At 38.0% G+C, this 72,089-nt stretch overlaps 1 long non-coding RNA gene and 1 pseudogene across 1 annotated transcript; both read left to right on the forward strand.

Moving 5' to 3' along the window:
• The first annotated feature begins 4,123 nt into the window (after window positions 1-4,123).
• LOC141569278 (uncharacterized) lies at window positions 4,124-4,590 on the forward strand. Its single transcript, XR_012492781.1, has 2 exons — window positions 4,124-4,243; window positions 4,333-4,590. It is a non-coding gene; the product is annotated as an uncharacterized LOC141569278 (long non-coding RNA).
• A 26,133-nt stretch (window positions 4,591-30,723) lies between these two features.
• Window positions 30,724-48,811, forward strand: LOC109438375 (exosome RNA helicase MTR4; annotated as a pseudogene).
• Window positions 48,812-72,089: the final 23,278 nt, after the last annotated feature.

Genomic DNA, 72,089 nt, shown 5'->3' on the forward strand with positions numbered 1-72,089 from the left:
GGATTAAGGGGCAGAGGCAAGGAAGGAATGCAATGGGGGTTAGGGCGTCGTCAGCACAGTAATCATGCAAAGATGCAAAAAAGGAAAAACTTTATTTATAATCATTTTATTGTACACTTGCAAAAAAATTTAACATCCAGTAAAGCTGCCTGTTACAGCTGTCTTCTGATTTGCATTCTGAAAGGGATAACGTGCTCCCAATTTAAAGAATATTCTTATTACTTCAGAGAAACAACAACAAAAAAGTATGTTTAATTTTCTGTATTTACAATGGCCCCAGTTATTTCCAGTAAAAAATTATAAATTAACCTAGGAAGATATTTTAGGGTTTCTTCCAAAGTAATTTGTTCTCCTGATTAATCATGAACTCTTTAATGCCCAGGCACTTTACTTCTCCAAGTCCCTCTTGCAATCGTCTGCAAAGCTAAGGCATTGGCTCCAAAGACCTCCCAGTTCTCTCCTACTCTAACAAACCATAAATCTAGGAACATACCCTGGGTTTGACCCAAGTACGTCTTTAAGTAGATATTTTATCTATCTTTCTACAATAACAAGCAAGCGTCCCAAAAGGGAAAACTATGCTGGGAAAAAAAAAAAGGCTCTGTCAACGCAATTATAGGTGTGGTGAAAATAGGCAATTAGATTCTGTGCAAGGCGAAAGCAAAACAACAACAAAAAGATTAGAATAAAAGCAGAGTCTGATAAACAGTTCAAGTTCATGGAACATAGTTAAGAAAGAAAACGTATAAAATATTACATAGATTCAGATCCGTTATATCATGAGTCAGACTAGGTATAAAAAAAGAAAATTAAAGTAAGAGAAGGGAAAAGATGCTGTTAGTGTGACTATACAATAAACATTGCTAATAACTGCACAGCAATTGATCCAAACCCATGTTTTCATTTATGGGGTTAAATCATATCACTGCTCACATTTCTCATTCCAAAATGAAATTTTGAATTATTCTGGAGTGTGTGGTTTGCACTTGAGGAAATTCTGAGTCATTGAATTATTAGATTAGGTCCAAGTAAAACAAGAAAGGAAAAGAAACATTTCCCTAATCATTTATGTTCTAGATGTACAAAAAAGATAGCTGCAAAAAACAGTGAATGTTTTACAATTTCCACCATTATCTAAAAAAAAAAATTCATAGCTTAGTTCACAGTTTGTAAGTGAACATAAACTACTTCTCACCCCCATTACATGACTGAAGAATCACAGATTCAAAGAAGTCAAGTAAATTGACCATGATCATGCTACTGAAAATTCTTCTGGTTCTAGGTTTCTCTAAGTCTAAGACTACACTGCCTGGCTTGACTCTAGTTTGGAGCAAAATGCTAGGCAACAAAGCTCCCACAGGTAGCCTGTTGGCAGAAATCTCCTTCTGTTGGGGGTGAATGTGTTGAACCCCAATTGCTAAGAATAGCTTTTAAAAAGCTCCTTGGAAGGAGTGCTGGTTTCTAAAGAAATCTCCTCTTGGAGAGTGTTCCTTCTTCTCTTCGCCCATCTGCCATTACTATGAATGTCAGGTAATGCATCAGAGATCATGCAATATATGAAAACATACAGAAAGTATTACATATTTCAGAGATGTCTTCTGTCACATTTCCATTCAAAGCTCCCAGCTATGTATGCCAAAACGTTTTTACTTCCAAATGAGTTGCATTTCAGTAAATGAGATGATGGATAGAACTTAAAGAATCCTCTAAGGAAGAGGGAGAATTGCAAAAGTGGAAGGAGAACATGCCAAAAAAAAAATACAGGCAGTCTCAGAAGAAAGGATTTACTTTTCTGATGATACACTGTCGAGGCCTAAAGCCTGAAATGTATAACTTTCAATTACTGTCACTTTCCCTAACTTCTTTTTCTAAACTAGACACTGAAGATCAGAAGGCCAAAAAGTGGACAAAAGTGAGCCTATGTGGGAATGCAAGTGTGTAGACATATGTGTAAGGGTGCTCTGGTGATGCTGGGATATACTGTTTGTTGGAAGAAATGAAATAATTCTAAATGTGTTCATTTCCAAGTCTTTTTCAGACTTAAACAAATGGCCTCAGTGTCTTATGATATATATTCAAGCTTCAAAGGAATTTTCTGCTTCAAGGTAAACCTTTTTTCAACAAATACCAAGTTTTTTATTTACTGAATCCCCACTATGTTTCAGGCACAATGTGAGGGATTGGAGATGCAGCTGTGACTTAGACCAAGTCTTGCCCTCATGGGGATTATATTCTATTGAAAAAGACTTAAGATCATATCTTTCAGGCAGTTTGTTACAAATCTTGTCAATGAGATCTAAGGAGAGTGTTCAAGTCCTAAAGACATAGGAAAGAACAGTTAACGCATTCACATCTCTAATTCCCTAGGTAACCTCCATACTATATGGAATCCTTGCAAGGTCTGAGTATATCTCTGACAACCTCTCTGCCAGAAAAGAGACACAACAAAAATATTTGGATCATTCCTCTTCCCATCCATCTGAAACAGGTCTTGCCACTAATGCCTTAGTAATTACAGGCCCTTGATCACTGTGCAGTTTTTATCTTGCTTGATCTCACTGTCATTGGCTAATAAAGACTATTCCTTTACGTACACCAAGCACTGTGCTTTTGCATAATAGATAATAAATATAATGTATGATACAAAATAGATGATAATAAATAAATGTAAACAGTGGTTTTTTTATGGTGGAGATGTAATATAGTAATAATATGCTCATTTTTTAACTGTCCTATATTTTGGATAATACACTGAAAATTATTAAAATAAACGCATGTCATACGGTGTTATACAAGCAAATTTTTACTCTGAGTTTCACCACTCCACCCTTCTTTGCCTCCACCTTCATCATCTCATTCAATGGCTTTCTAAGAGAGATTCCAGAAATGTTCAATTGAGCATAACACTACATGCTTGGTTCATTTAATAACCAACTAAGAATACTTAGAACATCAATATAACTTTTACATTGTCATGTTTTGTAATGTATCATAGATTGAATAGCCAAAATACTAACAAAATGCTGTTAGTATCTAAAATACTAACAAAAACAAAATTGGTTCGCCAGCTCAATTGTAAGGTACCACATGGTATTTGATTATTGTATTTATGCCTTTCAAACCTTCCTCTGGTTCTAGAATCTGTCCGGTTGTGTCAAGTAGCCTAATTTTCCCTTGCTTTCTCTCACTAGCATTTATGTCATGATTTCTGTGCACATAACCAATACACTGTATTAACACAAACTCACTGCCCTCCCAAATTTATAGAAGAGCCAGTAGTCTACCCAATTCATACCTATATTCAATAAGCCAAATTTTCATGTTATAATAACCCTGTTTTATACTGAAGGAGAGGCTCTCCTCATTAACACTGCCACTAAATGAATTTAGCCTAACTCAGTGTCTATAAGGTTAATTTATTCTTGCCACTATACTAATAGAGACTGAGACGAAGTTACATCATTTTATATATATATATATATAATTTGCTTTTCACATCATTCTTTATTCTGGAAATAAATAAATAAACAAACAAACAAATAAATAAATAGTCTTGAACCCATTCTTCATACTTAGTTCCAAAGATCTTGGCTGACCATCCTTTGATCCACACAGCACTCTCATAACTATTTGTTCTCCCACGGAATTCAGATGGGGTTTCCTCCTCCTAATGAGAGAAATAAGAAAACTCCTTTCCTATATGTAAGGAGGCTCCAAAGTCTAGAAAGTTTCAAAATTATCATTTTATTTCATCTTCATTACAGACTATATGAAAAAAACACTGTTGTACCCATTTTATAGATAAGAAAACTGATTTCAAACAAGTCTAGTGACTTGCTCAAGTTAAAATCACTAATAAGTGAAGAGTGAGGAATTCAGCAGCAGATCTTTCCAATTCTCAACCCAGAGCCCGTCCTGCCTCACTAGCTTCTCTCCTCATTCTCTTGGTCCGTGTTTGGAACACACTTTTCCCTAACACACACATTCCTGAGGTGGGCAAAAATAGCTTCCTCCTTTCTTCCCTATAAAATCTTCATCTTCAGAAATTCCTCCCAAATTAGGAGAAATAAGACATATCTAAAACAAAAACCTAAGGGGGAATTTTTTTTTTTTTTTATACTTACTTTCTTTAGAATGCTACTTCCTGGGAGATAGTAACCATTTCTCAAATGCTATCCAGTGCTTGGCATATTTGTGGAGGCTTGACACAATTTCTACTCACCCAGGAGCATAAAATCAGACAGTAACTAAGGGAAAGGGTGTTAGGATGAAGGGCAGATATCCGAATCTCTTGACCCGTCTATATATAAATAGAATAAAAATAGGATGTAGGCACCTTTCCAACTTGGCGATAAAATTACCAGCATTCTCAGTTGTCTGGTGTATTCTGATACTAAAAAGAAAAGCCATAAACAGGACTCTTTGACTGGTTCCCTGAAGGGAGCCACACTTGTTTCTCAAGATTTCATCCTGTGATGGGTCATGCAGCAGAAACTTTCACTGTCAAAGAGCAAAAACTTTTCTGCTTGACTTCTGAGTCCAGGGATCACATCTCATTTAATTATGTGCCTTCTGTGCCTCAGTCAGTGCCTAGAATACATAAAATTGATATTAAAACGTACTGGAAGGTAATTATAATTTAACTTTGTTGGCAAAAATTTTTCTACCTAAGATGAATTGGGCAACCACGTAATGCCTGGCCTGTACAGGGATTCCCTGGGTCTCACACCTTGAGCCCATCACACAATAAAATGCTCTCAAACTAACACAGAGACACAAACCATCCTAGATTAAAAGAAACATAAGAGTCTTAATAACCAAATGCATTGGATTGGCCTGTTAAGTATCATGATTTAAGCAAACTAATTCAAAAATCCATTTGGGGCAAATGGGAAAATTTGAACATAAATAGGATATATAGCAAAGAAAGACTATTGTTAGGTGCAGTGTCGTTGAGGTTACATAAGAAAATAACCCTTTCTAAATTTTCAATAAAATATTTAAGGATTGAAATGCCATGATTCCTGAGATTTGCTTTAAAATATTTTATCCAAAAAATAGTTAAAATCTAAATGATGAAAACAAGTATACAAGGGGTCACTATTTTTCAGAATTTTTCTTAATAAGAAATTTTTACATAAATGCAAAATAATCACTCGTTGCAATATGACAATACTCTGCCTTTACTTATAAGAGTGTTATTTTCAGATATGATTCAATATTAACACATCATATTCTCACATTCTGTTAGACTTTCATTTCTGGTATTTCATACGCAAACTGTTTAAAGTGGATAATTTAGATATTTACAACAAAAATGTTTGTGTACTAAAATAAAACATAAAGCTTGTACAATCCTACTACAAGGATGTCTACTGCAATTTGCCTTCATGTCAGTGTATATCACTGACTGATTTCAGACAAGCAGGACAACAAGCAAATTCACTCCCACAGGAAAAAAAAGAAGAAGAAGAAAAAAGAATGCCCTGATCACATGCCAGTCACACAGAAAGCTATTTGCCAGTGCTAGCCACTTTATGGTTTTTGCATTCACTTGGTTTAACAAACATTTAGAATACCTACCATTGAACCAGACACTATTTTACGTCCTTCCCAAATCTTAAGTCATTTTATTGCTAATAATAACCTTTGAGGTAAATGCTATTGTTATTTCCCATTCTACAGGTGAGGGAACTGAAGTACACGGGGGCCAAATATCACAGAGCTTTAAGTGGCAGAATTAGGATTAGAATCTAGACAGTCTGACTTTCAGAATCAGCTCTTAACCACGACATGGCAGCTCTTTACTATAGTGACTAAATTAAAAGTCATTGCTGTGGTATTTTTTAAATAATAGTGAAAATTAAGTTGTCTATTCTTAGTAACTTTTAATGATTTTTAAATCATCCATGAAACATAGAGAACATAACACCGGCAGAATGTGAATAAAGTATCCAAAGATGGAATCAAGTGACTTGGGAAGAATGCAACTTGCTCAGGCCTCACTGGCCCCAGAACCACCTTTGCCTTCACTCCTGCTGCTTTCCTTCTTTTTCCTGCCAGTGAACTCCCATTTTGGAAACACCATCATTGCCCCTGAAGATCTGACTCCAGCTCAGACTAGAGGTCTTACCTTGTTTCCCTGAAAATAAGTCCTAGCAGGACCATCAGCTCTAATGCATCTTTTAGAGCAAAAATTAATATAAGATCCGGTCTTATTTTAATATAAGACCCAGCCTACATAATTAATATAATATAATATAATACCAGGTATTATATTAAGTTTTGCTCCAAAAGATGCATTAGAGCTGATGGTCCAGCTAGGTCTTATTTTTGGGGAAACACGGTAGTCCCTCCTGCCTCTACATTTCTGTAGTTCTATTTCTCTATTATATCATATCTTACATGGCTTTGCAGGTGCTTGTTTTTCACCCACATCTCACAGTAAATTAGGGGACCCTCAGGAAGAGAAACTATATATTCATCTTAGTTGTCACCAGCATGTAGTAAATCCCCTGGCTTGAAACAGGGCCTTGGCAAATATTTTCCACTGTATTTTGCAGTACCTCAGGGTCATCGAGTACCCAGCTGATACCCCTGCTCTAACACTTTAGAGCCTTAACTAGGACTCTGTGTGTTATACTTGTCTTCACCATCAGGCTAAGCTCTTTGGAGGCCGGGAGGATGGTATTTTCTTTGTGTGTCTGTCACAACATCTACCACAGTGCTTTGCTCATGCCTGATATTCAAGGATAAATAATTACTAGCATTAATTATCATTCCCCTGTAGATGTGTGGAAGTGCCAATGACTAAAGTACCAGTTGATGGAATGACAAGTAGCCCAAATATTTGCAGTACTATTTCCAAAAAAAAATGAGATTTTAGCTGAAGAATGGAGTACCAAGTCTTTGGAAGGTGATTTACAGCCACCTTGGTGCCTCTGTCTCCTGTGGTCCTGAATATTGACCATTAGGACTCCTTCAGTTGAACTGAGGTGAGAAGCTACTAAGGATACTAAGGAGTAGCCTTTTTCTTCGTGAGAACACAACCACATAAAAATAAGGGCAAAATATTATTTGGGAGGACGATGACACCAAAAAATTAAAAACCCACTTAAAGTGTAACTACCATAGGATTGGGTTCAAATCAAACATGGTCAATCGTAACCATTATCTGAAATAAACAGTCTTGTCATTTCTTGGTTCTTAGGTCGATCTGAACTCAAGGTACAGCAAAACATAAAGCAAAAAGAGGGAGAGATCATAATTCACTCATGCGATGGTTAATTTTAGTTACTAAGGGTCACCGTCATAGTGAATTGTAGGGTTGAGAAAACATATAAACCCTTCCCCTGCCAGCAAACACTAGACCCTTCTAACTTACCCCAATTTCTGTAAAAAACAAGAAATGATTTACCTTATGAAGAGAAAGCCCTGAAAAGAAAACTTACAGTAATTTACATCAGAATTTGACTTTGTGATACATAATTCAGAATACTTTTTAATTTAAAAATAGTTAAAATATTTTCTGTCCATAACTACAGACCTGCACTGTCCAATACAGTGGCTACCAGATATGTGAAATGTGGCTATTAATATTTGAAATGTGGCTAGTCCAAACTTAGATGTGTTTTAAGTGTAAAATACAGATCAAGAATTGTTGATTTGGTTAAAAAAATATAAAATATCTCATCAACACTTTTTATATTGGTTACATATTGAAGTGGTAATATTTTGGATATATTGGGCTAAATAAAATACATCATTAAAATTAATTCCATGTGTTTATTTTTACTTTTTTAATGCCGCTACCATAAAATTTAGTATTACGTATGCGGCTCACATTTGTGGCTTGTGTTGTATTTCTTTTGGATAGCACTGTTATAGACAACAAGGCAGCAGAAACCCAGTAAGACATAGCTTATTCTATAAATCAAATTGTCTTCCCCAAAACCAATGTGCAGTTATAATGGCCTAGGAGCGGCTTTAAGCATATATATAGTGCAATTGGCTACAGCAGAAACTGAAATTCATAGCCAAGTCTAAATGGAACTAAAGTGATATAGGGGAGATATATATATAGATATATATGGATAATATAAAAGAATTAAAAATTTCCAAACCACTGCTCTTTGACTCTGGAAATTAGAGGTATGAAGTCTATTGGAAACCCATACTCAAGACAGACACCCCCTCCTCCCAGATCAACTCTACCATATTCAGCTTCCTGATAAAGGGTCTCCCACCCCAAGGTATCCTTCCAGTTAACTGTCCTCAGGGGGGCCTACTGTCCTCAGTATAGAGCTTGGTAATGAAAGACAGACATTCCTTCTGCTGCTATAGTTGAGTAGTTACTGAAGGTCATTAATATATGATGCAAATTTCTAGGTACTCTGCGTGGAAGAAATGGTAGTCTTTGGTTCTTTCAAATGAGTAGGTATAATATATTTCTTATGTTTCCCTTAGAAACACCAGAGAGGAAGCCCCAAGGGGAATAATACTTACAAAATAAAAAGAGATTATCTGTCTTTTTCCTCCAACTTCCAAGATGAGGAGGAAAATTCATTGATGAGTATTTATTAGCTAATGATGAAAGAGCACTTCAAAAATGAAAATGGCTCTGAAATGTACAGCATTACCCTGACTGCAGAAAATGGAGACTAAAGAGAAAGGGCGCTCTTTAAAATGTCCTCTGCAATTGGCTCTGTCTCTCATGAGCCTCTCAAATTCCTTTGTCCCTCCCACAGTAATAACTTGTCTTCAAGGCCATAGCCAAGAACACATTCTTTGCTTGGTTATATAAGCTTCTAAAAATAGCAATTTATCATGGAAATGCTAAATGACCCTTGAAGACAGTGTTTTTAATAGACTATTAAGTTATTGCAGTGTCTAATTTGTTACATGTTACAAGATAAAAATCATTTTTGATGCTTTTTAAACCTTCAAAGCATATCAGTTTCATGTTTTGGGCATTTTTATCTTTAAAAATCTGAAGAAAGTGTTCCTATGGGCAAAGAAATTTTACCACAGGTATGAATTTTCTCCTCACTATTGAGGTCTAATAAAAAGAGAGGCTAATTCAACACGTAATTTATGTTTCCTGTCTGTCTAGCTAGGTTTGATAAATGAATCCAAAGAAAAAGAATTAGAGAAATTAGCTGGCAGAATACTTAAAGGAAACCTAATAATGGCATTTCTCATTTCTTAAATCTAGAACTTTAAAACTGGAAGAGTCCCAAGAAATAATCTGATGTCTCCCTAAGACCAGAGAGGTTAAGATGCTTGCCAAAGTTACACAGCAGGGCCAGCTTGCTATCCTGTGTCCTGAATCACACATTATCATTCTCCTTGACACCAAGTGAATGAATGAGTCACTGAATGAATGAAAAAAGTGACTCAACCAGAACTTGAGTACTCTCAGGTACAAAAGGCAGGAATAAAAAATGAGGGAAGTAGGGGAGACTTTCTTCACAGAACTCACCAAATGACCAAGACTATATAGAGTCAGGAAGGCTTCCTATACAGTCAACTTATTCAGGTGTGTGTGTGTGTGTGTTTCCCATACTATTTTTTTTTAACTGAGTTAAAATATATGCACAATGGAATACTATTCGGCAGTAAGAAAAGATGATATAGGAACATTTGTGACAACATGGATGGATCTTGAGAGTGTAATGCTGAGCGAAATAAGTCAGACAGAAAAAGCAGAGAACCATGTGATTTCACTGATATGTGGTATATAAACCAAAAACAACAAAAGAACAAGACAAAGAAATGAGAAACAGAAACTCATAGACACAGACAATAGTTTAGTGGTTACCAGAGGGTAAGGGGGGTGGGGGCAGGGAGATGAGGGTAAGGGGGATCAAATATATGGTGATGGAAGGAGAACTGACTCTGGGTGGTGAACACACAGTGAGATTTATAGATGATGCAATACAGAACTGTACACCTGAAATCTATGCAATTTTACTAACAATTGTCACTCCAATAAATTTTAAAAAATGCATATAACGTAAAATTAACCACTTTAAAGTGATCAATTCAGTTACGTAATTTAAGACATTCACAATGCTGCACAACCATCACCTCTATCTAATTCTAAAACATTTTTATCATCCCAAAACAAAACCCTATACCCATCACAGTTACTCCTCTTTTCCCCCTCTCCCCAGCCCCTGGCAACCAACAGTCTGCTTTTTGTTTCTATGAGTTTACCTATTCTGGATATCTCATATAAATGAAATCATACAATAGGTGACATTTTGTGACTGGCTTCTTTCACTTAGCATAATGTTTACAAGGTTCATCCGTACTGCAGCATGTACCAGTATTTTTTATGGCTGGATAATATTCCATTGTATGTATATACCAGGATTTAGTCAACTCCTTAACCATATATAAAGTATTTGTGGTAATTTTTGATCTTCCATGAACACATTCTTAAGAGTCCTCACAAAGAAGCCAGTCATTGCCTGTTCAACAAAATGAAAAGTTGTTTTAATATTGCATTAAATCAGTAAAATAACTCTCTTTGTAAAATCTATGAATCATTTTTAACAACAATCCTGTGAATTGAGTACTATTATCATTGTCTTCATTTTGTAGGTGAGGAAACTGAACTAAAGAGCTAACGTAGCTGCCCAGTGTCCCAACTGACAAAGAGCAGAACCAGGACTGGACCCCTCCCTTGCTATCCACCCCAGCATCAGCATTCATTCGGCTATCCACACTAACCCAGTAACAACTCACTACATCAATTATATTTCTACAAATTAAATTTTGAAAAAAGGCTCTCACATTTAGGACAAGAAAAGTCTCAAATAATGACTAGGTTTAGCTCGAAATATGTTTGTAAGTCAGTCCTTATGATTCATATTTTCCCAAATGAGCAGTGGTATAAATGGTTTGTAGATTCTCATATTAGCCCATCAAAAGCCTAATCCATCATGTAGCAGAACTATATTATTATTGTATTATCAGATTTTAAATTTATGTATTGTATTATTTTTATTAGAAAACACATTCCAATTTGAAAATGGAGATGTCTGAAACTCAGCACTCCCTCCCAATAGTGGTGCTCTCTGCACACTGCCCGCCCCACCACACACCACTTTGCTCCAATATTGTGGAAATTCCAAAAGCAGTGAGGTAGATCCTACTTAAATTAAAGAGGTTAAATTAAAAGAGGCTTAAATTAAAGAGGTTCCCAGGCAAACTTCCAAAGAGGAACAGGGACAGATATGAAAGTTGAACGAACTCTCAGAGCAAAGTGACAGGATATTTAGGAAGTGTAGGGAGAAGTGGAACAGAGCAAGGATAGGTCTGTGTTTGATATTTAGTGATGAGCTACATAGGTTGATTCCCAATCATAGCCCCAAATAAGTTCTAATGTTAAATAGAGACATTCTGGAACATTGTGCCATAATGATAGCCTAGATAATTGAGATAACACCAATTTTACATACATTTTAAGTATGAACTCAAAATAATATAGGATAAATTCTTTCCTATACAGTACTTTAGAGTTTACCACCCATTGTCTCTTGAAGTCCTCACAACAACACTGAGTTAAGATAGCTATTAATAGACCCATTTTATTGATACAGAAATTGATCATGACAGTTAAATGCTATCGCCACACAACTATTAAGTTGTGGAACCAGGATACAAATTCAAGTTTCTTAAGTCTGTGAGTGCTGAGTTCTCTCTGCAAGACCATGCTACCTCAGGCTGAGGATCCTAAGAAAGTAAGACACCAGTATCCTAAATCCACTTGCGAAAAGGAAAGGAACGGAGAAATAAAAATTGTTCCCAGCAGGAGAAACAGCAAAACACAGCATTATCACACACCGTTTATGTGGAAGCAAATGTCACTTTCACCGGAGCATTTCTTATTTCGTGGCTTACTCATCCCTCCTCAAAATCATAAGTTGACCTCCAAGATCATGGGAAGGTGGTCTGCCACATGGAAAGGAAGAGTTCTTTTCATAGTCCAGATTGTTTCAAATCACTTGTTATTCCAGGGATATTCGCAGTTACATTTCATTCCTACACACTGAATATTTTTATCTACAAAACTATTCCTTCTTTTTAAGCACTTACTTAGATAGAAGCCTTTCCATGATACAGTCACGCTGTTTCTAAAACTTGGGTGACTCAAGTCTGCAGCCTCTTTATTGAGTCTCTAAGATTCTTTCAGTCTCCGAGATGGGCACTGAGATTGTTTGTCTGACCATGATGCAAGATGAAGTGGGCTGCTCTTGCCCAGGCTTAGTTGGTATAGGCAGACTAGGTCCCAACTGTGAAAGACCCATCAACCCACCATCAATGCCATCTTGTTCTCCTACTAACAAAGAAACCCCTTTTACATCAAGCTGTGGAAAAGGGAAAGGCTTTAGAGTGCCTGGGATTTATAGACGTGAACTCCATTAGCCAGCCAGCCTCACAACTATCGTGTTTCCCTGAAAATAAGACCTAGCCAGCGTCTTTTGGAGCTAAAATTAATAGAAGATCCAGCCTTATATTATAGTATATTATATAAGACCCGGTCCTATATAATAGTAGAATAAGACTGGGTCTTCTATTAATTTTTGCTCCAAAAGACGCATTAGAGCTGATTGTCCGGCTAGGCCTTATTTTTGGGGAAACATGGTATTGCTATTCTAACACCCAGCTCAGGGTACGTTATAACTGATGGTAATATGTAAGTAGTGATGACATTTTATTTTATTCCCTGTAAAGAGTGACAGAGAGTCTATATGTACATTGGGGTGGGACTGGCAGCTGGTCTATGGGAAGGAGGGAGAAAAAGGTCACCAGTGAATGTTTTACCCTTCTTCCTAAGGCTTTATCATACCTCAGATAGAGTGACCTTAGGCATAAATTGTATGAGTGGAAGTTTAGAAATCTGTATGTTTGGTTCAATTCTGATTTATTCTATTAATGGAATAATGGGCAAATTTTTACTCTCTTGCCTCTACTTCCCAGCCTTTCTACTCAGTGGGTGCTCTTGGTAGAATATTGTGGCCCCTGCATTCCTGGGGTATCATGTAATGCAACCTGAATATGGAATCAGACGCCCTAGACTAGAATTGTGCATTTGATATTTATTGGCCATGTGAACTTAGCTAGGCAGCAACTGGCTAATGAGCCAGCATTTCCTCAACTGTGTACTAAAAATAATAACACCTACTTCTTGGCATTTTTATAGAAATGAAATAAAATGATATCTATGAAAAAAACTTGAAACCTTTAAAATGTTCCTCAAATATGACTACCAACAACAAATGTGAGTCACTGTACAGGCAAAAATAATAAATAATCTAGATCCATCCTTATGTAAGTTTATAGGCAAATTTTCTAAGATGTAAATTGTTTCTACACACACACACACACTCACACACACTCACACACACGAGTGAGCATTCAAATAGTTATCTAGTAAAATCAGACCAGAAAAAAAAAAAAAGGTAACTTAGTGTGTTGTATGCATGAAGGCTAAAGGAGGTTTATGTTAAAGTAATTTGATTTACTAGCTCATGGAACTAGTTACAAATGCAGTTCCATAGACTGACACCTGAATGCCCTGTTGTTGAAAATCCCATAATGAAAACGAGAATGAATTCACTAGTCACTTCCCTGCCCCTAAAAGAGTTTTCCAGCATTTCATTAAAAAAGAAAAAAAAAATTACCACACACTGACTCCTTAACGGTCAAAATATTCTTTTCAAACACATTCTTTCCTTGATTTTCTGTCCCCATGGGGCCCTGCTGTAATGCCTGGCCTTCTGAAACCCCGTGGGTGCAGCTTCCATCTTACTGAGCAGATTTTTCAAAGGAAGCCCCCTTGCTGTGTGCATAGAACTGCCCTCCACAGCTACAGGCATGCCTGTAAGGGGCTCCAGTGCTGGATTTATTTCCCGTATCTTGGACATATCCCTCTCAACCCACTCTCCCTCCCTCCAGTCCCCACTCGTCCTCCCTCCCCTCCCCCTTCATTCCTAAATCCTACAGCCATGACAGAAATAAATTAGCTAGAGGTACAGGTCACACCTTGGAGAGCAGTAAACGTTCTGTGGGAAATCAATAGAAAAGATGGGATTCTCAAACAGCTGAAGCAGAAGGAATGATGCATTGATAGCTATACATGAACCACACAAAGGAGCCTGAGAACAGCCTTCCAGGGAGGGGCCGGTGTACTCCGGGTTCATTTATTCTAACACCTGAACCCGAGATACCACTGCAGAAAAGACGTGCCCCAGATACCTGTGCTTCTGGAGCTTTTTCCCACAGGAAGGCTAAATGTTGCCAGCAATTGTGAAAATTAAAAATTATGTTCAGATGGTAGATGCTAATGCTGGGGCTCCCAGGAAGCACCCGGAGGCCTAAGCTGAGTGTGTGAGACATATCTTTTCCAGGAAAACTTCGTTCCTCTGGCTGCTGACAGCCAAAGACAGGGAGGGGTCATATAGACAGTTCACCGAAGAAATGTAATGCCTAAAGCCATGAGTATGACGAAACAATATGACTTAGGCTCTGACAGACCTGGGCTCCAGTCCTGGTATTATCACTCAGTTAGCAAAAGGATCTCAGGAAAACCCCATTTATAAAATGGCAATATGAAATTTATCTTAGAGACAATTGAGAGGATTCAATTAATATTATACATAAACACCTAGTACAAACCAGGCATGCTATAGATGCTACTTGCTTTTCCTCCTCTCCCTCTGCCTGACCATGAGTAGCTTTTCATTTCTCGAGTTCCATAATTTTTCCCACTACAGATCTTTCACAAAGGTGGTCCCTGATAAAAATTTAATCCAGTAACAAATTCAAAGTGCTCAGGAGGTCTTCCATTACCTCCACAATCTCTATCAGCTATTAAATGTACCCCAAATAAACAATCTAAGTTAATGCAGCGTGCTTGCTACCATGTTTCCCCCAAAATAAGACCTACCCAGAAAATAAGCCGTAGCATGATTTTTCAGGATGCATCCCCTGAACATAAGCCCTAATGCGTCTTTTGGAGTAAAAATTAATATAAGACCCAGTCTTATTTTTGGGGAAACATGATATGTAAACAGTGTTAAAACAAAACTCTACACCTAAGCACCTCATATATAGGAATTCTGGAATTTTCATTGCTCCACACTAAAACCTATTTTTCTCCAGTCTCCTCTTTTTTTTTTTTTTCACATCCAAAAACTGCATTTATTTAATAATTTTATTTTCTTTTCCTCCTCAGTTTGAGCCTAATCTTATTCCTCACACACAGCTGAATTTCAGTAATGAAACAAATAAAGTGGGTAAATCCTTATAAACTACCCAACATACAGATTTTTTTTTAATATTCTCAATTTTTTTTTCATTTTTAATTGTGGTAAAATACACACAACATAAACTTTGCTACCTAAACCATTTTTAAATATAGAGTTCAGTAACATTAAACACATTCACATTATTGTGCATTCATCCTCAGAACTTTTTTATCTTCCCAAACTGAAAACCTATACGCATTAAACAATAACTCTCCCATTTTCCCCTTCCCCAAATCCCTGGCAACTACCTTTCTCTGTCTCCATGAATTTGACTGTTTAGGTACCTCAGGTAAGTGGAATCATATAGAATTTGTCCTTTTGTGACTGGTTGATTTCACTCAGCATAATGTCCTCAAGGTTCATCCATGTTGTAGCATGTTTCAGAATGTCCTTCTTTTTAAAGGCTGAATAATGTTTCATTGTATGTATATACCACATTTTATATACCCATTCATCTGTTGATAGACATTTGGGTCGTTTCCACCTTTTGGCTATTGTGAATAACGATGTTATGAACTTGGGTGTGCAAGTATCTCCTTAAGATTCTATTTTCAATTATTTTTGAGTGTATACTCAGAAGTGGGATTACTGGGTCATACATAATTCTATCTTTACATTTTTGAGGAACTGCCCTACTATTTCCATAGCAGCTTTACCGTTTTACATTTCCACTATCAGTGCACAGGGTTCTAATTTCTCCACATCCTTACCAATACATTTTTTTTTTAAGTAGTCATCCTAATGGGTGTGGTGGTTCTTCCATCTTCTCAGGGAGCATGGGGGGAATCTTTGTGTGTCAAAAATTTGTTTAGTATCCTGACTTATTTTCATCTCTCATTGTATGCAGGAACTTCTTATAATCAATCAAATTCTGCTCTGACTACAATTTCTGTCTAGTTCCTCTGTCTTATCCAATCTTTCGCTAAATTCAAGAAATGTAAAGTTAATTGGGGCAATTAAAGAGTTTTCAGTACTCTGATAGAAAGCATTTTGCCCAGCTCAGTTAATCATGCCTCCTTCCACCTAAGTAAGTGAAGGAGAAAGCCTGTTCAAAACAGAAAAGGTGAAAGCATTAAAACTCCGAGATAATCGCCACGGGGGGAAAGAACAACAACAGGCATTTGTTTAGCAGACTAAATTTTTAAAAAATGACTTTCACATTTGATCATCCCGTCTTAGAAAATTCTAGTGACATTCCAATTTTCAGATGTGAAAACTAAGACACAGTGAAGTGAAATAGTTTACTCAGAGTCACAAAGCTAGAAAATTCCAGGATCCAAATACCAACAATTTCACTCTAAATTCTCTGTTTAATCTAACACAATACTACCTAACAATTACTGAGGTCTTCACTCTGAAGCTGTAAAAGTTTTAAGGACCTATTTGTGTGTGTGTGTGTGTGTGTGTGTGTGTGTGTGTGTGTGTGTTGGGGGGGGGACATAATTTGCAATTGTTGTTCAAGTGGAATGCTTCCCTAAAGGCAGACAGTATGCATAAAGCTAATTAAACACTGACTCCTCAGAGGACCAGACTTGCCCAATTCTGGACAATGCATATTGATGGATACAGAATTAGGCAATATATAGGTATCTTAAGTATTTCCCATCTAAGGAACTTGCAGAAATACTACTCAATAGCTGAGAGTCTATCAGACCACAACCATCTTTTCCCACTGAACATGCTTCTTGGAGGCCTTCCTATTGACATGGAATATATGATATGCTCTGTTGATCAATCACGTGAACGCTCTTTGTCTCAGTGGCCATATACTCTTCTCAGAACAGATTTCCTCCTCTTTAAATTTCCCAGAGATATTGCGAACTTTAAAGAAGCTAATGTTGGTAAAGCATAAAATCTAGCGTTGGGCACATGATAGACTCTCAATGCAACAACGTCCACTTACACTCCACACCCCACCCCCACAGTGACCTTCCCTTCCTAGCATGGACATGTGGCTGAAGGTTGTAGTGGAGCATCTGTAGGAGGACACTGAACTCTAAATAATTTAAAATAGATATTTAAAATCTTTGCTCATCATCCACTGTCCGTGAAGTCCATTTCCCACTTTGGTACCACCACAGCTATTCTGTTGATCTGCACTTAAGTGCTCTGTGCCTTTATATGTCCCATTTATTCAGCTTGACTGAGGGAAGGAGCCATGCCCTTCACTTGGTTTTGTAGCCATGTGACTATGAACTTACACCATTCTCTATACAGAGACTACTCAACTACAAGCCACTGACTTGGTCAGAAGTGGGCCCTTGAACTTTCTCCCTCAGGGGATCTTTCTAACATAATACCATGTGTAAGCTCAGGAGCTTTGGAGCCCAGATTCTCCATCAACCTCAACAGCCCAGTCAGTGCTGATCAGAAGGACTAAGGAATACAAAATCTTGACAGTTGTACAGCTCATCTGTATACGTGCCTTTGCTTGTTTTTCAACACCCATCAGATGAATGAGCCCCAAATAACTTCTGATTATCACTCTTCCCTTCACAGAGATGTCTCACATCTAGGAAGCCTGCTCAGAAGCATTGAAGGTCACCAAATATAACTAGATTTGACTTAACGTACTGCTCATCTCACACATATCTGCCTGGTCACCTCTCCCCAGCCTCTCCCAAGACTGAGATCAAGGAAACCCCTGCTTTTGCCTTAGCCCCTGCACTACTCATAACAGTTTTTGTATTTTCAATAATATACCATAAGTACTACTCATCTGATGATGTTAATTCACCAACACAACCAACTTGAGGATCTGGGAGTTGAGCTAAGAGCTTTTTGGGATTCACAGTGAGAACAGCTGGCACTTACCTTGGTTGATATAGAACACATGCAGCAAGAACATGCACCATTCACAACACTGTAGGGCTCACTCTGTCGAAAGTGTCATGCTAAGTATTACGTGTACATCATCTCATATAATTCTCACAGCAACCCTATGCTAGGTATCCCCATTCTACATATCATGTTTCCCTGAAAATAAGACCAAGCTGGACAATCAGCTCTAATGCATCTTTTGGAGCAAAAATTAATATAAGACCCGGTCTTATTTTACTATAAGACCGGGTCTTTATAATATAATATAATAGCATAACATAACATAATGTAATATAATACTGGGTATAATATAAAATAATATAAAATATAATATTAGGTCTTAGCTTACTATAAGACCTAGTCTTATGTTATGTTATGTTATGTTATGTTATGTTATGTTATGTTATGTTATGTTATATTATATATCAGGTCTTATATTAACTTTTGCTCCAAAAAAGACACATTAGAGCTGATTGTCCAGCTAGGTCTTATTTTGGGGGAAATACGGTACAAGGAAAAAGAGATACAGAGAAACCCAGCAAAGCCCATGTGCTTTGTCACTATACCATATGGCACATACTTTGGGGTCCCACAGATAGGATTCCAAGCCAGCTCCCCAACTCCCTATGTGTGACTGTGGGTGAAGTACATAACTTTTCCCATCTGACTTTTCTTTTTCATAACAGGACTAACAATATTTAAAGTCCCTGGCACTACCACACTTTCTGCCTTCATGAATCGTGGAACTCCTCTTCATATATCCTCTCTGCCTCAGTAACCCAGAGGTCCCCACGTTGATTCAGAATGGTCTAGAATTTTGAATCCTGAGTTGGGAAACCTGTATTCCTATGCAGCCTCTATCTGACCTTAGACAACAAGTCATTCAATCTTTCATTTTCATCATGAGTCAAATGAAAATATCAAAACCGGTCCAATCTTTTTAATGGGTAATGTTAAAGATAAAATAATTGGAAAGATGTGAAAGTTCCCTGAAAGTTTTCAAGGACTTCTCAGATTTAAGAAACCATTATAGTAACAGATTCAGTTTAAGAATATTTTGCACAAAATAACTGCCATTGTCTAAAACCTCTAGGTAAATGGAGAAACTGAGTCCAAGATACAGAAACTGACACCAGATTATTATTATTATTGTGTAGGTAGAGTCTTGGACTGAAGCTTGTGAGGGCTTTGTGTCCTAGTTCTAATTTGGTCACTGCTTTGGACAAACCACTGAACTTAACTACAAAATAAGAATAGAATATTTGCCTTCTCCAAGCCCAATGAATAGGGTGTGGGCAGGATACAAAACACTCAGAAAACTTGAAACAAGAAAACCTCTAGGAAGTCAATTATATGCATTTTTTTTAGTGTGGTGCCAATTTTTTTTCTCCCACTCACTTTCCCTTGTCACAATCCAAATTTTATCCAGATGTGAACGTGAGGAGGCCTGTCTTTGTTCATTCTCTGCCTCTTTGCCTACCTTTTGGCTTTCCTTTGTGCCTCAAAAAGTATCAGTGCTATTCTTCAAGATATAGGTCATGAAGGGGGAACAGGGTTAGGGATGGGTGCAAGGATAGGAGAGGAAAGTCAGAGAAAAGAGTTATAGAATCCTCCAGAATGGGTGCCTCCCCTCTTTCAATACAGACAGAGCCAAGGCAGTTAAAAGGTCCCTGAATCCAGACAAATGCCCTCAGCCATGCAGAACCTTTCAAGCGGCACTGTTTCAGAACCCTGACTGCAAGTGGCATGTGTGTGCGCGTGCACACACACACAATTTCATGGAGAACTGTGCTTTGCTATCCCAGAAAGGATTTGTTGTTTTAGTTACACTCATCAAGATCTCTGCCACATGTTAGGGAAGAAAGGAAAAAACAAAACAATACTGAATTACTTTGGCTATCTCCTTGGGGATCGATCTGTATCTAGTAAACTACTATCGATGCATCAGAGACGCTTTTACTTATGAAAAACAGAGGCAGGTGCAGAATTGCAGCAATTGGTACTAAATCAAAGCCCTGTGAGCAGAAGGAAGTGAATTTAGATGCATCCACTTAGCTTCTCTACTTAAGTGTAATCACAGGATGGGGAGCAGATCACGGCCCTGGCAGTGTCTGACCACTTCTTTCTCCTCTCCCTGAGGTCCCTTCCCACTTTGCTCACTGCTTCAGCTGCCCAGTAAAAACAGATGGACATAAGTTAAAAGAACAAGGCAGCTCATCAACTAAATCTTATTTCACACCCTGGCCCATCTCTGTCATCCCTCTCTGGGACAGGAAGATGGAGAATGAAGGGCAGAGGTGCTGCTGCGTTTGATTCCGTACAAAACTGTGGTACTTTTATTTACATCCCCTGAATAGCTGGCCAGTTGGATTTACACATTGATAATATGTGATGGTTTGTATTCCAGCAAATATTTAATCCCAGACTGTTCAATAATCCTTGCCTGGATATTCTTTCTTGAAAAGAAATCAATCCCCTTTTAGTCTTAAAATTCTTGAGTAAGATTAAACTGCTTTGGCTCACGATGCACTCACTGTTCCTACATGAAGCCATGTGGTTGCACAACCTCAATCCTCACATGTTTAAAGGGGCCGCCTTTGCCAACTTGTTTTTTCTGAAATCCTCATTCTCTTGAATCTGAGTTTTCTGTGTTATCAATTGATATTATAAGACAGCACATTAAAGTTTGATATATTTTTTTAAATTCAAAGGTAAAATTACTAACCTAAACTAAATCAGTGTGGATATAGCATGTAGTATTTTTTGCATTCATTCCTTATAGTCACCAAGAAGGTCTTGATTTAATTCCTTTATTACAAAGCTTGTTTCTGCCTTCCTAAATGCTATTTCCCTCCAAAACTACATTTAAAAAAAAAAAAAAAAACTCCACTTCTACAGAGATTCTAAAAAAAACAAAAAAAATCTGTACCCCTTTCTTAGAATTAGAGTTGAACATTGTGAGAAAATGTACATTAAATATAGAAAGAGATGTCTTTTCTCTCTAGGAGGGGCTCACAATGCAGTCTCATAGCCCACCAAAAGTTCCCAAAACAATAGCAATGAAAAACAAACTCTCTTTCATCTTTAACAGCAACAAAAGCAATAACTTTCACCAAACCAACACACGCTAAGAATTAATATAACACAGAACATATTCACATTCAGATCATTATAGCTACATCAACTCACCACAATATTTATTTAAAAAACTCATAATTTGAGGTAGAAAGAACCTCTAATACAAAAAGAGGTTCTTTCAAATGCAAATTAACCAAAAGACATATTTTCCCTTTCTTTGGAAAATCACTCCAACATATGAAAAACATACTTTTTGTGTGAAAAAAAAAAAATGGTGTACATCCATTTATTTGAAAAGGCAGTTAAATTTGCTGTAGATTACCTTAACAGTTGAGAAAAGTTAACTCCTGGTTCCATAAGTCCTTAAGGACTTTATTAGCATTCACTGACCTAAGTAGTCTTCATTTCCCAGGTAGCAAAGTTTCTTTTCTTCTCCACTGAAATGCTCATGTGAACACTGAAGGACATTGTATTACTGAACTGATCAGAAAAGAATATTGTTTCCAATCTTCTGGCAGGCAGGCAGGCAGGCAGGAAGGAAGGAAGGAAGGAAGGAAGGAAGGAAGGAAGGAGAGAGAGAGAGAGAGAGAGAGAGAGAGAGAGAGAGAGAGAGAGAAAGCAGGGCAAAATGCAGTCTAATCGAGCATTCTTCCTAGTGCAAAAAAAAAAAAAAAAGTAAATCCAGTATTCTGGAACGAGTTCAAACATAGCTTGACAGGCTACAGGAGAATTTACACTGAGCATGCTTAGCCCAGCACTGCTTGCATGAGACACTCTTAATGAATATTACTTCCTTCCCACTGGCTATGCCTGCTGGAAGTCCACACCCACTCCTCTTTCAGAAGTCAGGAATTTAGCTTCAGCCAAAGTCCAGAAAACATGCTTATGCAGAGACAAGGCCTCACCGATCCATAAACTTATAGGTTGTGACCTGCAGGTCAGTTTGACAAATAGAACATGTGGATGAATTTTTTTCTGCCCTTGATTATGTTCCCAGCTTTGTACTTGTCCTAAAATGCAGTTCCCCCTGGAGAAAAGAAAAATAAGCAGCTTTCTTTCTAAAGAACACCATGTCCTAAATGCACTTTAAAGGTCTGTCCTGATCAAGCTTCCAAACCCACATCAGAATAAGGATTATCTGCGTATTAAAACACAGCATGAGGATGTTTAGCTTCTGGAGAAATTTTTTAAATTTCTACCCAAAATGTAAACTTTCTGATAGTACATTATATCTCTCTAAAATGCCACATGCCAGTGCACAATCCGAAAATATGCTCGAAATTCAGATTTACTCTGCTGTGCTAGTTCACACTAAAAAATGGTTGTATTTTTCAAACAATGCTTTCCCTTTCCTTTTTTCCCTGAATCACTCTGTCATATTTAATTACAAGTGATCTGAAATTTTGAAAATTTAACAATAGATTACTTCTCTGAGAGTCAGAGAAGGCAGGATTCCTTACTCTGCAAGTGAAAAGGATGGGGTGAGGAGGAGATGAGGGCAAGGTAGAGACAGGACCTAATGGAGACAACATAGTAATGGGAGGACATTTTATATTTAAAATAATAATAACTTTTGTTGTCCTCACATTTTCAGGGTGCCATTTATATATTTCTATTTTCTATCAAATTACAAATTATAAATATTATTAAATATTCATTTGGAATTAAAGTACTTATTGCTTACACACACACACACACACACACACACACACACACACACCCTGGTTTGTGTTTGAAAAGAAATGATGTCACAGAGAATCAAAATCAATAGAAATTCCCTAACTATATGAAGAAATATGGTGTGTCCGGCTTTTCACACAAAGCCTGCTTATCTAGCACTGATTTCTTGGTTTAATAAAAGATGTTCCTGTATACCTTATGAGAAAACCTATTGCCTCCTCGTAATTGCGACACTTTCAGCAGCCACTTCTGAGCTGCTATGACATGCTCCTCTTATCTAAGATCCTTGTAGCATACAATATTTCCTTGCCTGCTGTTGAATAAATAAAATTTCCTCATACATATTTTCTTTCCTGTAATTATGAAGTTTTTGTAGAGTTTAGGCGGGAGGGTTGTTTTGTTTGTTTTTACACTTTGCTGAAGAAAAAAATAAAATTTAGCCTCCTGTTCTGAGTGTGTTTATTTTTATACTGTTACAGAGCAAACTAACTTTTCAGCAGTTAGATGAAGCTCAAGAGAAATCAAGTTTTGAAAGATAAAATAATCCTCATGACCTGTCATGAAGTAATAGGAAGGACATTTATTCATCTGACACAAAGAGATGTCCTAGAATCAGAGAGGCCTGACAGCATGGAGGGGAGGGGCCCTCCACCAAGGCTGGTGCTCTGACCTGTCGATAGCCTTGCTTCCCTGCCATCAGGATATACTGCTTTTTTGTTTATTTGTTTGTTTGCTTGTTTTTGTCTTCTCCCATGAGAATGAGCACTCATTCCTGAATCTAAGGGTGCTATTGATGAAAACAAAGCTTTTCCATCTTGAATTTTAAGATAATTCTATGTGGAGCTAAGATGCTGTTTACAGTGACATCACACTCATCTATTCAATTAACAAATATTGACTGAGCCCCTCCTCTCACACTCATCCAGGAACTGGAAATTGGATAGTGAGTAAGACAGACAAAATTCCTATCCTCAGGGAGCTTACGTTCCAGTGATTACATAATTAATTAACTAACTAACTAACTAACAAATAATGAATGTGTTTACAAAATATAGTAAGTGAAGAGAAGCAAGTAAAAGAGAAATGATGAGAGAGAATAAGTCATGGAAACCAAGGTGTGGGTGTCAGGGTCTAGGAGCCACAGAACAAGGAAAATGGGAGGCACATATGGGAAAATAAATATTAGCCATTCCAATATGTATTAAAGCATAAAATACGTGACATGCCTGGGTTAAGGTCTTGAATACAGGATTAAGGCACTTGGATTGAACATGATTTGTAATGGGAAATCACTGAAGGCTTTTGAGAAGGAAAATATAACTAGAATTATTCTTTAAAAACATCGAAATGATAGACAAGTCGAGATGGAGGAGTAGGTAAATGCTGTGCTTACCTTCTCTCAAAACCACATCAAAATTACATCTAAACTACAGAACAACCATTACTGAGAATCACCTGGAATCTCACCTAGAAACTGAAGGCCTACAACAAAAGACAAGCAGAAGAAGCGACCTTGAGACTGGGCAGAGACACGAAACCAGCTAGTCTCACACTCATGTGTAACCATTAAAAATCAGGAGGGCTATCTCAGCTATGGAAGTGACCCCCCAGAGGAATGAGGGGTCCCAGCCCCTCACCAGACCAGGGTTCCAGTGCTAGAGTCAAAAGTCCCCATAATTTCTGGTCGTGAAAACCAATGGAGATTGTGGGAGACAGGGATGGAGGATGGCTGGAGACCCAGGCAATCCTCTTAAAGGGACCATGAGTGAAATTACTCACTGACAGAATCACTGACTCTGAGATTTACTGCTGGGGCAGCAGCTAGAGAAGCAATAAGAACATGTGGAGGGGAACTGAGTTGTCTGGCTTCAAGACAAGGACTAGAGGGGCAGCTTTCTCCAGGTTGGAGGAGCTGGTAGAAGCCACTGTTTCTTTGTTGAGCCCTCCCCCTTCCCAGCATGCAGACCCAGGTGGCCACCATATCTGTATCTACATTAAGCTGGCTAGTGCTAATTGTTTACCACACCCTGGTGATTCTGAAATTCTACCATGCCCAACTTTCAGGCACATCCAAGCCACTTCCAGTGGCTTTCCCTACAAACTGCCTGCCTTGGCTCATGCTACAGACTTTCTTAGGGTCTCTCATAGGTTCAGGAAAACCATACAAGCAGCATCTTGCTTGAGTATGTTTCATATGTCTGGCTGAGCAGCTCTAAGCTTGGCACTAGTGGAAGCTGGCCATGGTTCGAGGTTTGGCCTCTCAAGGCACTTCCAAGCACAGCGTTGGCAGTGGCCATCTACAGGTTGTTTTGTGGCTCCTGCCAGGTGGACCCAGGTGGGGCACAAACTGTGGCTTAACTTGACCTGCAGCAGTTCCTCCCAGTTGGACCTGGAGCTGCCACACCCAGTGGCCAGCTTCGAAAGGAGCTGGAGCGTCACCCAGCCGCCTCCAAAGACAACACACCCAAAGGGCAGTTTGGGCAGGCACTAGGGCCCTGCTGAGGCAGGTCCTACTCTGTAGGGTCAGCCCCTGCACCATAACTTCTCCACTGTAGTCATGGCAAGTCCTCAGAACCAATGAGTCCGAAATTCAATCCATCCCATTGATGTGCAAACAGCAACCAAGGCTCAATTACAAGAGGAGGGCACATACAACCCATACAAAGGACACATCTAACTGTATGACTCAGGTGGCCAGGAAGACTACACCACTGAGTCCAACAGCATGCCTACTACACAAGGCCCCTCTACTAAGACTAGAAGACATAGCAGTCCTACCTAATACATAGAAACAAGCACAGGGAGGCAGCCAAAATGAAGAGACAAAGAAACACATCCCAAATGAAAGAACAAAACAAAGCTCCAGAAAAAAACTGTAAACAAAAGGGGGACAAGCAATCTACCAGACACAAAGTTCAAAACGCTGGTTAGAAGGATCAGTGATCTCAGGAAGACTTAAGAAAGATAAGAAACATAAAAATTCTGATTAAAAAAAAAAAACATGAAAAAGAATCAGTCAAAAACAAAGAATTGAGAGAGGTCCCAGGTGGTGGATTAGGTGAACACTGTGCCTACTGCCTACCATGATCACACCAAAATGGCAGATAAATTATAGAACAATCAACCTTGGGATTCACTTGAACACTAGCTGAGCAGAACCACTATAGCTGAGGATTTAAAGAGGCCACGTCACGAGGGGTAGGAGTGTTGGAGATGTGAAACAGGCTAACCTCAAATCCACTGAGCACTGAGAGGGACACCTTCGTGGCAGAAGTCCCCCTGAAGAGGGAGGGGCCCCCCAGCCCCACTTGTGCCAGGAAGAGGAATTCCCACAACAACTGGTAGTGAAAATCAGCAAGGAATCTATCTGTCCTTCCTGGTGGTGGGGAAGGCACCTAGGAACCCAGACACCCACTTATAGAGCCAGCACATGGACTTGCTCACTGGCGGGCACTCACCTGGTCTCTGGCAGAGGCAGTGGCAGCTCAGGGGATTCCACAGATGTGCAGGGAAGGTGTGAACTGACTGCCTTTGACACGGGAGGTGGAGGGACTGGGGCCATTGTTCTCCTGGTGTAGAGTCAACACATATGTGGCTTACAGGCGGGCACCATATTTTCAGGGTTACACCCTCCCCCAGTGGGCCAAGTCTGGGACCAAATTGGTCTAGTGGAATCTGCATGCACGCGCACTGCCTTGGTGATGCGCTTGGTCCCTGCCCTCCTCAGAGCTGGTGCTGCATTGCCCGGAAAACTCTTGACTGCCAGGCTGCTGTCCCTGCCCCACAGGCTGTGAATTGGGGCAAGGGGAGAGCTGGTGGCAGCCAGGAAAGTGTATGCTGGATGGCATTAAGCCAAGATCTGCACCACAGTTTAGACAGACAGTGGGTGGCCATGGTATTCTAAGCATGTTTTTGTGGTACTGGAGCAGAAACTGCACTGACTTTGTAGACACCACAGACCATACCCCATAGCACCCTGGAAACCTGCCCTGCTCAACTAGAGCTGCACTGCCAGGGATACTGTGGGCACCTGGTGGCCGACTCCTCCTCCATAAGCTGCAGAGAACGTTTTTCGCAGCAGCAGACAATTTGTAACGGCCTGGGAGATTGCTAGAGGGTGTTAAGCCAAGACTGGTGCTGCAGCATAGACGGTAAATGGCTGGAGTTAGTGTGGGTTTTTTTGTTTTCTTTTTCTTTTTTTCTCTTTCTTTCTTTTTTTCCTGCTTTTTTTTCCTTGCTTTTTTCTGTTTTTTGTTTTGTTTTGTTTTGCTTTTGTCTTGGTTTTTGTTTTTGTTTTTTGTTGTTTTTGTTTTTTGATGTTTTCTAGTGTTTTTCTGATTTTTGTTTTCTCTTTTTTGTTTTGTGTTGTCTTCTTTCTTTTTTGTTTCCTTTTTTGTTTTGTTGTATTGTGTTTGTTTTGTTTTTTTGTTTGTTTATGTGCATTTGGGGTTTTTTGTTGGTGGTGGTTTGTTTTGTTTTGTCTGTTTTGTGAGGTGGTCTCAGACCCAGCACTGGTCCAGGAGTCAAGACTACACTGAATTTGTAGAAACCACTGACCACACCGTTTAGCCCCCTGTAATCTCACCCTTCCCACCTAGAGCTGCATTGCAAGGGGCTCTCTTGGCACCTGCCCCAACGGCCCTGACAACACAGAGAAAGTTTTTTACACCAGCAGACAATCCACAATGGCCTAGAGAGATTTTGGTGGCGAACAGTGACCCAAAAATTGCACCACATCTACCTGGGAGCAGCTCTCGGGAATGTGCGAGCCTGAGGTGGAGGCTGGCTGCAGTGTCCTTGAGGTGCTGTACAAGGTGATCACAGGTGAGGTAGTGGCATAAGATCTGAATCTGCATTAATGTAAAAACCACCAGTCACATAACGTAACTAACTTGAAGTCCACCCCATCAAGCTAGTGCTTCATCACCGAGGGCATCCTCAACACCAGGTCAACCACCCAGATACATGCACCTAAGGAGCCTCTTTCAATAGCTGGGCCTTATGGGCAGCTGACAGGTGGCAACAGACATAGGGGGCCCTTGTGTCTTTGTTAAGCTGCCTCAGACACTATATTGGTGGTAGCCAGCCTCAGTTCACAGCAGTACCACAAGCACATGCCTCCAGGTCCAGCAGGGGTAGCATCCAACCACATACAGCTTTGAGGCACCTACCAGGTAGCCATGGGCTGGTAACAGGCAGGGCTGAAATTGCCCTGCCTGAGAGCCCCAGCCAAACAACACCAGAAACAACACACCAAGAGGGTAGCTTCAGACCACACCAGATCATTACCTGGTTAGATCCACAAGTGGCACACCGAAGGGGTTTCTCATCAGGCACAAGAGCATACAGGGGCAAATCTTCATCTGAGGGGTCAGCCCTAACAAAGCAGCTCATACACTGTGGACATAGCCAATCCTTATAGCTAGTCAGCCTGGGAGTCAATCCCACTCACTGAGAAACCAAAAACAATCAAGGCTCAAGTATAATAGGAGAACACACAAAATACAGGGATACTCCCAGAACACATGCACAGATGAAGTAGACTGCACAATTCAACTACAAAGGACACATTACTTAAGGTCACCCAGCAAAGACTAAGAGACATAGGTGATCTACCGAATACATAGAAGCAAACACAAGCAACAGCCAGAATGAGGAAACAAAGAATCATGTCCCAAATAAAAGAAAAGAAGGAACCTGCAGAATGGAACTAAATTAAATGGAGGCAACCAACCTACCAGAGACAGTATAAAATACTGATTGTAAGAATGCTTAAGGAAATTAGTGAGAATTTCAACTAAGAGAGCAAGCATAAAAAGGATATAGAAAGCATGAAAAATAAACAGTCAGAAATAAACAACAACTGAAATGAAGAATACATGAGAAGTCACCAACAGATTAGATGAAGCAGAGGATCAAATCAGCAATTTAGAAGACAAAGTAGAAGAATTCACTCAATCAGAACAAAAATAAAATAATAATAATAAAGAAAAAAAAAACAATGAAAGTAGTTTAAGAGACCAGTGAGACAACTTCAAGCACAACAATATTCGCATCATAGGAGTACCAGAATGAGAAGAGAGAAGGTAAGGAATCAAGAACCTGTTTGAACAAATAATGCCCCAAATTTTCCATAACTTGAAGGAAAATGACATATAAGCCCAGGAAGTGCAGAGAGTCCCAAACAAGATGAACCCAAACAGGCCCACACCAAGACACATCATAGTTAAAATGGAAAAGTTTAAAGACAAAGACAGAATCCTAAAAGCAGAAAGAGAAAGATACCTAGCTACTTACAAGAGAGCTCCCATACGACCATAAGCTGACTTTTCTACAGAAACTTTGCAAGCCAGAAAGGAGTGGCAGAAAATATTCAAAGTGATGAAAAACAAAGGCTTACAACCAAAATTTCTCTACCCAGCAAGCTATCATTTAAAATTCAAGGAAAGAGAAAGAGCTTCCCAGAAAAGAATAATCCAAAGGAATTCATTAGCATCAAGCCAGTATTGCAGGAAATGTTAAAAGCAGAAGAAAGATGAAAACTAACTAATGAAGATCAGAAATACAGATAACAAAAAGGCAATAACTGTATACGTATAAATAATTACTTTAAATGTAAATGGATTAAATGACCCAATCAAAGACATAGGGTAGCTGATTGGATAAGAAAACAAAACCCATGCATATGCTCTTTACAAGAGACTCACCTCAGATCAAAAGATACACACATACTGAAAGTAAATGGTGGAATAGGATATTTCACACAAATGGAAACAAGAAAAAGGCTGGGATAGCAATATTTATATTGGACAAAATAGATTTTAAAATGAACACTATAATAAAAAATAAAGAAGTATGCTACATAATAATAAAGGGATCAATCCAACAAGAGGACATAACCCTAGTAAACATCTATGCACCCAACATAGGAGCACCTAAGTATATAAAACAGATATTGACTGACATAAAGACAGAGGTCAACAGTAACACAAACATAGTAGGGACTTCAAGTGACACCCCACTGACCAATGGACAGATCCTCAATACAGAAAATCAGTACAGAAACAATGGCCTTCAATGACATATTAGACCAGATAGATTTAATCAATATATTTACAGCATTTCACCACAAAGCAACAGATATACATTCTTTGCAAGTGCACATGGAACATTTTCCAAGATAGACCACATGATAAGCCACAAAACAAGTCTCAATAAATTCTGTATGTGTATATGTGTGTTTTAATTATTTTCTCTTATTAGTTTCAAGTGTACAAAACAATGCAATAGTTAAATATTTACACCCCTCACAAAGTGATAACCCACTCCCCCAATCTACTACTCCTCTGACATCGTATATACCTGTTACAATTCCATTGAGTCTATTCCCTATTCTGTACTCCACACCTTCTGACAATATATATATATATATATATATATATATATATATATATATATATATATATATATATATAATAAAATTATAGTTGACATTCATTATTATTCAGCTTCAGCTTCAGGTGTGCACTGGACTAGTCAGGCATCTACACTATCCATGAAGTGGACTCCCTAATAAGATAAATGTCCAGCGGATACTTTACAGATATATCCCCTTGGTCAAGTAAGAGAAAAAATAAACATATGAGATTACATCAAACTAAAAAGTTTTTTCACAGTAAAGGAAACCATCAATAAAACGAAAAAGCATCCTATTGAATGGGAGAAGATATTTATCAATGAAATATCTGATACAGAATTAATATCCAAAATTTATTAAAAAGTCATTAGAAAATGCCTCTTCAGGAGATGGCATCAAAATGGCGGCATGAGGTGAGCTTCTAGAAATCTCCCCTGCAATTTACAACAAATTGAACAAATATTACTCTACAAAGGACTCCCTGTACAACAGACACGCAAGACAAAGAGGCTCACTACTCAATTCACCTAAAGGTGGGCAAATCGCATGAGCAGGGGAAGAGGGAAGGGAGAAGTGCTGAGAAGGAGCCGCAACGGCGCAGGACGCAGAACTAGCTCAGTGCTCCGAGCTTGCAGCATCCTGGAACTACCGCAGCTGTGGGAGATGGAAGAACTTCGACTGCTAGGGCTACATTTATGGCCCACAGGGCTGAGGGGATGGCACATAATAGGGCTGAACCCAACACTTATGGCAGAGACATCGGAGCAACTACTGAGGGAAGAAGACTGAAAACGGTGGTTTAAGCCCTCACTGCCTCAAAGAACAGAAGCCTTAGGCACTAAGACTAGCCGCCCCCTTCCTACCCTCCTAGATCTCGCCCCAACCCGACCAGCCCAGTGCTAGAAGCTGAAGAGTAGCAGTGTCAGATCAAAAGAACAGAATATTTTCAGTTTTGAGAACTGTGGTCCGCAGACAAAGATTTGCACCCCAACTAGTTCCAGCAAAGGGGAGGGAGCTGTGGAAACAGGACTGGTTGTGATGGTGGTTGCCACCATTGCTTTGGGCCACATATCACAATTCACCTCGCCCTAGTCCCCACCTATCTGGGGGTATCCATGAAGCAGTAACAGAACTGCTGGAACACAGGGTCTCTGAATCTGGTGCACGAAGAGCTTTGGAACTTCAAAAGCTCTCTGCAACCCACAGGGATGCAGCACCCTATGACCAAGGTGAACTGTTAACAGAGGAGAAGCCCACGCTTCCAGCGAATCCCCGCATTGTGTGACAAGCTGGAGTAGTGCAGAGAAAACATAACACTACAGTGTGAGAGAGAAAAAAGGCTGCAGTCAGAGAGAAAACAAAACATTCTACCAACACATACTGGAAAACAATAGAAAGACCTCTTCCTATCAACCTGTTGCAGAACCCACTCCTGCAGATGTCTAGGAAGAGAAATAATAAATAATTAATTGCAATGAATAACCAAGGCAACAAAACAGCTCAGAAAGAAAGTGAAAAGTCTCCAGAAAATGAAGTTAAAGATATGCAAATATGTGACTTAAATGACAGAGAACTCAAGACTGCAGTTTTCAGAAAACTCAACAAGATGCAAGAAAATACAGAAAGGCAGGTTAATGAACTCAGAAATACAACCAAAGCACAATATGAGCATTTTACCGAAGAGATTGAAATTTTAAAAAGAACTGAATAGAATTTCTGGATATTCAGAACTCAATAGAAGAAACTAAGAATGAAATAGCCAGCTTAGGAAGTAGAGTTAACCAGATGCAGGAAAGAATCAGTAAAATCGAAGATAGAAAACTGGAAATTACATGGATGGAAGATGAAAGACACTTGAGACTTAGAGGAAATAAAAGAACTCTACAAGAACTTTCTGACTCCATCAGAAAGAGTAATATAAGAATAATGGGCATACCAGAAGGAGAAGAAAGAGAGAAGGGAACAGAGAGTATATTCAAACAAATAGTCAAAGAGAATTTCCAAACCTGTGGAAATAACTGGATCCTTGAATCCAACAAGCAAATAGAACACCTAATTACTTCAACCCCAAGAGGCCTTCTCCAAGGCACATTGTATTGAAGCTGTCTAAAATCAGTAACAAAGAAAGAATCATCAAGGCAACCAGGGAAAAGAAGATCGTAACCTACAAAGGAAAGTCCATTAGATTATCATCAGATTTCTCAGCAGAAACTCTACACGCCAGGAGGGACTGGAACCAAATATTCAAACTATTGAAACAGAGAAATTATCAGCCAAGAATAATATATCCAACAAAGATATACTTTAGATGTAAAGCACGAATAAAGACCCTTCCAGACATAAAGAAGCTGAGGGAATTTTCTAATACACGACCTGCACTACAAGAAATACTAAAGGAGGCTTATTGACCACCATCAACAGGGACAATTTGTGGCAAACAAAACATAAAAAGGGGGATAGTAAAGACCTGAACCGGAATATGGGAATGGAGAAAGTAAGCGTGCTGAAGAAAATGGAACACTCTAAATATCAAACGTTCCTTTACATAATGGTAACCACTCAAAAGAAAATCCAGAACTCAAGTATATGCTCCAATAAAAGAAGAAACAGAGCGAAAAATCATAGAATACCAACACACAGAAACAATACACAACAACAAAAATGCAAAAAACCATGGAGGTACGATCTTACCAGAAAACTAAAGATAAAATAATAGGAAATCCATACATATCAATAATCACCCTAAATGTAAATGGAATGAACTCACCAGTAGAAAGGCACAGAGTAGCAGATTGGATCAAAAAACTAAACCCAACCATATGCTGTCTTCAAGAGACACAGTTCAGCTACAAGGACAAGCATAGACCCAAAGAGAAAGGGTGGAAATTGACACTCCAAGCAAATGGTATCCAGAAAAAACCATGTGTAGCCATTATGATATCAGATGAAACAGACTTCAGTGTGAAAAAGATAACAAGAGACAAAGATGGGCATTTAATAATGGTAAAGGGGACTAAACAACAAGAAGACATAACAGTCATCAATATTTATGCCCCCAATCAGGGAGCACCGAAATACACCAAGCAACTATGAACAAAACTAAAGGGAGATGTACAATTCTGTATTACATCATCTATAAATCCCATTGTGTGTTCACCACCCAGAGTCAGTTCTCCTTCCATTACCATATATTTGATCCCCCTTACCTACATCTCCCACCCCCACCCCCCTTACATTCTGGTAACCACTAAAGTAATACTGAACTGTACACCTGAAATCTATCTAATTTTACTAATAACTGTCACCCCAATAAATTTAAAAAAAAACCTAAAGGGAGAAATTGACCAAAAAGCATTAGACTAGGGGAATTAAACACATCATTGACAGCTATGGATATATCATTCAAACAGAAAATAAAAAATGAAATAGTAGCCCTAAATGACACATTAGACGAAACGGACATAATTGACATTTATAGAGCAATTCATCCTAAAACATCACAATATACATTTTTTTCTAGTGTACATGGACCATTCTCAAGGACAGACCATATATTGGGATATAAAACTAACCTCAGGAAATTTAAGAAGATTGAAATCATACCAAACATATTCTCTGATCACAAGGCTTTTAAATTGGAAATCAACGGCAAAAAGAAAGGAGGAAAATACACAAATACGTGGAGATTAAACGACAAATTTTTAAAGAACGACAAGGTCAAAGACGAAATTAGAGGAGAGATCAAGAGATACATCGAAAAAATGACAATGAAAATACATCCTACCAAAATTTGGGGGATGTAGCAAAAGCACTTTCAAATGGGAAATTTATATCATTACTGGCCTATCTCAAGAAACAAGAAAAATCTCAAATAAATAACCTCACATTACATCTGAAAGAACTAGAAAAAGAAAAAATGAAACCCAAGGTCAGCAGAAGAAAGGAAATAATAAAAATCAGAGCAGAACTAAATAAAATAGAGAACAAAAAGACAATAGAAAAAATTAATGTGACAAAGAGCTGGTTCTTTGAAAAGATTGACAAAACTGACAAATTTTTGGCTAAGCTTCCTAAGATAAAATGAGAGAATACACCAATAAAATCAGAAACGAAAAAGGGGAAGTTATCATGGATGCCACAGAAATGCAAAGGATCATCCAACAATAATATGAAGGACTATATGCCAACAAATTCAATAACCTAGAAGAAATGGACAAGTTCTTAGAAACTTGGCTGAACCATGAAGAAATAGAAAATCTAAACAGACTGATCACCAGTAATGAAATTGAATCAGTCATCCAAAACTTTGCCAAAAGCAAAAGTCCAGGACCACATGGCTTCACTACTGAATTCTACCAAACCTTCAAAGAGGATCTAATACGAATCCTGCTCAAACTCTTCTAAAAAATTAAAGAAGAGACAGTACTCCCTACCTCATTTTATGAGGAGAACATTACCCTGATAACAAAACATGGCAGGGAAACACAAAAAAAGAGAACTACACACCAATATCTCTGATGAATACAGATGCAAAAATCCTAAACAAAATTGTAGCAAATCGAATACAGCAATGCTTTAAAAAGATTATTCATCATGACCAAGTGGGGTTCATCCCTGGGGCACAAGGATGGTTCAACATCCGCAAATCCATCAATGTGATACATCACATAAACAAAATAAAGGACAAAAATCATATGATTATATCAATTGACGAAGAAAAAGCATTTCACAAGATACAACATCCATTTATGACTAAAACACTTAATAAAATAGGTAAAGAAGGAAAATACCTTGACATAATAAAGGCCATATATGACAAATACTCAGCTAATCTCATAATTAACGGTGAAAAACTAAAGCCCTTTCCTCTACATTGAGGAACACGACAGGGCTGTCGCCTATCACCTCTGCTTTTCAACATAGTGTTGGAAGTCCTCACCAGAGCAATCAGGCAAGAGAAAGAAACAAAAGGCATACAAATTGGGAATGAAGAAGTTAAATTGTCACTCTTTGCAGATGACATGATGCTATATATAGAAAACTCTAAAGACGCCACCAAAAAGCTAATAGAAACAATCAACGAATAAAGTAATGTGGCCAGCTACAAAATCAACGTACAAAAGTCCATTGAATTCCTATATAGTAACAATGAAATCTCAGAAAAATAAATTAAAAAAAAAAAACAATTCCTTTTGCAATTGCAGCAAAAAGAATAAAATACCTAGGAATAAACTTAACCAAGGATGTGAAAGACCTCTATGCTGAAAACTGCAAGACATTCTTAAAAGAAATTGAAGAAGACACAAAGAAATGGAAACACATTCCGTGCTCATGGATTGGAAGAGTCAACATAGTTAAAATGGCCATATTACCCAAAGCAATATACAGATTGAATGCAATCCCCATCAATTCCCAACGGCATTTTTTAAAAGAAATGTAACAAAAAAACCATCAGATTTGTTTGGAACCACAAAAGACCCTGATTAGCCAAAGCAATCTTAAGAAAAAAGAACAAAACTGGAGGTATCACACTGCCTGACTTTAGCTTGTACTACAAGGCTACAATAATCAGAACAGAATGATATTGGCAGAAAAAGAGACACATAGACCAATGGAATAGAATTGGGACCCAGAAATAAAACCACATAAATATCGACAGATAATTTTTGACAGAGTAGCTAAAAACATACAATGGAAGAAAGACAACCTCTTCAATAAATGGTGCTGGGAGAATTGATTGGCCACATGCAAAAGAATGAAACTGGACTGCTATCTGTCACCATGTACCAAATTTAATACAAAATGGATCAGAGACTTAAGCATAAGACCTGAAATAATAAACTGCATAGAAGAAACCATAGGTTCTAAACTTATGGATCTTGGGATCAAAGAACATTTTATGAATTTGACTCCAAAGGCAAGGGAAGTAAAAGCTAAAATAAATGAATGGGACTCTATAAAACTTAAAAGCTTCTGCACAGCAAAAAAAAAATCCACAAAATAAAGAAGCAACCAACTGAATGGAAGAAGTTTTTTGCAAACAGTGCCTCCGATAAGGGGCTAATATCCAAAATATACAAGGAACTCATGAAACTCAACAACAAAAAACAAACAACCCAATTGAAAAATGGGCAGAGGACCTCTAAAGACATTTCTCCAAAGAGGACATAGAAATGGCAAATAGACATATGAAAAAATGCTCAACATCACTAATCATCAGAGAAATGCAAATAAAAACCACAATGAGATATCACCTCACCCCATTTAGAATGGCTATCATCAACAAGAGAAACAGTAACAAGTGTTGGAGAGGCTGTGGAGAAAAAGGAACCCTTATACACTGTTGTTGGGAACGCAGACTGGTGCAGCACAATGGAAGGCAGTGTAGGTGTTCCTCAAAAAAATTACCAATAGAATTACCATATGACCCAGCAATCCCACTCCTAGGTATCTACCCAACAATCTGAAAACATTTATGCATAAAGACACGTGTGCTCCAATGTTCATTGCAGCTTTATGTACGGTGGCCAAGACATGGAAACAACCAAAATGTCCTTCGATAGATGAATGGATAAAGAAGTTGTGGTATATATACACAATGTAATAGTATTCGGCGGCAAGAAAAGATGATATAGGAACATTTGTGACAACATGGGTGGATCTTGAGAATATAATGTTAAGCATAATAACTCAGACAGAAAAAGCAGAGAACCATATGATTTCATTCTTATGTGGTATATAAACAAAAAACAACAAAAGAACAAGGCAAACAAATAAGAAACAAAATCTCATAGACACAGACAATAGTTTAGTGGTTACCAGAGGGTAAGGGGGTGGGGGTTGGGAGATGAGGGTAAGGGGGATCAAATATATGGTGATGGAAGGAGAACTGACTCTGGGTGGTGAACACACAATGGGATTTATAGATGATGTAGTATAGAATTGTATGCCTGAAATCTGTGTAACTTTACTAACGTTGTGACACCAATAAACTTTAATTTTAAAAAAAAGAAAGAAAGAAAAATAATCCGTTCTGGAAAAAAAGTCATTGACTCACCACAAAAAAAAAAAAAAAAAAAAAAAAAAACAGTTAAAAAATGGGCAGAGGATAATAAGAGACATTTTTCTAAATAGGACATACATATGGCCAACATACATATGAAAAAATGCTCAACCTCACTAGACATTAGAGAAATGCAAATTAAAACCACAATCAGATACAATCTAGTTCTCGTCAGAAAGTCTCAATGAATTTAAGAATATTCAAATTATGTCAGTTATCTTCTCTGACCACAGCACTACCAAAATAGAAATCAATTGTAAGAAGAAAACTGGAAAACAAAGAAATACATGGACCCTGAATAACATGCTACTGAACAATGAATGGGTCAACAATGAGATCAAAGAAGAAATCCAGAGATACCTTGAGTCAAATGAAAATGAAAACACAATGACCCAAAATCTATGGGATTCAGTGAAAGCAGTCCTAAGAGGAATATCCATAGCAATGCAGGCCTATTTAAAGAAACAAGAAAAATCTCAACTCAACAGTCTATCTTTACCCCAAAGGGAACTTGAAAAAGAAAAGCAAAATAAACCCAAAGAGAGTACAAGGAGGAAATAATAAAAATTAGAGCCCCCAAAAATATTGAAATAGAGACCAAAAAAAAACAAAAAAAAGGTCAATGAAACCAAGGCCTGATTTTCTGAAAAGATAAACAAAATTGGCAAACCTTTAGCAAGACTCATCAAAAAGACAGAGAGAGGACCCAAATTAATAAAATCAGGAATGAAAGATGACAATTCACAATCGACACCACAGAAATACAAAAAAAATAAAAAATGTTTTAAATACTACAAGCAACTAAATGACAACAAATTAGAAATCTGGAAGAAATGGATAAATTCCTAGAAACACATAATCTACCAAAGCTGAATCAAGAACAAACAGAAAATCTGAACAGACCAAATATGACCAATGAAATTGAATCAGTCATCAACAAGCTCCAAACAAACAAAAGTCCTGGACCAGATGGCTTCACAGCTGAAGTTGACCAAACATTCAAAAAAGAATTATCACCTATTCTTGAACTATTCCAAAAAATCCAGAAAGAAGGAAGGTTCCCAAGATCATTTTACAAGGCCACTATTACCCTGATCCCAAAATCTGAACAAGACATTACAAACAAAAAGAAAGAAAGAAAACTGTAGGCCAATATCCCTAATGACATAGATGCAAAACTCCTCAGCAAAATACTAATGAACCGAATTCAGCAATACAATAAAAAGATCATACACCAGTATCAAGTAGGATTAATTCCTGGTATGCAAGTTTGATTCAATATCCACAAATCAATTAACATGATATAGCACTTTAACAAAATGAAAAGTAAAAATCATATGGTCATATAATAGATGCAGAAAAAGCATTTGACAAAATCCAGTATCTATTTATGATAAAAACTCTTAGAAAAGTGGGAATAGAGGGATCATATCTCAACATAACAAAAGCCATATAGGATAAACTCACAGCTAACATGATACTCAATGGGGAAAAGCTAAAAGCATTCCCCTTAAGATCAGTAACAAGACAGGGCTGCCTATTTTCACCACTTTTTTCAACATAGTACTGGAAGTTCTAGCCACAGGATTCAGACAAGAAAAAGAAATAAAAGGCATCCAAATTGGAAGGGAGGAAGTAAAATAGTTATTATATGCAGATGACATGATATTTTATAGAGAGAACCCCAAAGATTCCATCAAAACACTATCAGAAGTGATAAATGAATTTAGTAAAGTAGCAGGATACAAAATTAATATTCAGAAATGAGTTCCATGTGCACAGAAGGAAAATTATTAAAACAATCCCATTTACAATTGGTTCAAAAACAGTGAAATACTTAGGAATAAACTTAACTAAGGAAGTAAAAGACCTGTATTCTGAAAATTTTAAGACATGAAGAGAGAAATTAAAGAAGAAACAAATAAATGGAAATATATACCATGCTCATGAATAGGAAGAATTAATATAGTTAAAATGTCCATACCACCTAAGGCAATATATAAATTTAATGCAATCCCTATCAAATTACCAATGACATTTTTCCAGAACTAGAACAAATAATTCTAAAATTTATATGGATCAATTAAGACCCTGAATAACCACAGCAATCTTGAGAAATCATGCCACCTGATATCACATCATACTACAAAGCCATAGTAATGTGAACAACATGGTACTGGCATAAAAACAGACACATAGATCAATGGAATAGAATAGAGAGCCCAGAAAAAAGTCCATGCCTATATGGTCATTTAATCTATGACAATGGAGGTAAGAATTTACATTGGCATAAAGACAGTCTATTTAATAAATTTCCCTGGGAAAACTGGACCGACACATAAAAAAAACAAAAAAGAAAAGAAAAAATAAATAAATGGACCACCATTTTACGCCATATACAAGAATAAATTCAAAATGGATTAAAGACTTAAAATTAAAACTTGAAAACAACAAAAGAAGAAGACAAACAAATGAGAAACAGAAACTCATAGACACAGACAATAGTTTAGTGGTTGCCAGAGGGTAAGGGGGGTGGGGGTTGGGGGGTGGGAGATGAGGGTAAGGGGGATCGAATATATGGTGATGGAAGGAGAACTGACTCTGGGCGATGAACACACAATGGGATTTATAGATGATGTAATACAGAATTGTACACCTGAAATCTATGTAATTTTACTAACTATTGTCACCCCAATAAATTTAATAAAATAAAATTTAAAAAAAAAAGAAATTGGTAAAACTTGAAACCATAAAACTCATAGAAGAAAATATAGGAAGTAAATTCACAGATATTTCCTTAGTAATATTTTTACTGATATATCCCCTTAGGCAAGGGAAGTAAAAGGAAAAATAAACATGTGGGACTACCTCAAACTAAAAGTCTTCTCACAGCAAAGGAAATATCACAACAAAAAGACATCCCATTGAATGGCAGAAGATATTTGACAATGATACATCTGATAAGGGATAAATTTCCAAAACTTATAAAAAAACTCATACACTCAACCCAAAAAAAAAAAAAAAAAACCCAATTTGAAAATGGGCAGAGGATATAAAGACACATTTCTCTAAGGAAAATATACAGATAGGCAACAGACATATGAAAAGATGCTCAACGTCACTAATTATTAGAGAAATGCAAATAAAAACCACAATGAAATATCACCTCACTCCTGTCAGAGTGGCTGTCATTAATAAATCAACAAACAAAGTGTTGGCGAGGATGTGGAGAAAAGGGAAACGTTGTGTACTCCTGGTGGGATTGCAGATTGGGCATCCACTATGGAAAACAGTATGGAGTTTTCTCAAAAAACTAAAAATAGAATTGCCTTATGATCCAGGAATTCTACTCCTGGGTATTTATCCAAAGAAATCCAAAACACAAATTTGAAAAAAAAATATGCACCCCTATGTTTATTGCACTGTTATTTACAACAGCCAAGATACGGAAACAACTGAAATGCCCATCAATAGACAATTGGATAAGGAAACTGTGGTACATTTATACAAAGAAGTACTACTCAGACATAAAAAAGAATGACATCTTACCGTTAGCAACAATATGGCTGGACCTAGATAATATTAAGCTCAGTGAAATAAGTCAGACTGAGAAAGCAAATACCATATGATCTCATTTATGTGTGGAATGTAAAGAACAGAATAAATGAGCAAACAAAGCAGAAATAGACTCAGAGATATAGGAAACAAACTGTTGGTTGCTAGATAAAAGGAGGGTGGAGAAGGGAGAAAAGGTGAAGGAATTATAGTGTACATATTGGTAGTCAGGATATTGCCACAGGTATAGGAAATACAGTGTGGGGAATACAATAAATAATGTTGTAAAGATTACGTAGGGTGCCAGCTGGGTACTGGACTTATCAGGGAGATCATTTCATAGACTGTGTAGATGCCTGACCACTGCACTGTACACCTGAAGATGAAGTAGAATAATACTGAATGTCAACTACTATACACACACACACACATGAATAAAAAATGTATACACATTTTAAGAAAGGAAAACTGTATTAAAATTGTAATACTCAATATATTCCAAAAACAAAAGAAGAATACAAGTCACATTTGACTTCTGCCATTACAAGATGTGCTCTCAATGTGTTGGGACCATAGAGTTAGTCAGGCTCCCTCCTCAGGCCAGCTGTTGATGCTGACGATCCCGCCGGTCCAATAATATAGACTGTCGTGCAAACGACATCCATCTTAAAGATGTTGTTCATGTATACGCTTATGTAAGTACCTTGGATGTGCGTCGCTTGTCTCTGTGGGGTATAAAGAGGCATGGCCATTTTAGGGGATGGCTGGGGCTGAGGCCGAGACAGAGACATGGCCAAGGCAGAGACATGGTAGAGACTCTGGGCTGTATTGTACAGGGCTCCTGAGAAACAGGCTGCTATGAGTTATGAGGCTGTTGTCTACAGGTTGTAACCTGAAAATGTCCAGCTGTGTACAGCAGTGGAAAAACCCCTGGCTGTATCCCAGGAAGCCTGTAAATAAAACATGTCTCCTCTACCCCCGGCTCCACGTATCTTCTTCTAGCTCCTAGAGTCACAGACACCTTATCTCTGGGATCACTGTCCACTTGGACATCAACATGACAAAGTGGTTACCATCAGCATCCAGACTTCTGATCACGGCAAACTACTGCTTGAGCATGGGTAACATCTCTTAAAATGTGTATGCATTTCTTTGTCACCCCAGTATATATGTATGTGTATAAATATATGTGTATATATATGTGTATAAATATGTATTAATACACATACATATATATGTTGATATATATATACACACATATATATATTCAGACAATTATATATACACATATACACACACACACACACACACACATATATATTCAGACAATTAAGTTCACAAACTTTCCACCCTGTAAATGCATGGTGGAAAGTTCGCAGATTTAATTCTCCAGCCTTGTGTGTGTGTGTGTGTGTGTGTGTGTGTGTGTGTGTGTGTGTGTGTAAAATACTGTATAGGGAATATAGTCAATGTATTGTAACAGTTGTATACGATATTGGAGGACTAGTAGATGTGGGGTTTATCAATTTATGAGGGGTGTAAATGTTCAACTATTATGTAGCTTTGTACGCCTGAAACTAATAAAAATAAATAAATTTTTTTAAAAGAAATAAAGAATACAATAACTGATATGATGAACTGATATGAACAGATATAGTAGATTACTTGGAGCAGAGGATTGAATCACTGATTTAGAAGATAAGATAGCAGAAAACACCCAATCACAACAGCAAAAAGAAAAAAGAATCCAAAAAAAATGAGGAGAGTTTAAGGGGCCTTTGGGACAGCATCAAGCGTATCAATATTCACATTATAGAGGTACCAGAAGAAGAAGAAGAGAGAGCAAGGAACTGAAAACCTATTTGAAGAAATAATGATGAAAAACTTCCCTAACTTGATGAAGAAAATAGATATACAAGCCCAGGAAGAGGAGAGTCCCAAACAAGATGAACCCAAGTAGCCAACACCAAGACACATAACAATTAAAGTGTCAAAGGTTTAAAACAAGCAGAGAAACCTAGCAGCAGCAAGAGAAAGGCAACTGGTAACTTATAAGGGAGCTCCCATAAGGCTGTCAGCTGATTTCTCAAAAGAAACTTTACAGGCCAGAAGGGACTGGAAGGAAGTATTCAAAGTGATGAAAAGCAAGAACTACAACCAAGATTACTCTACACAGCAAAGCTACCATTTAGAATCGAAGGACAGATAAAGAATTTCCCAGACAAAAAACCACTAAAGGAGTTCATCACCACCAAACCAGTATTACAAGGAATCTTAAAATGACATCTTTAAGACAACAAAAAGAATAAATAAGTAAATAAAAATAAAAATATTAATAATAAAATGGCAATAACTACACACCTATTAATAATTGCTTTCAGTAAATGGATTGAATTTTCCAGTCAAAAGACAAGGGAGCTAAATGGATAAGAAAACAAGACTCTTACATATACTGCTGCCTATAAGAGACTCACTTCAGTTTGAAAGACACACACAGACTGAAAGCAAAGGGATGTAAAAGATATTTAACGAAAATGTAAACAAACAAACGAAAAGCTGGAGTAGCAACATTTATACCAGACAAAATATCTTTAAAACAAAGATCATAACAAGAGACAAAGAAGGACCTAGTAATCCCACGGTTGGGTATTTATCTGAACAAACCCAAAATGCTACTTTGAGGGGATATGTTCATCCACATGTTCATTGCAGCATTATTTACAAGAGCCAAGATATGAAGGTAACCTGGGTGCCTGGGTGTTCCTGAGTGGATGAATGGAAAAGAAGAGATTATATATATATACAACAGAATATTACTCAGCTGTAAAAAAGAAGGAAATATTGCCATTTGTGATAACATGGATCAACCTAGAGGGTACTGTGCTGACTGTAGTAAGTCAGACAGCAAAAGACAAATGTCATATGATTTCACTTATAAATGGAATCTAAAGAACAAAATTAACAAACAAAACAGAAACAAACTCATAGAAACAGAATATTTGATGGCTGCCAGATGAGAGGGCAATTGGGGTAGGTGAAAAGAAGAAGGGATTAAGAAGCACAAATTGGTTGTTACAGAGCAGTCATGGGGATACAGGGTATAGCATAAGGAATATGGTCAATAATATTATAATAACTATGTATGGTGTCAGATGGGTACTAGATTTATCAGGGTGATAGATGGGAGGGGGCTTGGGGATAGGGTGAAAAGTGTAAAAGGATTAAGACATGCAAATTAGGAGTTACAAAATAGTCATGGGGATGTAAAATATAGGAAATACAGTCAATTATATGATAATAACTATGTATAGTTCCAGGTGGCACTAGTCAGGGGTATCACTTCCTAAATTATATAAATGTCAAACCATTATGCTGTACACTTGAAACTAATATAAAATAATATTGAATGTCAATGATAATTGAAATATTAAAAAGGGGAACGGTGAAGCAGAATAAGAGGTTCAAACTTCCAGATTTAAAACAAATTAGTCTTGGGGATATAATATAAAGCATAGAAAACATAGTCAATAACATTGTGATAGCGTGGTACAATGTCAGATGGTTGCTGGACTTATGGTGATCACTTCTTTAGCAATGGGGTACAATCAGTAATGTGGTAATAACTCTGTAGAGTGCTAGGTGGGTACTATTGAATAACTGTGATGTACACCTGAAACTAATATAATATTGAATGTTAGCTATATTTTAATAAAAATATTTTTTAAAAATGATTCAGCTGATGGACATTTAGCTTGTTTCTACTTTTTGGCAATTATGAATAATGCTGTATAAGTTTCTGTGTAGATGTATGTTATATTTTTCTTGAGTACCAAGGGGTGCCAAAAAAATGTATACACATAACTTGTATTCGCCCTTTGTTATTGATATATATTGAGTATTACAATTTTAATACAGTTTTTTCCTTTCTTAAAATGTGTATACATTTTTTGGCACCCTCTGAATATACTAGGAATGGAATTATTGGGTCATATGTTTAACTCTATGTTTAACTTCTGAGGAACTGCCAGACTGTTTTTTCTAAATAGCAGCATTTTACATTCTCACCAGCAGTGTATGAGGGTTCCAATGTCTCCAAATCCTTTCCTTGCCAATTTATGTTGTTACCTGTCATTTTTATTATAGTCATCATATTGTGTATAAAGTATTAACTCATTGTAGCTTTGATGCATTTCCCTCATGGCTAATGATGTTCAGCATCTATTTTTTTATGTGCTTCCATTCTTTCTTTTCTTTTTTTTTAATTTAACCTTTTATTGATCATTGTTTATATTTTGCACCATTATGTTATTCTGTGTTTAAAGATTACTAAATCATATTTCAACATAAAGTAACCTATTTTGTTTTATTTACCGCATTTTACATTGTAGCTCTACCTAGTTTAACAATACTTTTGTACAATCCTGCTTTATTTTCTTTTTTTTTAAGTTTATTAGAGTGACTTAAACACACTTCGATCAACTTTTTGTCCCCATCACTCCACTAAAATGACTCTTCACAAGGCTACCAATAACCTCCGCATTACTATATCCAAAGGTCATTTCTCAGTCCTCACTTTTGTTTACTTGTCAGTAGTTTTTGATGTAAGTGAAAACTTGAAACATTTCTTATTTTTTACTTCAGCACAACACATCATCTTTGCTTTCCTCCTCCATTTCTGGCTGCACCTATTTATTTTCCTTTCCTGGTTTGTCCGCAACTCTCTAACTTCTAAATATTGGATTCCTCCAAAGCTCTGTTAGAATGTCTTCTTTCTTACATTCTATACTTATTCCCTATAATCTCATCTATAGTCTCCATAACCTCTTCTAGATTCATGACTTTAAATGCCATCTATAGAGTAATGATGACTCTATATAGTAACGATTACTCTCATAACATCTTTAGCCTGAATCTCTCTCCATATATCACTTGGATGTCTAAGAGCCATCACAACTTAAGATGCCCAAAACTTAGCTCCTGTTGTTTTTCCAAAAACCAGTTTCTTTCCTTTTTCAATTTATGGCAACTTACTCAGCCTTAAAATCTTGGAGCTGGCACTCCCTTGTGGAACTCCCTGTTTAACCACTGAGCTGCCCAGCCATTTAGCCGTCAGAAAGGAAGGAAAGATCTCGGAGAGGAAAAAGGTCGTAAGGGAAAAAGAGTTCGGGGAAGAATCGTCGGTAGCTATGTGACTCGACTACCTCTGCTGAAGCTTCACTGTCGGTGCAGGCGCTGAGCATTGTGGCTAGGAGGGAGATTCGGGCTCCTGGCTCTGAAGGGTGGCCGACGCTTTCCGGGGTGAGCTCTTCAGCGTGTTCGAGGAGGACTCGTCCACTGCGCCCAGAGCCAAAAAAGACAAGGAAAAGGAGAAGGGGACATGGAAGGGGCCGCCAGGGTCTGCGGAAAAGGCCAGGAAACGTTTTGATGGTAAATTACAATCAGAGTCAACTAATATTGGGAAAACCAAGAGAGATGCAGATTTAGAGGGTAAGATGAGTCCATTTTTGGAAAGAAGCCCAAGGAAGAAGAGTCAGTAACTGAAGACTTAAGCTTGGCAGACTTGATGCCCAGAGTCAAGGTACAATCAGTTGAAACCATTGAAGGGTGTACACATGAGGTTGACTTCCTGCAGATGAAGATTATTTACCACTTAAACCTCGAGTTGGAAAAGCTGCAAAGGAGTACCCATTTATTCTTGATACTTTTCAAAAAGAAGCCGTTCAGTGTATTGATAATAATCAGTCTGTGTTAGTATCTGCACATACATCAGCGGGAAAAACTATATGTGCTGAGTATGCCATTGCATTGGCCTTAAGGGAAAAACAACAGGTAATATTTACCAGCCCAATTAAGGTTCTGAGTAACCAGAAATACCGTGAAATGTATGAATAATTTCAAGATGTTGATCTGATGACGGGAGATGTTACTATTAATCTTACAGCATCTTGTCTTGTTATGACCACAGAGATTTTGAGAAATATGTTGTACAGAGGTTCTGAAGTTATGCGAGAAGTTGCTTGGGTTGTACTTCATGAAATTCATTACATGAGAGATTCGGAGCGTGGTGCGGTATGGGAAAAAGCTATTATTTTGCTTCCTGATAATGTTCATTATGTCTTTCTTTCGGCTACTATTCCAAATGCCCGACAGTTTGCTGAATGGATTTGCCATTTACATAAACAACCTTGTCATGTAATTTACACAGATTATCGGCCTACTCCATGGCAACACTACATTTTTCCATGTGGGGGAGATGGCCTGCACCTTGTAGTTGATGAAAATGGTGACTTCAGAAAAGATAATTTTAATACTGCAATGCAAGTTCTTCAAGATGCTGGTGATTTGGCCAAAGGAGATCAGAAAGGGCGGAAAGGAGGAACAAAAAGACCATCAAATGTGTTCAAGATTGTAAAGATGATTATGGAAAGAAATTTTCAACCTGTAATTATTTTCAGTTTTAGTAAAAAAGATTGTGAAGCTTATGCTCTGCAAATGAACAAATTGGATTTCATCACAGATGAAGAAAAGAAGATGGTTGAAGAAGTACTCAGTAAAGCAATCAACTGCTTGTTGGATGAAGATAAAAAGCTACCTCAGGTTGAACAGGTACTTCCTCTTTTGAAGCGGGAGGGATTGGTATTCACCATGGTGGTTTACTTCCTATTTTGAAAGAAACTATAGAAATTCTCTTTTCAGAAGGATTGATAAAGGCCTTATTTGCCACAAACATTTTTTGCTATGGGAATTAACATGCCAGCTGAAACAGTTTTATTTACAAATGGCCAAAAATTTGACGGGAAAGATTTCCGATGGATTTCCTCTGGTGAATATGTTCAGATGTCTGGTCGTGCTGGAAGGAGGGGAATGGATGATAGAGGAATTGTAATGCTTATGGTAGATGAAAAAATGAGCCCAACAATTGGAAAACAACTACTTAAGGGCTCAGCTGATCCTTTAAATAGTGCTTTCCATTTGATCTACAACATGGTTTTGAACTAACTACGTGTAGAAGAAATCAATCCTGAGTACATGTTGGAAAAATCCTTCTACCAGTTTCAGCGTTATAGAGCAATTCCAGCAGTAGTAGAGAAGGTAAAGAACTCAGAACAACAGTATAATAAGATAGTAATACCAAATGAAAAAAATGTAATCATCTATTATAAGATTAGACAGCAGCTTGCCAAACTGGGTGAAGAAATTGAAGAATATATTCACAAACCAAAATATTGCTTACCATTTCTACAACCAGGGCGTTTGGTAAAGGTAAAGAATGAAGGAAATGATTTTGGCTGGGGAGTAGTGGTGAATTTCTCAAAAAAGTTAAATGTTAAGCCTAATTCTGGTGAACTGGATCCTTTATATGTAGTAGAAGTAATTCTGTGTGGTTGCAAAGAAAGCTTTAAAAAATCAGCTACTGAGGCTACAAAGCCAGCTAAACCTGAGAAAGGAGAGATGCAGATTGCTCCAGTTTGGGTGCATATCCCGTCTACCATCAGCAGTGTTAGGCTTTATATTCCTAAAGACCTTCGACCAGTGGACAATAGACAGAGTGTTTTAAAATCAATACAGGAAGTTCAAAAACGTTTTCCTGATGGTGTTCCCTGATTAGATCCTATTGATGATATGTGTATTCAAGATGAGGGGCTGAAAACACTCATCCAGAAATTAGAGGCCTTTCAGCATTGAATATATTCTCATCCACTTCACAATGATCCAGATTTGGAGATTGTGTATACACTTTCTTGAAAAAAAGCACAGATTGCAATAGATATTAAATCTGCAAATCAAGAACTAAAGAAAGCAAGAACAGAGACGTCATCAAAATGGCACCATGAAGTGAGGATCTGTGAAACTCCCCTGGAAGTTACAACTAACTGAAAAACTATAACTCCACAAAGGATTCCCTGCACAGCACACAGGCAAGAGGAAGAGTCTCACTACTGAATTCACCTAAAGGTGGGCAAATCACGTGAACACAGGAGGAGGGAAGGGAGAGGTGAGGAGATGGAGCCACGCAGGCAGAGGATGCAGACCTAGCTCAGTGCTCCCAGCCTGCTGCATCCCGGAACTAACGCAGCTGTGGGAGAGGGAAGAACTCGGACTGCTAGGACTCCGTTTATGGTCCACAGGGCTGAGGGGACAGCATATAGCACGGCTGAACCCAGTGCTCATGGCAGAGACCTCGAGAAAAGACTGAGGGAGGAAGGCTGAAAATGGTGGTTTAAGCACTCACTGCCTCAGAAAATGGAAGCCTTAGGCACTGAGACTAGCCAACCCCTACCTACCCTCCCATAGCTCGCCCCGCCCCCATCTGCCAGGTGCTAGAAGAAGAACAGTAGCAGTGTCAGATCAAAAGAACAGACTATTTCGTGTTCTGAGAACTGTGGACCACAGACACAGATTCACAGACCAACTAGTTCTGGCAAAGGGGAGGGAGCTGTGGAAGCAGGACTGGCTGGGGTGGTGGTCGCCGCCATTGCTCTACGCCACCTCTCACAACACACCCCGCCGCTGGCTCCACCTATCTGGGTGGATCCTTGCAGGAGTAAACAGAACTGCTGAAACATACGGGCTCTGAATCCGGTCCAGGAAGAATGTAGAACTTCAAAAGCTCCCCACATACCCACAGGAACACTGCACCCTGTGACCCAGGTGAACTATTAACAGAATAGAAGCCTGTCTCCCAGGGTATACCCCATTGTGTGAGAAGCTGGAATAGTGCACAGAAAACATAGCACTACCGTGTGAGAGAGAAAAAAAAGGTTGCAGTCGAAGAGAAAATAAAACATTCTATCAACAAGTACTGGAAAACAAAAGAAAGACCTCTTCCTATCAACCTGTTGCAGAAGCCACACCTGTTGATGTCCAGGAAGAGAAATAATAAATCAGTAATTGCCATGAATAACCAAAGCAACAAGATAGCTCAGAAAGAAAATTAAAAGTTTCCAGAAAGGGAACTTAAAGATATGGAAATATGTGACTTAAATGACAAGAATTCAAGATTGCAGTTCTGAAAAAACTCAACGAGATGCAAGAAAACACAGAAAGGCAGTTCAATGAACTCAGAAACACAAGCAAAGAACAACGTGAGCATTTTACAAAAGAGATTGAAATTTTTTTTTTTTAATTAAATTTATTGGGGTGACAATTGTTAGTAAAATTACATAGATTTCAGGTGTACAATTCTGTATTACATCATCTATAAATCCCATTGTATGTTCATCACCCAGAGTCAGTTCTTCCATCACCATATATTCGATCCCCTTACCTCACCTCCCCCACCCTCCCCAGCCCCCTTACCCTCTGGCGACCACTAAACTATTGTCCGTGTCTATGAGTTTCTGTTTCTCATTTGTTTGTCTTGTTCTTTTGTTGTTTTTGGTTTATATACCACATATCAGTGAAATCACATGGTTCTCTGCTTTTTCTGTCTGACTTGTTTCGCTCAGCATTACTCTCTCAAGATCCATCCATGTTGTCACAAATGTTCCTATATCATCTTTTCTCACTGCCGAATAGTATTCCATTGTGTATATGTACCACAACTTCTTTATCCAGAGATTGAAATTTTGAAAAAGAACCAAACAGAATTTCTGGAGATTAAGAAAACAATAGAAGAAATTAAGAAAAAAATAGCCAGCTTAGGTAGTAGAGTTGACCAGATGAGGAAAGAATCAGTGACATTGAAGAGAGAAATCTGGAAATGACACGGATGGAAGAAGAAAGAGACTTGAGACATTAAAGAAATGAAAGAACTCTACAAGAACTTTCTGACACCATCAGAAAGAACAACATAAGAACAATGGGTATACCAGAAGGAGAAGACAGAGAGAAGGGAACAGAGAATATATTCAAACAAATTGTCGATGAGAACTTCAAAAACTTGTGGACAGAACTGGATCCTCGAATCCAAGAAGCAAATAGAACACCTAATTACCTCAATCCCAACAGGCCTTCTCCAAGGCACATTGTATTGAAGCTGTCTAAAATCAACAACAAAGAAAGAATCCTCAAGGCAGCCAGGGAAATGAAGACGGTAACCTACAAAGGAAAGCCCATTAGACTATCATCAGATTTCTCAGCAGAAACTCTACAGGCCAGGAGGGAGTGGAACCAAATATTCAAACTATTGAAACAGAGAAATTATCAGCCAAGAATAATATATCCAGCAAAGATATACTTTAGATATAAAGGAGGAATAAAGACCCTTCCAGACATACAGAAGCTGAGGGCATTTTCTAATACACAAACTGTACTACAAGAAATATTAAAGGAGGTTTATTGACCACCATCAACAGGGACAATTTTTGGCAACCACAACTCAAAAAGGGGGAGAGTAAAGGCCTGAACCGGAATATGGGAATTGAGTAAGAAAGCGTGCAGAACAAAATGGAAAACTCTAAATATCAAACGTTCCTTTACATAATGGTAACCACTCAAAAGAAAATCCAGAACTCAAGTATATACTCCAATAAAAGAAGAAACAGAGCGAAAAATCATAGAATACCACCACACAGAAATAATACACAACAACAAAAATGCAAAGAAACCATGGATGTATGATCTCACCAGAAAACTAAAGATAGAATGACAGGAAATCCTCACATATCAATAATCACCCTAAAAGTAAATGCACTGAACTCACCAGTAAAAAGGCCAGAGTGGCAGATTGGATCAAAAAACTAAACCCAACCATATGCTGTCTTCAAGAGACACATCTCAGCTACAAGGACAAGCATAGACCCAAAGAGAAAGGGTGGAAATTGACACTCCAAGCAAAGGGTATCCAGACAAAATCAGGTAGAGCCACAATGATATCAGATGAAACAGACTTCAGTGTCAAAACGGTAACAAGAGACAAAGATGGACATTTCATAATGGTGAAGGGGACTATAAAACAAGAAGACATAACACTCATCAATATTTATGCCCCCAATCAGGGAGCACCAAAATATACCAAGCAACTACTAACAGAACTAAAGGGAGAAATTGACCAAAACACAATTAATCTAGGGGACCTAAATACATCATTGACAGCTATGGATAGATCATCCAAACAGAAAATAAATAACGAAATAGCAGCGATAAATGACACATTAGATGAAATGGACATAATTGACATATATAGAGCACTTCATCCTAAACCATCAGACTATACATTCTTTTCTAGTGTACATGGAACATTCTCAAGGATAGACCATATATTGGGACATAAAATCAGCCTCAGCAAATTTAAGAAGATTGAAATCATACCAAGCGTATTCTCTGATCACAAGACTTTGGAATTGGATATCAACTGCAAAAAGAAAGTAGGAAAAAACACAAATACATGGAGATTAAATAACATACTTTTAAAGAACGACTGGGTCAAAAAAGAAATTAGAGGAGAGAACAAAAGATGCACAGAAACAAATGACAATGAAAATACATCCTACCAAAATTTTTGGGATGCAGCGAAAGCAGTTTTAAGAGGGAAATTTACACCATTACAGACCTATCTCAAGAAACAAGAAAAATCCCAAATAAATAACCTCATGTTACACCTTAAAGAACTAGAAGAAGAAGAACAAGTGAAACCGAGGGTCAGCAGAAGTAAGGAAATAAAAATCAGAGCAGAACTAAATGAAATAGAGAACAAAAAGACAATAGAAAAAATTAATGTGAGAAAGAACTGGTTCTTTGAAAAGACTAACAAAATTGACAAACCCTTGGCTAGACTCACTAAGATAAAAAGACAGAAGACACTAATTTACAAAATCAGAAATGAAAAAGGGGAAGTTATCACGGGCACCACAGAAATACAAAGAATCATCCAAGAATACTATGAAGGACTATATGGCACCAAATTCAATAACCTAAAAGAAATGGACAAGTTCTTAGAAACAAATAGCCTTCCAAGGCTGAACCATGAAGAACTGGAAAATCTAAACTGACCGATCACCAGTAACAAAATTGAATCAGTCATCCAAAACCTTCCCAAAAGCAAAAGTTCGGGACCTGATGGATTCACTAGTGAATTCTACCAAACCTTTAAAGAGGATCAAATACTTCTCAAATACTGCTCAAACTCTTCCAAAAAATTGAATAAGAGACAGTACTCCCTAACTCATTTATGAGGCCAACATTACCCTGATACAAAAACCTGGTAAGGACAACACAAAAAAAGAAAACGACAGACCAATATCTCTGATCAATACAGATGCAAAAATCCTAAACAAAATTCTAGCAAATCGAATACAACAACACATTAAAAAGATTATTTGTCACGACCAAGTGGGGTTCATCCCCGGGGCACAAGGATGGTTCAACATCCGCAAATCCATCAATGTGGTACATCACATAAACAAAATAAAGGAAAAAATCATATGATTATATCAATTGATGCAGAAAAAGCATTTGACAAGATACAACATCCATTTATGACTAAAACACTTAATAAAATATGTATGGAAGGAAAATACCTTAACATAATAAAGGCCATATATGACAAGCCTTCTGCTAATCTCATAATTAATGGTGAAAAATTGAAGCCCTTTGTGCTATGTTCACGAACACCACAGGGCTGTCCCCTATCACCTCTGCTTTTCAACATAGTGTTAGAAGTCCTTGCCAGAGCAATCAGGCAAGAGAAAGAAATAAAAGGCATCCAAATTGGGAATGAAGAAGTTAAATTATCACTCTTTGCAGATGACATGATGCTATATATAGAAAACCCTAAAGACTCCACGAAAAGCTATTAGAAGCAATGAACGAATACAGTAAAGTTGCCGGCTACAAAATCAATGTACAAAAGTCCATTGCTATCCTATATACTAACAATGAAATCTCAGAAAAAGGAAAACAAAAAACAATTCCTTTTGCAATTGCAGCAAAAAGAATAAAATACCTAGGAATAAACTTAACCAAGGATGTGAAAGACCTCTATGCTGAAAACTGCAAGACATTTTTAAAAGAAATTGAAGAAGACAAAAAGAAATGGAAAGACATTCTGTGCTCATGGATTGGAAGAATCAACATAGTTAAAAAGGCCATATTACCCAAAGCAATATACACATTTAATGCAATCCCCATCAAAATCCCAATGGCATTTTTTAAAGCAACAGAACAAAAAATCATCAGATTTGTTTGGAATCATAAAAGACCCCGAGTAGCCAAAGCAATCGTAAGAAAAAAGAACAATACTGGAGGTATCACACTCTCTTACTTTAGCTTGTACTAGAAGGTACAGTAATCAAAATATCATGGCATTGGCAGAAAAACAGACACGTAGACCAATGGAGTAGAATTGAGAACCCAGAAATAAAACCACATAAATATGGACAGATAATTTTTGACCCTGAAGCAAAAAAACATACAATGGAGAAAAGACAACCTCTTCAATAACTGGTGCTAGGAGAATTCGATAGCCACTTGCAAAAGAATGAAACTGGACTTCTATCTGTCACCATGAACCAAAATTAGTTCAAATTGTATCAAAGACTTTAGCATAAGACCTGCAACAATAAACTTCATAGAAGGAAACATAGGTACCAAACCTATGGACCTTGGGTTCAAAGAGCATTTTATGAATTTGACTCCAAAGGCAATGGAAGTAAAAGCTAAAATAAATGCATTGAGACTATATGAACCTTGAAAGCTTCTGCACAGCAAAAGAAACCATCGACAAAATAAAGAAGCCACCAACTGAATGGGAGAAGATTTTTGCAATCAGTGTCTCCGATAAGGGGCTAATATCCAGAATATGCAAGGAACTCATGAAACTCAACCACAAAAAATCAAACAACCCGATTGAAAAATGGGCAGAGGTCCTGAAGAGACATTTCTCCAAAGAGGACATACAAATGGCAAACAGACATATGAAAAAATGCTCAACATCACTAATCATCAGAGAAATGCAAATCAAAACCACAATGAGATATCACCTCACCCCAGTCAGAATGGCTATCATCAACAAGACAAATAGTAACAAGTGTTGGAAAGGCTGTGGAGATAAAGGAACCCTTATACACTGTTGGTTGGAATGCAGACTGGTGCAGCCTTTATGGAAGGCAGTGTGGAGGTTCCTCAAAAAATTACTAATAGAATTACCATATGACCCAGCAATCCTTCTCCTGGGTATCTACCCAAAAAATCTGAAAACATTGATACATAAAGACACGTGTGCTCCAATGTTCATTGCAGCTTTGTTAACGTAGCCCAAGACATGGAAACAACCAAAATGTCCTTCGATAGATGAATGGATAAAGAAGTTGTGGTGTATATACACAATGGAATACTATTCGGCGGTAAGAAAAGATGATACAGGACCATTTGTGACAACATGGATGGATCTTGAGAGTATAATGCTGAGCAAAATAAGTCAGACTATAAAAGCAGAGACCCATATGATTCACCAATACGTGGTATATAAACCAAGAACAGCAAAAGAACAAGACAAACAACTGAGAAACAAAAACTCATAGACACAGACAGTAGTTTAGTGGTTACCAGAGGGTAAGGGGGTGGGGGGTGGGAGATGAGGGTAAGGGGGATCAAATATATGGTGATGGAAGGAGGCCTGACTCTGGGTGGCAACACAGAATGGGATTTATAGATGATCTAATACAGAATTGTACACCTGAAATCTATGTAATTTTACTAACTGTTGTCACCCCAATAAATTAAAAAAACAAACAAACAAAGAAACAATTTAAACTAGGATGGGGGAAGGCAGCTTCTTCCATACGTAACTTCAAGGTTTGGGGAAAGAGAGCTTTCTCCCCCAAATATGTTCCACTACCAACTGGTCAGTGCTTTTCATTTCACTGTTGGAAATAAGACTGGAAATACAAATAAAAATAGAAGTCAACAGTGACTAGAATTCACATTCAGATGGAAACTACCAAAAGCACATCGTGTCCCAGATGAGAGCGGCAGGGTACCAGGCACTTGAAGGGACTGTGAGCCGTGGAGTAAGAGACATGGGAGATGAGAAGCTGGGAGCCTAAGACATACATTTTGTTGGTTTCACTGTTTGGCCATCTCTCTGTCTCAAAGGATCCTCTGGGGACAACTTGGTGCCTACTGAGATCTCCATTTCTCCCATGAACTCACAATCCTGCCCCATCCATGACAACAGTTATACTGGGCTTCAGAGACAAAGTCCTTCTCTGGCTTTTGACCCCTACCCCCTTAATAATATTAGACCATAAAGTTGCTTAGCACAGAGGAGTTGCCATGACAATGACATCCACGTCTGTGTAGAAGTGCCAGCACTGAGAGACCCAGGGGCTCGGGCACATGGCAAAAGGACAGCTTGTGAGAAACAATGGAGGGAGCCGACTGCAGATTCTTTTCATGCCTAATTACCCCTGAGCACATGGCACAATGGCTTATTTAACTCTGCCTTGGCTCAGAATGGAGACAGGTTCTCATTCCATTTGGAAAGGACTCCAGCCCTGGCCCTTGCCTCCATTTCAGGGGCGGGGAGGCAGGAGAAGGAAAGTGAGTTATTGAAATGCATAAACCTGTCACCTTAATTACTTTGCATTTGGACATCTTTCCTTGCCCCAGAAGCTAATTAATTATTCCAAGTCAGGAAAATTATTCCACCAAAGTTTTAGCTGTGAGCTAAATGCTGACAACCGATGTTGGGAATAACTGTTCCCCATGCCTATCTAGGCAGTGGGATATAATCTTTTCTCAGAACTGATCGAACCAGTCAAGAGTGTGGAATGACTTATTACATCCTCAGAATGTGTAAGGTAACCTTCCTGGTTTCCTTCTCACTGTTCCAGGAAACCTAGGATAGAATTCAGGCTCACCCCATGGAATGTTGCAGACTGTGGAAAAGAAGTCTTGCTGAGACCAGGCTGTAAAGGGAGCACAGGCAGAAGACACAGAATGGAGGTGGAAGCAAAGGAGATTCTCTGCTCCATGCAGCTGGCAGGTTCAGGACTGTGCCATTTCCTCCACATGGTGAGTTCCCAACTTAACAATAGTGAGTTTTAGTCGTCAAATGTGGTGGGAGAGCAAAATTGCCTTATAGGAATTAGGAGAATGAATGCTTTTCAGAGATTTATGCTACTGGTGCTCTCCTGGATTCTCTGCCATGGCAACCAAATACATGGGGTAATTGATTACCAAGACTGTATCCAAGTCAACCCAGATAACATCGCTTTAACTATCTGCTTGTTCTCTGTTACAGCTCTGACTCTTATCACTTTTCTTCCAGTATGAGTTAATATTCATTATCTCATTCAAATTATCACAGGCAGAGGGTCAAAGGTTTTCCAACTGTCATTTTTGGCTCAGCAAAATACTCCCTCTTCATATTTCCACCTTGGTATTGAATACACTAGAATATAAGATTTTGGAACCCATCATTCTGGGAGGACCCAGAGTAGAGTCCAACAAGAAATAAGTAATAAGAAATGCACTGGTGAGGGGGACACTGGCATCTTTGAGAAGACCAGAGATGGCTATCCTCTGTAGAACAGGATTCATGGGAAATTTAGTCATAAAATTTAACTTCTTTGTATTAAGTGATGTTTTAAATGGGGTTCAGAGTAAGACAAGGCTCTGCTGCAGGTCCAACCTCTGTTCAAACTGTCTGATCACTGCAGCCTAGGTCCAATGGTACTAGAGGCAATGAAATAGATAAAATGTTATATAGAACTGTCCCTCCAGACAGTTAGAGGACATATCTTTGAATGTGGAGGAAAACCATATCTTCTGCAATAGAAAATTACTGCCATTTGAAAAGAAGCTCATAGGTAAAGGAATGACAACGAGATACTAAGTGACTATATAATTAGGGCTGCCTATCATAAGCTGGGTATCATCTAATCAACCAATTCCTAAGATCAGATGGGTATGGAACAATTCCTGTGCAATGAAAATTGTGTACCAAGCTGCAGACAGCCAGAAGGCTCAAGTAAATGACATGAGCAAATGGCCAGACTTCCATACCCTTTCCCCACTAGTCCTTCAACTCACACTTATGAAGAAGGAAAAATAGTTCAAACTAGTTTAAAAATGATGCTACACCATATTTCGTTACTAGCAAAAATGGACTGCTGACACATTACGTCCTCACTCAGGGGTAACACTAAGGACATTAATGAAGGAAAGTTTTCCTAGAGGTGAGAACTTTGGTTCTTTTTTAAAATTTCAATCTCTTTGGTAAAATGTTCATATTGTTCTTTGATTGTGTTTCTGAGTTCATTAAACTGCCTTTCTGTGTTTTCTTGCATCTCGTTGAGTTTTTCCAGAACTGCAATCTTGAAATCTCTGTCATTTAAGTCACATATTACCATATCTTTAAGTTCATTTTCTGGAGACTTTTTACTTTCTTTCTGAGCTGTCGTGTTGCTTGATTATTCATGGCAATTACTGATTTATTATTTCTGTTCCTAGACATCTACAGGAGTGGCTTCTGCAACAGGTTGAGAGAAAGAGGTCTTTCTTTTGTTTTCCAGTACATGTTGGTAGAATATTTTATTTTCTCTCCGACTGCACCCTTTTTTTCTCTCTCACACTGTAGTGTTATGTTTTCTCTGCCCTATTCCAGCTTCTCACACAATGGGGAGATTCCCTGGAAGGCAGGCTTCTCCTCTGTTAACATTTTGCCTGGGTCACAGGGCGCTGCATTCCTGTGGGGATGCGGAGAGCTTTTGAAGTTCCAAAGCTCTTCCTGCACCAGATTCAGAGCCCCTGTGTTTCAGCAGTTCTGTTTACTCCTGCAGGGATCCGCCCAGTTAGGTGAAGATAGGGGCAGGGTGGGTTGTGAGAGGTGGCCCAGAGAAATGGTGGTGACCACCACCACAGTCAGTGCTGCTTCCACAGCTCCCTCCTCTTTGTCAGAACTAGTTGGTCTGTGAATCTGTGTCTGTGGACCACAGTTCTCAGAATTGAAAACATTCTGTTCTTTTGATCTGACACTGCTACTGTTCCACTTCTAGCACTGGGCAGGTGGGGGCGTGGCAAGCTCTGGGAGGGTAGGAAGGGAGTGGCTAGTCTCAGTGCCTAAGGCTTCCGTTCTCTACGGCAGTGAGGGTTTAAAACACTGTTTTCAGCCTTCTTCTCTCAGACTTTGCTCCGAGGTCTCTGCTGTGAGCAATAGGTTCAGCCGTGTTAAATGCTGTCCCCTCAGCCATAGGGACCATAAACGGAGCCTTAGCAGTCCGAGTACTTCCCTCTCCTGCAGCTACGGTAGTTCCGGGATGCAGCAAGCTTGGAGCACTGAGCAAGGTCTGCATCCTGCGGCTACGCGGCCCCGTCTCCTCATTTCTCCCTTCCCCTGCTCACCCAATTTGCCCACCTTTAGGTGAATTCAGTAGTGAGCCTCTTCATTTTGCCTCTACTCTGCAGGGAGTCCTTTGTGGAGTTATCGTTTTTCAATTTGTTGTAAATTCCAGAGGAGATTTCCAGAGGCTCACCTCACGCCATTTTGAAGACGTCTCTAAATTAATATGTGTTTGTATATATTATTTAGATATATGGAAATATAGTACTATCAAAATACATTTTCTTAATTATCATACTTTGTAGTGTATAATGTGATCCCATGTATAATGCACACCAACATTTTTGGCCCAAACTTTGAGAGAAAATATTTTTTGATTTAATTTTTGATTTATTTTATTTTATTAAATTTATTGGGGTGACAATTGTTAGTAAAATTACATAGATTTCAGGTGTACAATTCTGTATTACATCATCTATAAATTCCATTGTGTGTTCATCACCCAGAGTCAGTTCTCCTTCCATCACCATATATTCGATCCCCCTTACCTTCATCTCCCACCCCCCACCCCCCACCCCCCTTACCCTCTGGCAACCACCAAACCATTGTCTGTGTCTATGAGTTTCTGTTTCTCATTTGTTTGTCTTGTTCTTTTGTTGCTTTTGGTTTACATACCACATATCAGTGAAATCACATGGTTCTCTGCTTTTTCTGTCTGACTTATTTCACTTAGCATTACACTCTCAAGATCCATCCATGTTGTCACAAATGTTCCTATATCATCTTTTCTTACTGCCGAATAGTATTCCATTGTGTATATATACCACAACTTTTTTATCCATTCATGTATCGAAGGACATTTTGTTTTTTTCCATGTCTTGGCCACCGTAAACAAAGCTGCAATGAACATTGGAGCACACGTGTCTTTATCTCTAAATGTTTTCAGCTTCCTATATACTAACAATGAAATCTCAGAAAAAGAAATACAAAAAACAATTCCTTTTGCAATTGCAACAAAAAGAATAAAATACCTAGGAATAAACTTAACCCAGGATGTGAAAGACCTCTATGCTGAAAACTGCAAGACATTTTTGAAAGAAATTGAAGAAGACACAAAGAAATGGAAAGACATTCCGTGCTCATGGATCGGAAGAATCAACATAGTTAAAATGGCCATATTACCCAAAGCAATATACAGATTCAATGCAATCCCCATCAAAATTCCAATGGCATATTTTAAAGAAATAGAACACAAAATCATCAGATTTGTTTGGAACCACAAAAGACCCCGAATAGCCAAAGCAATCTTAAGAAAAAAGAACAATAATGGAGGTATCACACTTCCTGACTTTGGCTTGTACTACAGGGCAACAATAATCAAAACAGCATGGTATTGGCAGAAAAACAGACACATAGACCAATGGAATAGAATTTAATTTTTTAATTCAAATTTTCATTTGTTCACATTTAGATACTTGTTTTATGTATTATAAAGGACTTTTAGCATTTATTTTTTAACATATTATGGTATAAGAAATTTATGTAACAAATAATTACACAACACTAGAACAGGTTCAAGGTATATGAAATTTTATTTACTGGTAACAAATTTACGCTATTTACACATCATAGAAGGCCAAGAACTCTTCGTCACTACAAATTCATTGAAAGTTCAACAAAATCAATTATTGTATTCTAGGGTATTATTTTGCATTTTGATTTCATTATTGATTTCCAGAGTTACACTTTTAACTCATAAGAGTAACTAAAAGAATTAAAAACGTTGTTTTGAAACACAATCAGTACTACCCACGTATAATGTGCGTCCCTATTTTTCCTCACAAATTTAGGCCAAAAAGTGTGCATTACACATAGCAAAATATGGTAAATCTTTTAATTTTATCAGCATATAAAATAAAACAAGGTGTGTATATGTGTGTGTGTGTGTGTGTAAATGAATCCTAATAAACTTAGAGTTTATTAACAATTTCATTAAAAGGCAAACAAACCACATTTATAATTTTGTATGCATATTTACATTGCTCCAAAATTATTTTACCTAGTATTATCTCAACAATTTATGTTAATTACTCCCTTGCTAAAGTAAGCAGCTTTTGTTTTTCCAGACATAAGAGAAAAATGGAAGACAAAAACAGTCTGGCTAAATATTCCACACACATTTTATATCACTTGACAACTTTAAAGGTACAAAAATAATCATACATATTACATAAGTTAAATATATTGTGTATCCTGTTAAAGATATATCATTTATATATAAAATAAGGAGCAAGAGCAAGTAAAACTACAGTTTTAGTATACTTAGCACTATAAAAATTAGTAATTAATATTTATATCTTTTTCTTCCTTAAAAATTGCCTGCAGATTTTCCTGGTCATAAATATGGTGGCATGAGGTGAGCCTCCTGAAATCTCCCCTGGAATTTACAACAAATTGAACAACTATAACTCCACAAAGGACCATCAGTGCAGCAGACAGGCAAGACTAAGAGGCGCACTAATGAATTCACCTAAAAGTGGGAAAATTGCCTGAAAGGGGGAGGAGGGAAGGGAGAATGCAGAGACGGGCCAGACTGGCACAGGACACTGACGTAGTTCAGTGCTCTGACCTAACTGCATTCCAGAAATACCGCACCTGTGGGAGAGGGAAGAACTTGGACTACTAGGTCTCTGCTTATGGCCCACAGGGCTGAGGGGTCAGCATTTAACACGACTGAACCCAACACTCACGGGAAAACCTCGGAGCAAACACTGAAGGAAGATGGTGGAAAATGGTGGTTTAAGCCCTCACTGCTGAGCAGAGAATGGAAGCCTTAGGCACTGAGTCTAGCTGCCCACTCCATACCCTCCCAGAACTCACACCAACCCACCTGCCCAGTGCTAGAAGCGGAAGAGTAGCAGTGTGAGATAAAAGAACAGAACATTTAGTTCTAAGAACAGTGGTCCACAGAGAAGGACTCGCACCCAATTAGTTCCAGCAAAGGGGAGGGAGCCAGGGAAGCAGGACTGGCTGTGCTTGTGGTCATCATCATTCCTCTGGGCCACCTCTCACAACCCACCCCATCTCTGTCCCCACCTATCTGGGTGGATCCCTGCAGGACTAAACAGAGCTGCTGAAGCATATGAGCTCTAAATCTGGTGCAGGAAGAGCTTCGGAACTTCAGTAGCTCTCCACATCCCCCCATGGAAGAGGCACCCTATGACCCAGGCAAACTGTTCACATAGGAGAAGCCCACATTACATGGAATCCCCCCATTTTATGAGAAGCTGGGACAGTGCAGAGAAAACACAACACTACAGTATGAGAGAATATAAAAGGCTGCAGTTGGGGAGAAAATAAAACATTCTACCAATACTTACTAGAAAGCAAAAGACAGACCTCTTTTTCTCAATCTGTTGCAGAACCCACACCTGTAGATGTCTAGCAATATAAATAATAAAACATTCATTGCCATGAGTAACCAAGGCAACAAGAAAGCTCAGACAGAGAGTGAAAAGTCTCCTGAAAATGAACTTAAGACATCGAAATATGTGACTTAAATGACAGAGAATTCAAGATGCAGTTCTGAAAAAAACTCAACAAGATGCAAGAAAACACAGAAAGACAGTTTAATGAACTTAGAAACACAATCAAAGAATAAAATGAACATTTTACCAAAGAGATTGAAATTTCAAAAAAGAAACAAATAGAATTTCTGGAGATTAAGAACTCAATGGAAGAAATTAAGAATGAAATAACCAGTTTAGGTAGTAGACTAGACCAGATGTAGAAAAGAATCAGTGACATCGAAGACAGAAACCTGGAAATAACACGACTGGAAGAGGAAAGTGACTTGAGACTTAAAAGAAATGAAAGAACTCTACAAGAACTTTCTTACTCCACCAGAAAGAACAATATAAGAATAATGGGCATACCAGATGGAGAACAAGGAGAGAAGGGAACAGAGAGTGTATTCCAACAATTAGTTGACAACAACTTCCCAAACTTGTGGAAAGAACTGGATCCTCGAATCCAAGAAGCAAATAGAACATCTAATTACCACAACCCCAACAGGCCATCTCCAAGGAAAATTGTATTGAAACTGTCAAAAATTAACAACAAACAAAGAATCCTCAAGGCAGCCAGGGAAAAATAGATGGTAATCCACAAAGGAAAGACCATCCGATTATCATCAGATTTTTCAGTAGAAACTCTCCAAGCCAGGAATGAGTGAAATCAAATATTCGACATATTGAAAGAGAGAAATTATGAGCCAAGAATAATATATCCAGCAAAGATATCCTTTAGATATGAAGGAGGAATAAAGACATTTCCAGACATACAGAAGCTGAGGGAATTTTCTAACACATGACCTGCACTACAAGAAATATTGAAGGAGGCTTCGACCATCATAAATAGTGATAATTTGTGGCAACCAAAACAGAAAAGGGGGGAGAGTAAGGACTCAACTGGAATATGGGAATGGAGAAAATAAGCATGCTGAAGAAAATGGGATACTCAAAATATCAAACTTACTTTTACATAAACTTAACCGTAACCACTCAAAAAAAAAAAAAATCCAGAACAGAAATACATAACATAATAAAAGAAGAATAGAGGGGGAAATCATAGACAGTGACATAAAAACAAAGAAACAATAGAGACACAGTCTTAGCTGAAAACCAAAGCTAGAATGATAGGATATACTCACATATCAATAATCACCCTAAATGTAAATGGACTGAACACACCAATAAAAGGCACAGAGTAGCAGATTGGATGAAAAAACTAAATCGAACCATATGCAGCCTCCAAGAGACACATGTCAGCTACAAGGAAAACATAGACTCAACGTGACAGGGTGGGAATTGACATTCAAAGCAAATGGTATCCACAGAAAATCAGGTATACTCCTACTTATAGCAGGTGAAACAAATTTTAGGATACAATTGTAAGAAGAGACAAAGATGGACATTTCATAATGAGAAAGGGGACTATACAACAAGAAGACATAACAGTCATCAATATTTATGACCCCCAATCAGGGAGCACCGAAATATACCAAGCAACTACTAACAGAACTAAAGGGAGAAATTGACCAAAACGCAATTATAGTGGGGACCTAAATACATCATTGAGAGCTATGGATAGATCATCCAAACAGAAACTAAATAGCAAAATAGCAGCACTAAATGACAATTAGATGAAATGGACATAATTGACATTTCTAGAGCACTTCATCACAAAACATCAGACTACACATTTTTTTCTTGTGTGTATGGAAAATTCTCAGGAATAGACCAAATATTGGAACATAAAACTAGCCTCAGCAAATGTAAGAAGATTGAAATCATACCAAGCATATTCTCTGATCACAAAGCCTTGAAATTGGATATCAACTACAAAAAGAAAGCAAGAAAAAAAAAATACGTGGAGATTAAACAGCATACTCAAAGAACGACCTGGTCAAAGAAGAAATAAGAGAGAGATCAAAAGATACATCGAAACAAATGAGAATGAAATACATTCTATCAAAATTTTGGGGATGAAGCAAAATTAGTTGTAAGAGGGAAATTTATATAATTACAGACCTATTTCAAGAAACAAGAAAAATCCCAGATAAATAACCTCACATTAAACCTTAAAGAACTAGAAAAAGAAGAACAAATCAAACCCATGGTTAGCAGAAGAAAGGAAATTTTAAAAATCAGAGAAGAACTAAATCAAATAGAGAACAAAACAACAATACAAAAAAATAATGCGACAAACAGGTGGTACGTTGAAAAGATTAATAAAATTGACAAAACCTTGGCTAGACTCATTAAGACAAAAACAGAAAAGGCACTAAGAATCAAAATCAGAAATGAAAGAGAGGAAGTTATCACGGATGCCACAGGAATACAAAGAATTATCCAAGAATACTATGTAGAACTATATGTCACAAAATTCAATAACCTAGAAGTAATGAATGCATTCTTAGAAATATATAGCCCTCCTAGGCTGAATCACAAAGAATTGGAAAATTTAAACAGACTGATCACCAGTAAGGAAATGGAATCAGTCATCCGAAACCTTCCCAAAAGCAAAAGTTCGGCACCAGATGGCTTCACTAGTGAATTCTACCAAACCTTCAAATTCTTCCAAACAATTGAAGGAGAGACAGTACTCCCTAACTCATTTTATGAGGTCAACCTTACCCTCATACCAAAATCTGGTAAGGATAACACAAAAACAGAAAACTACAGACCAATATCTCTGATGAATACAGAAGCAAAAATCCTACACAAAATTCTAGCAAATCGAATGCAACAATGCATTAAAAAGATTATTCATCATGACCAACTGGGGTTCATCCCTTAGGAGCAAAGATGGTTCAACATAGGCAAATCCATCAATGTGATATATCACATAAACATAATAAAGGACAAAAATCATATGATTATATCAATTGATGCAGAAAAAGTGTTTGACATGATACAACATCCATTTATGATTAAAACACTTAATAAAATAGGTATAGAGGAAAATGCCTTAACATAATAAAGGCCATATATGACAAACCCTCCGCTAATATAACAACTAATGGTGAAAAACTGAAGCCCTTTGCTCTACATTCAGAAACACGACAGGGCTTTCCCCTATCACCTCAGCTATTCAACATAGTCTTGGAAGACCTTGCCAGAGCAATCAGACAAGACAAAGAAATAAAAGGCTTCAAAATAGGGAATGAAGAAGTTAAATTGTCACTCTTTGCAGATGACATGATGCTGTATATATAGAAAACCCTAAAGATTTTACCAAAGAGCTATTAGAAACAATCAACGAATACAGTAAAGTTGCTGGCTACAAAATCAATGTACAAAAGTCCATTGCATTCCTATATACTAACAACGAAATCTCAGAAAAACAAATTTAAAAAATAATTCCTTTTGCAACTGCAACAAAAAGAATAAAATACCTAGGAATAAACTTAACCAAGGATGTGAAAGACCTATATGCTAAAAACTGTAAGACAATTTTAAAAGAAACTGAAGAAGACACAAAGAAATGGAAAGACATTCCGTGCTCATGGATTGGAAAAATCAACATAGTTAAAATGGCCGTATTACCCAAAGCATTGTACAGATTTAATGCAATCCCCATCAAAATCCCAATGACATATTTTAAAGAAATAGAACAAAGAATCATCAGATTTGTATGGCACTACAAAAGACCCCGAATAGTCAAAGCAATCCTAAGAAAAAAGAACAATGCTGGAGGTATCACATTCCCTGACTTTAGCTTGTACTACAGGGCAACAATAATCAAAACAGCATGGTATTGGCAGAAAAACAGACACAGAGACCAATAGAATAGAATTGAAAACCCAGAAGTTAACCCACACAAATATGGAAAGATAATTTTTGACAAAGAACCAAAAACATACAATGGAGAAAAGACAGACTCTTCAATAAATGGTGCTGGGAGAATTGGAAAGCAACGTGCAAAAGAATGAAACTGGACTGCTGTCTGTCACCATGTACCAAAATTAATTCAAAATGGATCAAAGACCTAAGGGTTCAAAGAGCATTTTGTGAATTTTTGGCTCCAAAGGCAAGGGAAGTAAAAGCCAAAATAAATGAATGGGACTATATCAAACTAAAAAGGTTCTGCACAGCAAAAGAAACAATGAACAAAATAAACAAGCAAAAAACCGAATGGTAGAAATTTTTGCAAACAATGACTCCAATAAAGAGCTAATATCCAAACTATATAAGGAACTCATACAACTCAACAACAACAATAACAACTAAAAAATAAAAAAAATAAAAACATAATCCTGTTAAAAAATAGGCAGAGGACCTGAAGAGACATTTCTCCAAAGAGAAGATACATATGGCAAATAGACATATGAAAAAGTGTTCAGCATCACTAATCATCAGAGAAATGCCAATAAAAAACGCAATGATATATCACTTCACCACAGTCAGAGTGGCTATCATGAACAAGACAAATAGTAACAAGTGTTGGAGAGGCTGTGGAGAAAAACCCTCATACACTGTTGGTGGGAATGCAGACTGGTGCAGTAGCTGTGGAAGGCAGTTTGGAGCTTCCTTAAAAAATTAAGAATAGAATTGCCATATAACCCAGCAATCCCTCTCCTGGGTATCTACCCAAAAAATCTGAAAACATTTGTCCGTAAAGATATGTGTGATCTAATGTTCATTGCACTTTATTTACAGTGTCCAGGACATTGAAACAACCAAAATGTCTTTTGATAGATGAATGGATAAAGAAGTTGTGATATATATACACAATGGAATACTATTCGGCAATAGGAAAAGATGAAATAGTACCGTTTGTGACAACATGGATGGATCTTGAGATTATAATGCTAAGCGAAATAAGTCAGAAAAATTTGAGAACCATATGATTTCACTGATATGTGGTATATAAAACTGAAAACAAAAAAGAACAAGACAAACAAATGAAGGAACAAAAACTCATAGACAGTATTTTAGGGGTTACCAGAGGTAAGGGGGGCTCTAGAAGAGGGAAAACAGGGTCTAATGTATGGCGATGGAAAGAGAACTGACTCTGGGTGATGAACACACAATGTGAGATATAGATAATGTATTACAGAATTATACACCTGAAATCTATGTAACTTTACTAACAATTGTCACCCCAATAAACTTTAATTTAAAAAATAAATAAATAAAAATAAAAAATAAAAATTGCCTGCATATCCAAACTTTATGTATTAATTAATTTAATATTAATCTAAGGTTGACTTATAATTCAAGCTAACACATTATGTCCATATGATTTGTAGCATTACAAGAATTCACAAGATCAATGATTTTTACTTATTTAGTTTGGGAGGAGATTTTTATTTTTATTCATTTTTTACCATTTAAACATTATTTTTAAATTACAGTTGACATACAATATTATGTTATTTTCAGGTGTACAGTATCGTGTTTAGACATTTATACAACTTACTAAGTAAGAGCCACCTTTTTAAAAGATGTATTATTATAAGTTCATATAAATATGATTCTATATTCTTGTAATTTTAAATAATTTTTAGAAACAATGATAATTTACTGAGCTTATAGAACTTACATAGGAATTTTAATATTTTTTGAAAATCTTATCTATATCCCTAATCAGTGATTTAGATTCTGACTATGCAAACAGACCCTCTCAAACAGTTCTGATTCTCCTTCAAAGAGCTTTGATTCATGGGGGAACCACGCATTGATGACTCACACTGCCTGAATATGCTATTTCAAAAATGGCCCTGACACATTAATTGTTTTTTTCAGAAACCAATGTCATCTTTAGCTGAGTCCAAACTTGATGACAGCTATTGCTTCTACAAGCTAGGGTTTCACTTATGTCAAGTGATGTGTTGTTGTTGTTTTTCCTTACCAAAAATGTCCTGTCTTATCATCAGTCCCTATGTCTACCCTGGAAAAAAATCAGAATACTTCTTTTAAATGCAAGTACCACCATGTTCAGGCTTCCTACTCATATTTCACAACAGCCAAGATTTGACCCCCTACTCTCCCCACTGATGAATGAATGAAGGATACATGAGCTGATTGCCTACAAATACTCTTCAAACATTTTTGGAATATCTACCATGTTCTAGTCATCATCCTTTTGATATACAGAGGGTGCCAAAAAAATGTATACACATTTTAAGAAAGGAAAACTGTATTAAAATTGTAATACTCAAAATATACCAAAAACAAAAGATGAATACAAGTCACGTTTGACTTCTGCAATTACAAGAGTGGCTCAGTGTGGTTACCATCAGTGTCCAGACACTTCTGATTATGACAAACTCCTGCTTGAGCAACGTTGACCAGTGTCCACTTGTATACATTTTTTTGGCACCCCAGTATATTGTCACATAGAGCATCTACATAACTTTCTCTCATAATAACTCTTCAGAGTAGGCATTATTATTTCTAGTTTTATGGTTAGGAAAATTAAAACTCCAAAGACTTTAAGTGACTTGGCCCAAATCAGAACACCACAAAGGGGTTAGTGTCAAAATTTGATTGAAGCCAACAATGACATAAGGACAGATGCTCTTTTTATGGCCTTTTCCTATATGCTTTGACATTTTCCTATAAATGAATACCTTGAGTTAGTAAACCTGAGTTGCACTGTGCCAGCCAGCCTTCCCACAGAGAACCTAGGGGATAAGCTGCCATTATGTGTGTACCCAATGCATGCAAGTGCCCCTCAAAGATGTGTTTTTTGTGTATTCTTCTAAAACTTGAAAAAAAAATGCAATGCAAATATTCCTGAGAGAATCACAGTGATTGAAAGTCATGTTAAGTGTAAATTGGGGGGTTCTGCAAACTTGGGCCCATTGCCTGTTTTTATAGAGGCCAGGAGCTATGTGTGATTTTTACATTTCCAAACCGTTGAAAGAAATTAAAAGAATAATAACATTTTGTGACATGTGAACATTATGCGAAATCCAAATTTCAATGTTCATAAATAAAGTTTTATAAGGACACCCAAACTCTTTCATTTAGAAATTGTCTGTGGCTTTTTTTGCACTACCACAGCCAAGTTGAGCAGTTGCAAAAGAGATTGTATAGGGTGACATCATAGAAATGGCAGCAGCAGGGCGCACTTTTTGAGTTCTGCTCCATATCTTATCACAAACGGGACATCTATAACCGATCAAAGGACTCTCTGCTCATCATGCAGAACAGCTAAGAGACTTGTGCAAGGATTACTTGAAGGTGGGCAAATTGGGTGAGCAGGGGAAGAGGGAAGGGAGCGGAGTGGAGACACGTCCCGCATCTGTGGCTGTGGAAATGTGGTCCGCACCTGTGGCTGTGGGGACGTGGCCCATATCTGCGGCAGTGGAAACACAGCCGGCATCTATAGCTGCAGAGATGCAGGGGATTCCAGGACAGAACAGAGAACACAAAAGCCAGGAGGTAGGCTCTTTCCCTGCATCCCACAGCACATCTCTCCTGCCGAGGGGGCAGCATATCCAGCATTTGAAGCAATAACCTCAGCTGAGACCTCCAGCTGGGCCCTAGGTCAGACAAAGGACATAAACTCCATACCTGGGCCCCTCCCCCCACTCATCTAATCCTACCCCCACCCAGAGAATTAAACTGGCCCCTGAACTGAGGAGTAGTGTCAGATTACAGAGGAGCCTTAATGCTCAGGATCTAGGAAGACAGGTGTGCAGCTCTGATCCAGGGAAGAGGCTGGGAAGAATGTGATTTTTGCTGGGCTAGTAGAGAAGAGACTCCTCCACCGCCAGCCACCACCTATTCTGGCCTGCGGGAAGAGTGTGACACAGCTGGTCTGGGAGAGAGAACACCCATCCAGCCCCAGCCCCCACCTCTTCTGGCCTGCCTAGGGCAGGGCATTTACAACTGCGGAGGCACTCCCAGGGATCAGCAGTAGGCAGCAGACGCAGCTCTGGGCTTTCAGCAGCTCAGAAATCTCCCGCCCGTCACACACTCACACACACAAGGAAGAAGTGTCCTAAGACTCAGGAGAACTGGGCACAGGGCTGATGATGCTACTCTCAGTGCGCATATGTGCAGGCAAGGGCAGATACTGCACTGACTTTGTAGAACCTACCATCCAGACCCCTTAGCCCCACTCATATAAATCTGCAGTCCCAACGTCATTCTGGGCACCAGGTGACCAGTTCTGCCTGTACAATACACAGAGGACTCTTTGGTACAGGAGAGGACAACCTGGAGATTACTTGGTGGGCTTAAGCCAAGACTGGCGCTGCTTTTTTTGTTTTGTTTTCTTTTGTCTTTATATCTTTGATATCTTCGCCTGTGTTGAGTGTGGATTGTCGGTTGTTTTTACATGTGAATGTATTTGATTTTTTCTTTGTTGTTCTTGTTGTTGTTGTGCTTGGTGATTTGCTTTGTTCTGAAATTGCCCTACCAGGGCCCAGCTTAAGAGGTACAAGATTCAAAACACCCAGAGCCCAACTCCAGACCAAACCAGAGTAATACCGGGTTTGACCTACAAGTGACAAAACCAGAGAGAATTCTCTACAGGCATAAGAGCCCATAGAGGCTACAACACATTTAAGTGGTAAACCCTCACCCAGCAGAACACGCTGTGGTAGGCAGAGCGTAGTTTCACAACTAGTCAGCCTAGGAATTAACCCCACCTACTCACAAGTGAAAAGCAATTAAAGATCTTCTTTAACAGGACAATATACACAACACAAGAGTCACCTTTGGAGCACACGCAGAGGAGAAAAACGAAGCAGTGCAAGTCAAATATAAGGGACACATACTACATAAGATAACCCAGCAAGAACTAAGAACTCTAGGGGATCTACCTAATACATCGAAGCAAACACAGAGAGTCAGCCAGAATGGGGAAACAAAGAAACATGTCCCAAATAAAAGAACAGAAGGAACCTCCAGAAATGGAACCAAATGAAACAGAGGTAACCAAACTATCAGAGACAGAGTTCAGAACACTGATGATAAGAATGTTTAAGGAGATTAGAGATGATATAAAGAAGGATATAGAAATCATAATGAACAACAAGTTGGAAATAACGCAATTACCGAAATAAAGAACTCACTTGAAGGAATTAACAGCAGGTTAGATGAAGCAGAAGATCGAATCAGCAATTTAGAAGACAAGTTAGCAGAGACCAGCCAAACAGAACAACAGAAAGAAAAAAGAATGAAAAACAATGAAGATGGTTTAAGAGACCTCTGGGATAACATCAAGTGCAACAACATACGCATCATAGGAATACCAGAAGGCGAAGAGACAGAGCAAGGGACTGAGAACATATTTGAAGTAATAATGTCAGAAAACTTCCCTAACCTGATGAAGGAAACCAACATACAAGCCCAAGAAGTGCAGAGAGTTCCAACCAGGATAAACCCAAACAGGTCCACACAAAGACAC

Source organism: Rhinolophus sinicus, linkage group LG16, assembly GCF_036562045.2.
Source record: "Rhinolophus sinicus isolate RSC01 linkage group LG16, ASM3656204v1, whole genome shotgun sequence".
NCBI lineage: Eukaryota > Metazoa > Chordata > Mammalia > Chiroptera > Rhinolophidae > Rhinolophus > Rhinolophus sinicus.